The sequence below is a fragment of the Vidua macroura genome, chromosome 2 (assembly GCF_024509145.1).
Source record: "Vidua macroura isolate BioBank_ID:100142 chromosome 2, ASM2450914v1, whole genome shotgun sequence".
NCBI lineage: Eukaryota > Metazoa > Chordata > Aves > Passeriformes > Viduidae > Vidua > Vidua macroura.
Window position 1 is genome coordinate 91,169,592 of NC_071572.1, and position 68,279 is coordinate 91,237,870.

General features: G+C 36.8%; 1 protein-coding gene across 5 annotated transcripts; it reads left to right on the forward strand.

Moving 5' to 3' along the window:
- The first annotated feature begins 801 nt into the window (after nucleotides 1-801).
- TNFRSF19 (TNF receptor superfamily member 19) lies at nucleotides 802-57,737 on the forward strand. Of its 5 annotated transcripts, XM_053971387.1 has the most exons (11): nucleotides 802-821; nucleotides 1,014-1,100; nucleotides 12,511-12,599; nucleotides 13,145-13,255; nucleotides 22,427-22,605; nucleotides 25,256-25,341; nucleotides 48,125-48,289; nucleotides 49,552-49,677; nucleotides 50,491-50,593; nucleotides 52,641-53,041; nucleotides 55,486-57,737. In XM_053971387.1, exons 3-10 carry the CDS (start codon nucleotides 12,534-12,536, stop codon nucleotides 53,032-53,034), a joined length of 1,230 nt encoding a protein of 409 aa, XP_053827362.1. In that variant the 5' UTR covers nucleotides 802-821; nucleotides 1,014-1,100; nucleotides 12,511-12,533; the 3' UTR covers nucleotides 53,035-53,041; nucleotides 55,486-57,737. The 5 variants fall into 5 exon arrangements, 4 of the variants coding, with proteins under 4 accessions (XP_053827362.1, XP_053827361.1, XP_053827363.1 ...); XM_053971386.1 differs by lacking the exon at nucleotides 802-821 and having other exon boundaries at nucleotides 982-1,100; XM_053971388.1 differs by lacking the exons at nucleotides 802-821; nucleotides 1,014-1,100 and adding an exon at nucleotides 5,779-5,855.
- Nucleotides 57,738-68,279: the final 10,542 nt, after the last annotated feature.

A 68,279-nucleotide genomic window follows, 5' to 3' on the forward strand; every position in this document is an offset into this window, starting at 1 on the left:
GTTACTTATGGCAGCTTCACAGCTCATTTATGTAAGGGAATCATGAGCCACAGATGAATCAGGCTCAAATAAAATGATTTGCAAGAGGCCACACAGTAAGCAGCAGGGAGGATGTGAGCCAGGGACTGAGAGCATGCTCTATTGTGCTTGGTTTTGCCAGTGCAAAAATCCAATGCCAGCATGCAAAATGCACCATTTTCTCTGCTCCAAATCTCAACAAAGAGATGAACAAAAGTAGTTTTCTCTCGTGTGTTACAGCTGCCTAGCAAACTGACCTTCATGTCTGACTTTCAGAACTCTATGGAAGATTGTTACTTCCTTTTGCAGACAAAATTATAAAGCATCTTTTAAAGAAAACTTTCTAGCTACACTATTCTCCCTTCTCGAGAGGAAACTTAAATGCAGTGAAGACTTTGAAGTGAGCCTTGGGTTTGCTACAATGGACTAACCTGATTAGAAATCATGCAAACTCTTGCTGCTCTTTAGCTGCATTCCCCCACAGGCAGTATTACAGCTCTCTAACCAGTCCCACAGCATTGAATGATGTCATGGGATCTGCAGCTCAGCGAGATGAAAGGGATAAAGCGGAACCCGCTGGCACTGGGGAAAGCTTCCAACACACAATCCACAACACAGCTTGGGAACTCAAAAGCTACAGATCCAGCCACTCAACCCCAAGCATTTCAGAATCGTGTGCATTCTCCCAGCACAAGCAAGGAAAGGGGGAAAAGAGCCAGTGCGGAGCACTGAAAGGCAGAATTTGAGTGCAGCTACCTGCTGGAAAAGGAGCTCTTTCTCCTCGCCAAAGCACTGCCTTTGATGTACGGCAACTGATCACTGATCAGATTACAGGCATTTGGTCTCAGTGCTCGTCTGCCTTTGATCTGCATGGTTAATTTTATTTTCCCGGATTTGGAGTTTCGTCTGGGCTTGTGCTGACATACTTTTTTTTTTTTTTTCTTTTCTTTTTCTTTTTTTCTTTTTCTTTTTCTTTCTTTTTTTTTTTTTTTAAGGAGGTAAAAGCATTTAATACAGAAGCTCCGGCAGTGTGAAATTAAGCTGCAGAAACTCTGGCACGGGAAAACTTCATCAGATAACAGGTACTGAATTTTGGGGTTGCTTTTCAGTTTTGTGTTGCAAGAATTTGAGGAATTATAAAGTTCACATAATCAATAATACTACACATCATTGTGTGTACAAAGTTCAAAAGATTGTTTGTAATTTATGCAGCATTTTGTTTGCAGCTCTTGGGCAGAATTATATAGAGAACAGACTATCTGAAAAACTGAAGCAAACCCAGTATTTTCAATGCTTTGGGGGGTACCTAAGATTTTGAGTTGCACTGCTCACTCATACCATCTATGGTTTTGTAAATTTATATTTGAATACATACATTACATGAGTCAGGGGAGTACTTATTTTCTAAGGAAAGACCAACCATATCTCCTATACATGATAATACTTCATTTGCTCTCAGTGCATTTATTAAACTGTGTCTTGTTCAGACAACACTTTTAAGCCTGATAGTTCCATACTTGAGAAGAAAAAAAGTCTCCACTTCCACAACTTATTAGAACTAAATTTATAAGCATAACATCCTTATATACAAAAGGAAATGCTTTTATTTTAAGACTGAAGAGATTATAGTTCAGCTGTACCCTATGAAATCTTGAAAATAAAAGTAATCTTCGAACCTGATGATAGAAGTTTCCTCTAAGGCATTTTAATAAATATATTAAAGAAACAACAACTAGTTTTGCTGAACTTCGTAGAAGTTTTGCTGCATTTTAGTGATGCAATTTCCACTCACAGTGTTTTGCATCCTGTTCCTCAAACTCATATTTATGAAAAGTATTGTGGTGAGGAAATTTTAAGACATCTACTCCAGAAATTCATTATAAGGGAACAATCTTTTGAAGGTTTAGGATCATTCACACATTTGCAGATTTAAAGGGCCAGATCTTTGTGTGATTTTGGGCCAAATCAATAAGTGTTCTATGCCTGCAGCTGGAGTCAGAGTGTTAAAATAAGACTCCAACTCCCTCTGTAGTATTTAAATATAATGTAGATTTTCAGAAGAACTTAGAACCCATAATTGGGACCAGACTTGCAAACATTCCAGACACTGAGGTCTTTGAAGATCTAGTCTTAATGGTCGTTAGTAATACTGACTTATATAGTCTTAAGTCTAAATTTAAGTGTATATAAATCTCAAATACATTTATTAACAAATTGCAACTAAAAGTCAGCATAAATTATAGCTGTCAAGCATCACTTGAACACTATTCTGTGAGACGTCTACCAGTCCACAGGACCTTCAAGATGTTGATATTTCAGTGTGCACCATAGTGCAACATGCAAACCCAAATTTTCAGTCTGCTTGCATCTGAGTAAGATCAAGTTATCAACACTTCCAGATAAATGTAGATAGCTTTCATTGGTCAGTCTGCAAAGTTTGTTTCTTCTAATTAAAGTAATATTTGTATATATAAAACTTCAATTTACTGAATATCAAGAGATAATATGCCAGACACAGATTAACTAGGCCTGACTTGGAATCACTTAGTTTTCTATGCCACCAATTAATTCATATTCTTACTTAACAAGTCAATTATATTATAAGGAAAGTAATTAGCACTGTATGAATAATATGTGTATAGCTGTCAAGAAAGAATATCATTTAAGGCATAGCCAAAGCAAAATTAGTATTTCTCCCTAAGTAACAATGATGTACTAAAATACGTTCCTGTAACCCTGAAAACAGGGCTTTATTTATTAACTCTATGCTTCACTGATACTCTGCCTTTCCAGTCCCCTCTTGCTTGTTGTTTGTTTTCCAATATGTACGTTTATTTTCTGATGAAAATTGTTTCTAAACTTTACCTCTGCTTGGTGTAAAGTAGAAAGGGAAGTAAATTTTAAAAGATAACACAAAGAGTCTTTTTCCTCAGAAGTCAAAATAGCTGTGCAAGTGTAATGCAATTAAACTATCACTGTAAGGGTCTGACCTATCACACAAATGGGTGAAGTTGCACACAGAAGGAACACTGGTTAATCAGATAGATTACACTGTTGAGTAGGATTTGTATTGATAATTATTCGCAACATTTAGGCCCTGAAAATGCATTTAATAAACAAAGTTTTTTTTAATTTTGTAAGAAGTCCCTAGGGTTTTAGGTAATCTCCCCAGATATTTAAACAAAGATGGGCGTCAACCCAATTAAGCTGAAAAAATCTTTGCTTGTCTGTATGTAAGTGCAGCTGAAATGAAAGCACACTTGAACACACTCAAGCATGGTGGGAAGAGAATTTTCAGCATTTGTTGTTGTTTTAAATAGCAGTTCTCTGACAGTTTAGCCTGTCATTGATCTGACTTTTAAAGATTAAATAGGAATAATTCTTGGCACTAGTAACTTTGCTTTTACTAAGAACTGTATAAACATTAATTAATCCTCAGGCTTAAGCCTTCAGAAACAAAAAGTTCACAATGCTTTTTCAAGCTGATCTGACTAGGAAACTCCCAAGTATATGATTTATTTATTAAAATAGCTTGAGCAATTTCTGATTATAAATAGAGCCATTTTCAAACAGTGTGCCTCAGATAACATCATAAACATATTTTAAGGTTTGTAATAGTTAAGATTATCAAAAGACATTGCACAGTTATACTGACATCAGTTTCCAACAGCTGTCATAACAAGAGTAGATCTATCTCACAGTTGACTGGGGGAACTGTGTTAGCATTTGAGATATGGAGATAACAACTTCCTATTGCTGTACAATTTCTGCTTCCACATCAGATATGTCACGCAACTTAGTCTTATCAAAGGGGTCAGCTGAAACTGCTTTCCAAGTATTTCTTTTTTGCTTTCTCTGTTGTAGTGAGAATCTCTGTACTAGTTCTAACAATTCACTTCTTCAATTTCCTGAGAAGCATCATGATTTAAAACAAAGTAAACACTACAATTTTCAATACCTTTCCATGATGAATGGAACTAATTCATCCATTTTACATTCAGGGGAAAGATTTTCCATGCTACAACAAGGACTTAAATGTTTACATTTCAGTGTTACAGACAACACGTTGCTCTGAGTTCATTAGCATAGTAACCCACTGTCTGATGAAAGTCTTAATGTTTCTTTATATGGTAATCCTGAGTGTTTAGTCAACACTTCAAGAACTCTGGGGTATTTTAATACCTTTGTCTAACTATACTGCTTTAAAACAAGTATCTGAAACATACATGATGATTCTACTAAGAAAAACTCACGCAATAGTTTCACTGGTGGCTCCAGAAAACAGATAAAATACAACAGATTGTCTGTAAATAGTGAGACTGTGTACAATGCTTAGTCCTGTGCAGCAGCTGCTATTCACAACAGATGCGCTGCTGTTGCGCCGCAGTATGCCATTCCTCACTGAAATTCCAGCCTCTTGCAGAGCTCCTCCTGGCAAGGGTCCTGAAGCAAAGCTCTTCTATGACGGCCCTTTAGAAGAAAATTACATGAAAATCCCTGTACGTTCTGAGTTGTTTGGGTTTTATAATTAAAAACAACTAGTTTTGCAGCAATAATTTCTCTCTTTGCATACAACTTGCTGGACTTCAATAAGCACTCCTTGTTTTTAGAGAAACCCTTTGGCTGGTGATATTCAAACTTTTGTTGGTGAAGAGCTCCAAAAATTCTGTTTATTTGAAAATGCTTTACCTCCCAGTATAATCATTTGTTCATTTTTTCAGAGCCTAACCCAGTTCCTTGTGTGTCTGTAAAGTTGTCTAGACTGTAAGTGGATCATTAACTTTTTCATTAGAAGTAAAACTAATGACCTGAAATCCCTGCAGCAGCAGTACTTTTACCAAGGTCTCCAAGATTAGTTTCCCCAATCTTGGAGCATCACTAACTTCAGAAAACCTCCTAATTTGTGTCACAGTAAGCCACAGTAACACCCAACCTAGCGACTATAAAAAATTTACTATCCATGAAGGGCTAGATCTCTCCATTTCTCCATGGATACTTGCATTTGGTATCGACATTGTGCTTACAGCTGGGTAACTTATTACCTGCACAATGGATTAAATATTTCAGGCTCTGATGTAGCAGGGAAAAAAAAGCTACTCAAGTACTTTGGAGAGGAGGGCTGGCAGAAAGGAGAATTTGCAGTGTGTTGTCAGAAAGCCTCTGACATGTTTTTTGGGCAGGAGAGCTGGAAAGGGCTTTGCTGAATTACAAGGACTCATTGTATACTTACCTGAACAGTGGCCAAGGGCCAGTACCTCTAGAACAGCCCAGCAACCACAAGCCTGAGTCTGAGAGGGATTAGCAATGCCAAGACTGCAGTCCCAATGCCAGGCAGCATCTGGAAGCAGAGGTGGGCACAGGAGTGCCCTGCTATATTGTCCTCCTGGTGGGATAAAAGGGGTACCAGCCCCTCACTTGTGATTCACCCTGGCTTCGCACCAGTGGTAGGAGGCACACACCCCCACTCATACCATCCATCCATCCATCCTTCCATCCATCCATCCATCCATCCATCCATCCATCCATCCATCCATCCATCCATCCATCCATCCATCCATCCATCCATCCATCCATCCATCCATCCATCCATCCATCCATCCATCCATCCATCCATCCATCCATCCATCCATCCATCCATCCATCCATCCATCCATCCATCCATCCATCCATCCCATTGGCTGCCCGCGCTCAGCTGACGGGCCCGGGGCGGGGCGGGCGCGGCGCGGCGTTGCCGGGGTGACGGGGCGGCCGCCGCGGGGAGGCGGTGGCGGCGGCGGGGGCGCTGCGGGGCGAGCGCTCCTGGGCCGGCCGGGGCGGCCGCAGCCGCGGCGTGTCAGGTGGGTGCGTGCGACAGCCGGGCCGCGGAGCGGCGCGGCCGCGGGGGAAGCGGCGGCTCCCCCGCCGGGGCACGGCGGGCTGGCCGGGCACCGCCGGCCCGAGGCCGCCCCGCCTGGCACCGACCCGCGCCGCCTGTCCCTGGGGCCCGCGGCGGGCGGCGAGGGAGGTGATGGAAGCGAGCTCCGCGGAGAGCGCAGGCTGCGGGGCGGCGGGGGCGGGCTCGGCCGGGCCCCCGCCTCCCCGCGGCGGCTCCGGCTCTGCCGCTCCGAGCCGCCCCCGCGGCGTCCCGCGGTGGGTACGCGGGGCACGGCGCAGCCACGGAGCCGCGGCTGCTGCTGGTGGGTTCTGCAGGTCTCGACAACCCTGGAGTGGCTGCTCCACGCCCCGGAGTGCGGCGAACAAAAAGCCCTTGAAAGCCGGGCTTTCATGTTCACAAGCGCTTCTCGTGTCGGCTGCGTAAATAAGCTGCTGCTTGCTTCAAACAGTATTAGAGCTGGAGTTGAAGGAATAGGAGCTCCCCGCTTTTTCTTTTGGCTGGTAAGAGGTTTAAAAGCTCCAGTTACAGTTCGGTTTATTGAAAAGGTTTTGATTGTTTGACTTCCTTTCCTGATGGCTGTCCCCATTTAATCTGACCTTGGACCGAAAGCTTTACCTGATGTTTGTGAAAAGTGTAAATGCTTATTTACCACCTTTATATCTACAACCACTTTAGATGGATACTTTTATCAAGTGTATAAAGTGGTCCAGTAGCATTTAATGTGAGTAAGTGGCAAATTGATTCAATCTGTAGTAGGTTTCTTAACTACTGCACAATCTCTTTCAAGCACACCTTCACCATCAGGTGTAAAGCAAGTTACTTAGGTATGTTACCTGGGAGCTTGTTACCATAAGAGAAAAGGGTTGGGTTTTTTGAGTGGGTTTTTTTTGTTGCTGTTGTTGGTTGGTTGGTTTGTTGGGTTTTTTTTGGTTTCTTTTAGACCTAGAAGTAAGCTTCTTTGTTAGTTTACTAGTAAGATGCTCAAAGTGTCAGTTAAGGAGGTAAGAGTCACTTTTTCTCACTTTCAACTACTTGCAATCATAGTAAAAGAGAATGGTGTGAATGAAAGTAGCTCACGTCTGTGGTTTTTAAGACATTGCATGCCATCCAACACTGCTCAAGGTTGGCTGGATAAATGTAGCATATTGGCATTGCGCCATTGAAAAGTGTATTAACTATATTAACCAGCCCAATGCTTTATAATTCATGATCCCTAAAAATTACTTTGAAAAATAACTATTAGTATATTTTGGTGTAAATGAAGTATGACTATAATACTGGCATTCTCAATGTATTACTTATTCACATATCTGAGTACAAAAGTACAAGTGCATCTTGACGCTGAGCTTTCATCTAGCATACCAGTTTCTCCTAGAACTTGAGATGGGTGAGATGTATTAAACAGAAGGAGCAACATTTTTTTTACCACAGTTTTGATGTTGTGTGAGTAGGCTCATCAGTTTTGATGAGAGTGGGAGTTCTTGTGTGAATCACAGGCTCTGATCCTCTAAAAAGCTTTGTTTATGTGTAGGAAAAATGTTGCCACATTGCACCTTAGTTACAATATTTCACTTTAATATCTAATTAATGAGAAGCTGGATATGTTGAAGAACACAAACGGTAAACTGCTTTATCACCATTATTCTTGTAAAGACAAGTACTTCAATTAACATAACTTGAAGTGTGTGGTACTCAGAAGCAGCACAAATATTTCCTGGCTGTGTCTTGTGAACCTGTCTTCTTCTCATTCCCCCCCCCACCCCGCCCCTCCCAGTTCCTAAAATACATCTAAATGTTTTCAATCACCACCAAGGTTCTAACTTTAATCTGCTACCTCTGTCTTTACAAAATTAGAAATAAATCCCTAGCGGCCTAATGTCATACATTTCCTGTGTGGCAGGTTGGTAAAACACAGATCTTTTCAACACGATATTTAATTGATGAATGTGATGTCCTAGCTGACTGTATGGAGTTTTTTTTCCCACATTTTTCAGAAAAGTTGGAGCAAATGTTGTCAGGCAAGACCTTATTTACTTCACAAAGGGGAAGACTACAAGGGTTGTGAGCAGGGTGTAAAGGGAAGGTGTTCTAGACCTGTGAGACAGAAATAACAATGTGCAGTGCTGTAGTGGAAGTTCTTGTCTCTAACTTGCTCCCTTGCTTTGTCTTTGTCGTTGCAGCAGCATGAGTACTTTCCCTTCTCTTGTTTCTTGCCCCTGGGGCACTGACTCTGCTAAAGCCATCTGCCACTCCTTGTTTTATTGCATGCAGTTGACAGCTGCGGGTGGGAAGTAGGTGGTTAGAAAGGAGCTGAGACCCTGTTTGTTGGATAGCAGAGACCTCTGTTGGCAAGATAAAATGGTGATATTTTCATCCCTCTTTTCTTACCCAGAACTTCTCAGAGTGCTCTGCCAGTGTTATAAAGTGTGTGAAAAGTGGTCATCAAGTAAAAGTATAAAATCAAATAAGAGAAATTTTTAAGACCTGGTTGTAAATTAACTGGGAATTCACAACTTCAAGTTAAGTCAACGTGAAGTTGGGACTCTTCACCATTTCTAAAGTTTCCCTTAGAAGATGGATGATGTTGACTTCAAAGTTTTGATGCTTCCGTGTCTGAGAAACCTGCTAGTCAGCCATAATTTAGTCATGCTGCTTTGATTCTTGAGGTGGCGTGCCTTTCATGGTGCAACCTGAAGTTTTTTGGAGAGACAAAAGAAATATTTTACTGATATGGACTTTGAAATAAAATGATGACTACTATTTAAGCAAGCTGGTAAATGTAAGAGTAAATTTTAGAGGGCCATGGATTCTAGAGCCCTAAAAGTCTGGAAGTTCTTACTTCCACAATACATTTTTTACATGCTTCTAATTTATTGTTTGATATTGCCCTCTTTATCCATATGCATAGTAGGCCTTAGATGACCTTAAAATTATGCAACTGCATTTCCTTATGCAAGTTCCCTATCCTGAGTTCAGTACATTACCAGTAATGATTGCTTTTCCCTGAGCATTTTAGGCAAGTATATTACTGTTAGCCTAATAAGATGTATTTGGAATGATTTAGTGACCTTAAAAAACTCTGTCCACAGGTTTCTTTCTTCTAATAAATTTGAGTATAACTGAACTCAGCATTTTAAATAACAGTATCTGGACAAGAGCAAATAGTCTTTAAAGGTATGGAACCTCTGTTTACTCACACATGTTTTAGAGGCAAAAAACTTCTAATAACTTCTTACTTGAAAGCATGAGGTGAATGGCTGGTGTCCGACAGACATTAGTATAATGCCACTTGGTATCGTGAGAGAAGAAATTTGCCCAATGGCAACCTATTATTATGTGCTGCAGTCTCTGCTTTTTAGCAGGACTTCTACCAAACTGGAGATTGAAACAGGAAACATGCAGCTGACACAGTTATCTCTCCTTTGGGACTTGCATTCAATACAATGAGTTATTAAGGTGGCTTTCAATTATTTTTATCAAAATGTTATCATGAAAGAAACATCTTATTTTATTTGTCCTCTTAACAGTTGTTATTTCTTGTACACTGGCTCATTTCTTTCTCGCATGATAGTCAGTATAGAGTCTTCAGTGTTGTTTTGGCAGGAGTGGTGACAATGGGCACAATGATGGCATGGTAGAGTACCACAAGCATTCATACATGTCTGCTGAAATTATTTAAATGTGTTTTGGTGCTGCTGAAGTGCTCTGAAGTTTAAGGTCCATATACCTGCAAGCTTCTTTTGGAATCTTTGTTGATTATAGAAGCCTTATTATACAGAAGATATAGGCCTAAAGCTATAAGAGATCATGAAACTTGTAATGATCAGACAAAAAACTGAACCTTAGTCAAGCACAGGATAAGTTGGAGAAGTCCTTGATAGTTTGATGCCAGTTATAAAACGCTTGATCTTGAAAATTTACTCTGGATTGTGGAACTCCTGGTGATTGGACTTGGCAAGACTGTTATAAAGGCAGTAGATTTTCTTTTAAATAGAGAACATTTCACAGCTGCAATCAAATTTCACACCTAAGTGAACAAAATGTATTGTGGTACATGATGGTTTGCCATGTGCTTTGTATGTTCTAAAAGTCTTTGAGGTACTTGCTATAAAAAGATGATCTTATAACAGGGCAATTCCAAAACTGAAATACAAGGTGTCAGCATGACCAGCAAGATTTTTAATACTGCTTTTTGTTCTATACTGGCATTTGATTTTTATTCCATTGTGACTCCAGAATACTAAAAGATGAAAATACATAATTAGCTTTGTTTCAGCATTGATTTTGATAAGTTGTATATATACTGATTTTTAAACAATATTAAATCTTCAAGTTATTACATATTGGAGAAAAGATATAGGGGTTAATATACCTGAATTACATTAAGCTAATATAGTTTTATTGCAGATAATTAGTCTGAAGGGCAGTTAATTTGGCTGTTCTTAATTTGCTTTATTTTTACCACGCTTCAGGTGGCTTACACAGAAAAATAGACTTCTTAGATTACGTTACAGCTCTGTATTTTAGATCATTAGGCTTATTACAGCTCACCGGTATTTTTTGTATTGAAAAGTCTATGTGAAACTTGACACAAAAATATACAACTATTACACTCTTCAGTTTCTTTTTGATATGTTACACATCTCTTTTCAGAAGCAAAAGTAAATATTGAAACTTAAAATGAAACTTACTTTTAACCTTAGGAAGAATCCTGGTTTTGAAGTTTTTGGTAGTATTCTATAGATGGTCATAATTGCATTAGAACTATATTATGATTTAGCTATTTTTTAATTATTAAGGAATACATCAGATGTGGAGTAATCATTTGACATTCAAATCTAAGAAATTCAATTATATTTACACGTTTATTTCCTTTTCACACTTCTGTAAAGTTTTAGGTCCTATAGCAATTAAGAAAGCGCATGAAGTATTTATTTTTCCACTAAACAGTATTACCTGAAATAAAAAAGTTAATGGGGATTTTTCTCCCAAATCCCATTAATTTCAGCATGATTCTTTAAATCAATATTTAACCAGTTTATTTAATTTAACTCCTAGACTTTTAGCTTTACTGTCTTGTCTTCTCTGAATCAAGTGAAGTCAAGCTTGTTTTACAGGACTGCTTTTCTGTAATGCAGTGTAGAGTTGTTTATTGTACTAAGATTCTTAGTTATTTTTTAATTTCTTCATATATTATTCTTGATTTTCTGTAGCATCCCAAAGGGAATGAAGAGCAAAATTGAACAGAATCAAAATTAAGCCTTTCTTGATACATATTTCAAGGTTACTGTGGTACAAAGTCTCACAATTTGTCCCTTATCTAATCTGGTTTTACTTAGAAGATATTTGGTTACCTGTTGGCTAGAAGATATAATGTATGGTGTGTGTATTTACCCATTTTGTATCTTTCTGAAAACAGATGAGAAACTTTTCTTGAAATTTCTGAGTTCCCTTAACAGTATTTTTAGTGTCTCTGTCCACTGTTAGCTCTTTGCTATAACTAGAAATTGTTTTGTTCGTACATACCTATTTTTTTTCAGCATTAGAATTGTCAGCTTCTCATGACTTCAGAACTTGTAATATTTGTTGACTCTCCTTTTTCATTTTTCTAGTTGTTCTACAGTACTTTTTACATGAAGTTGTGTATTGGTCATCCAGAATTATTTCTGAGATTTTTCCATTTAATATCTCTTGCCATAATTTTTTTTCCCCCAGACTTAAAAAATAAACCTGTGTCAAATACGATATCTGTATGTATTCGTATTCCTTGAGAGTATGTCTTCCTTTTTACCCATGTTGACATGCATTTAAGCTGGTAATTGTCATTGACCCATAGACCATTACTATCACTAAGTGAGAAATAACCATTAAAATGTCATCTTGACTTTCCTGTGGAGTGCTGTCTGACACATCTCTACCTGCTCTGTTCTTTCTAGTAGACTTTTGCTCTTTTTACACTTCAAAATACAGCTTATCTTAAAAAAAAATCAATGGTGACACTGAAGTATACTTTCTTCTTATTGATTAGAATTTGTTAACTAGGGTATTCATGAAGTAAAATGTGAAATTGTGTGTTAATTATAGTTTATGTTCATTCTGATTTTATTTTTTTGAAAGCATATTATGCTTGCAGTAATTCCACATTGGAAAGCATTTTGTGACTGTTCTTAATGTTTTTCTCTGATACTTTTGTTTTGGGTTCCATCCTTTCATTTTTCAGTCTCTACTCTTAAATGATAAAAACAACATGGTGTATTTGAAGAAATTTATTTTTGTCTGTTGATCACGTACTTATTGTTTAACAAGCAAGAGACGTATGTTAGGGATGTTAGATTAATAAATGCTGATGTTCTCTAATCTGGACTGTTAGCTATCTCTTGTTTTGAGATTTAAAACTATAGAAACTTTGTGTTTGTTGTCTTGTCTTCAAAAGGCATATGATTTTTAAAGCATATGTTTGTTGTTTAGGAGCTTCCAAGAATCCATTTGAAAATGTTAATGGCATTGACAGATTGTGTTTTGACATGCCAAGTGTTGTGAAGTACAATGGACACATGACTTCTGCAATTTAAACAATGTAAATATAATGATTTTTTTTTCTTTTTATATTTTTCTAGGGAGAGAGGTTTAATCACAAGAAATGGATGCTAAAGGATTACAAAGAGGTGATAAACTGAAGGTGCTTGTCATTTTACTAGCATATTTGGTAAGTTAAAGATTAATATTTTTCCCCCATGTTGAAAAAATTGTACTGAACGCAGAAACTGTCTTTTGTTTTACACATTACTGCTAAAACTAAAGGTCTTCAAATGCTGCATGCAGACAATGCTTACACATTTTATTGATTTGAGCTTAAGCTTGGTCCACTGATTCATATAATTTCTGGCTGCTCCTCATACACAATTACAAAATTTTACCTTGTGAGCCTCTTCATGGATGAAGGAGTGGACTAGAACAGAAAATATAGGTGAATATACTGCTTCACTTCAGAGGTGGCCATCTCTTACTCCAGTGTGCTGTGTACATAGTTTAGGTGCTTGGAGTATTTGGTTTATGGACAGAATGTAGTACAGCACACAATTACATTGCCTGCTCAGTGTACTTAACTCTGGCTTCCTGTAGAACTAAGGGTAATTAATAATTCAGAAAGTTCTTTTTAAGATCAAAACATGGATTTATTTCTCAGATTTAATATATTGTGATGAATTTACCCTTTTTTTTTTTGTTTTGTTTTTGGTTTGGGTGTTTTAGCTAAGTAAGGTAATTTGTGAGACTGGAGACTGCAGAGAACAAGAATTTAGGGACCAGACTGGAAACTGTATCCTCTGCAAACAATGTGGACCTGGAATGGAACTCTCAAAGGTAAGGAAATCGTGCTTTCTTGAATTTACTTTATTTCTGATAAGAGCACTTATGTATTTGATCTAAAATGATGGATATCTGTACTTACATGAAAATACATACTGTTTTGGCATTTGAGCCTTCTGCAGTTTTTCAAGAACCATGTTATCTGTTTCATTTTATATAAAATGATCAGTTCGGGAAATGATGATGCCACTAATAAAGTAGGCAGTGCATCTTGATGGGCTCTCAAATGATTGTTTTAAAGGTGAGTTAGTGCAACAAACGTGGGGGAAAAACTACAAAGGGGGAAAAAAACTACAGGGAGTTAAGACTGCATAACCTTACTCTGTAGAAGAGAATGTGAAAACTGAATTTAAAACCTGTGATTGGTACAGACTGCTGACATGGAGGGGCTGAATTTTTACAGTGCTGACATTCACAACTGGTTCTGGATTTTGGGTGACAAAGTTTAAATATTTTATGTATGATTTCTTGTCCTAACAGAATAGTTTATAATAAAATGGTCACAAGTACATAAATACACAATAAGATTCAAATGAGAGCTAATACATTTCCTTAGAACAGGAGGGAGATAGGTGATTGTTCTGTTTTCACTAGGTCTGTGGTTGGAGCACTTTAGGAAGTCAGATTCAAGTCAGGCTCAATTTCTTTGTTTTACAATTCATTAAAAATGCTATAAACCTAATTCTTATCTTTATGCCATGTAAAGTAATTGAAAAAGTTGAGGCCAGAAGAACACATTATAATATTTAGAAAGCACATAAGATATCATTTTGATATCATGGAGAAGGAAATACTGCTGTGAATCTTACATAATTGCATTTTGCTCTTTTGAAGAGCAAAATTTAACAATTGCATCTCTTCTAAAAGAAAATCCCCACAAAAGTTTTTGAATTACAAGGATTTTAGGACAGTGGAAATTAATCAACAGAGATGAATGCTGGCTGTGATTATGGGATGGGATTCAGTAGAACTAGAAAGTTCACTTGGAAAAATTTTCAACAAAATTCCAAGTCTGAATGCAAGTCACGAGGGGGATCTTCGTTGTTTTCAGTCCAGAGAAAGTAGGCACTGTGCATGAGCAGGGATGGAGAACAATGAAGGAAGACATAGCTGAAAGGGGGGGAATGTGTTGGGATTCATTAACTCAGTTACTGGAGGTGAAAGAGGCACCAAAATGAGTTCTTTGTCTTGGGAGATGGGATGTCTTGAGGGAGCAAATGTGTCCTGCCAGAGACGTGAGGATGGTAAGGCAGAGAGTGCAGAGTGGTGTCAGCAAGGGTGAGTAGACGTACCAAGACTCATGCACGTGTAAAACCCTTTCTTCAGTGTCCAGCATTGCCCATTTGTTGGAGTGTGAAGCTGTGACCCTGACATTACTGTGCAGTCAGATCCATAGTGGAGAGGTGTGGCCATAAAGAGCATGCCCTTTGCATGCAGAAGGGCAAACTGTCTTGTACTTCTACTGATAGTGTAAAAAGGATGGTGAAGGTGGAATTTAGGGTGCTTAAGGGAATTTGAAATGTTTATTTTGAAATTTTTTTAACATGAACCGTTACTAAGTTTGGTGTGTATGTGTGTTCAAACTGCAGGGGGAAAAAGAAGATTTCAGTTTATGGCTCTGTAGTTCCTATTATGTTCAGCTCTGAAAAAAAGCACAAGTTAAGTATTGTAGCTTGAGTGTGATTTGAAGGGATTTACTGAAATTGAGTGACACCTTTTCTCTATCTCTTGACCCCCTGTGGTGAGCGTTCAGTGCATTAACAGAAATACTTAGTTTCACACTTTAGTGGGAATCCCTTTGTATGCTGGGCAGCATTAGTTAAGGCTTAGTCATACAAGCAATGCTGTTAAAGCAGAAATTTAGACATGACTTAAGACGTGGAAGTGGTTTAGTTGGGATTTTTTCAGATTGGCCTTAAATTTGAGAACTGAGATGTTCTAGAGGATGTTTTAATTCATAAAGGCACTTGTAAGTATGGCACTTTATAACAGTGGGCTAGTACTATGTGCATTTATATAGTCAGATAATATACTTAACTAGTTGGCAAATGAAACCCAAAAGCATAAAAACTAAGGCCATCAGTAATTACACTCAATTTAATAAAGAAACGCTAAACTAAAACAACCAGACTATAGTTTGCAATAGTACATTATTGAAATTATGGTCTTGCTTCACCTATTTTTGTTTACAGTCTGATAGGCCTGATTCTTAGGGCTAGTTTGGTGTTTTTGAAAATATGAATGCAAGGCTTGCTTAATTTCACTATGTAAGCAGTTACTTGTCACAGACAGTAATAAACTTTCAAAAATACTTTTTCTTCTATACTAGAAATGAAATAACAGATTTTGATCAAACCTAAATGAGTGGAATCATAATTTCCTTTATAAATAGAGGTACAATTCTCTGTGAATCATAGTGAAGGATGTGATGCTATGGCTGTAACTGAAACGTGGTTGAAAGTAGTCATGTAGAACTACAGCTTGAAGCAACAAATATGTAAAGTCAAAGGTCAGAACACAAAGGGAAGAGGCATTTAATGATACACTTGAAGTAATTTGCAGCCCAGGAGAAGTTTCGTTTGCTTGGTTTTTTTACATGCGAGAAAGCAATGATATAATAATGCTATAGTTTAATAACAGTTTCTAAATAATGTGTCAGTTTTCCTATTAAATATTTAGTGCTCATGGCTAAAACTCGATATACTGCTGCATGTATGAGCATGATTGTGTGTCTGAGTGTATAGTAAAATGCAATGTTAGTAGTGCAGTTTTTGGTTCCGCTCCCCCTGAGTGTTTTAAGCAATTGACATACAGGTTTCTTTTTTATGTTTGTAACGAAACACATCAGCCTGTATTGTTGAATGCAAAAGCCCAGCTTTTCTCATCTTGTGTATGAGAAATTACTTTACCTCAGTTAAAATCTAAATATGTAGTTTTCTTTCTTGTTATGACTTTTACAGAAATACAGGGCAAAACCCCAGCTGTGTACTGTATATATGTATATGTGTGTGTGTATATACTTATTTTTACAACTTCAATTAGATATATATATCTTTGTTGCTATACTATATGAACACTTCACCTTTCTAACTGAGGGAAATGCTGTTGCCCTTTCTCAATTTATACATGAGACACTAACATAAATCAACTTGCCCATGTAATGCAGGAATATTTTGGTAGAACAGAGTAGACAGAGGCCATAGAGTGGAACAGAAGCTTTCTCTTCACAAGGCACCATACAGACAAAACAAAGGATGATGGGCACAAATTGTACCAGGAGAATCTTTTTTTTTTATAGTGAGAACATTCATTCCATTTCCCTAGAGTCCCCTCACTGGGAGCTTTTGGAATGCAACTGGACAGGGTGCTAGATCATCTCAGATCAGCTCAGGTCCCTGACCCATGGAAGTTTGATTCAGATGTTCTTTCAAGGTTCTTCTAACTGGCTGTTCTGGGATTCAGTGGTGAGTCTTTTAATTTTGGTTGCAAACCAGTGCTCAATCTATTGGATTGACCTTATTGTATAGGTAAGCAACTTCAAACACCTTTGATAGCATGAAGCAAAACAAAACCAGCAAAAAACCCAGCCTTATAATTCTGAATCTAGACCATTCTTTTCTGCTTTTGCTGTCACAGGTTAATGGGGCTCTCTTTTTCAAAAATATTTTTAAAGTAATTTTTTTTCCCTTCAAGTAAGAAAGAATAAGTACCACATTCAGCTTTTCCTTTCTGATTGCCTATATACTGTTCTAACAACAATGCTGCAATGTTACATTAGCTTAGAACCAAAATCCATTGATCACTTATGTTTATTGTATTTTTATTAAGTACTTTTAACATATTGCCATCAGAAGAAAGGAAGCTTTGTTCTTTTATCAATAGAATTGATGGGGAAGGGAGTGAAAGCTGCTTCCCATGTTTTTTTGCTTATATTTGTTAATTTAAAAAAAAAAATCTCTGTATAGCCTTTTCTTCTTATAAATGTGTCTTTGGCAATGTTTGTGAAGCCTTTGAATCACTGAATTAGCTTAGTTTTCAGTGTGTGCAGTCTTTGTTTCAGGTTGTTTTTTTGTGTTGTTTGGGGTTTTTTGTTAGGTTTTTTGGGTTTTTTTTCTTTTTTTGTTAAGCAGCGCTTTCTTCTGGGGTAGGAGACTGAAATGGTTGTGTTGATTCAGAAGGAAGTGTTTGTTTTGTGTGGCTCAGCATTATGGCACTTCTCATTCATTTAGGAGATAGCAAAGCATCACATAGTTAAGCACAAATCATTTAATATCTTTTATTCTTTAAGTGCCTTTGCCAGTGCCTGAATAGTCATTGGTTTGGCTTGATAGTAACAGCCTTTCATCCTATCTTATACATGTTTCTGAAATAAATCAAGCCTTATATATTACTGAAATTTATACAAATCACAATTAATGCACAAAAAAAAATGGCATAGTTTGTGTTTCACCTTTTTCTTAAAGATGTTCAAGTACGGAAATGAAAGTCCTTCAAGTCCTTTCACCATCATTTTTTTTAAGTTATGAGCTGAGCCTGTGCACTGAGGACAAAATATGTCAAGGAAGGAATAGAAATCAAGAGGTGAAAGGGAGAGTGTCTGAAGCCAGCACTGCCATCAAGTAAGCCATGATAAATATTGTCAGTGAGAGACAGCTGCTGTACAGAGAGCTGGTGGGACAGAGGCGGCTTGATGGTTGCTGAGCTGTGTATTACAGCTCGCTTCCTTGTACCAGGTATATGGTGAAGAAAGAGGACACCTGCATGTTGTCTCAGAAAAAGGAATTGTGAATTAAAGAGGCAGGTACTGTTTGAAGCTTCTCGTGGATGTGCCAGTCCTCACACAAGAACGTCAGAGTGCTGTGCTGCGACCGATGTGTTGTCAAAGTGAAGCCACCAAGAGCAGCTGCTGCCATGTTTAGCAGTCACTCTTAAATTTTCAAAGCAAGAGAGCTGCTTGTGAGGAAGCCTGCCAGATCTCAGCTCAGGAGAGGCCAGCATATGCTTCTGGAAACTGAAGCAGCTGCATGTAGGCATGTCAAATCATCTTCACTGAGAATTATTTCTGACCCTAGCTGTGCACTTTGACACATCAGCTAAGTCTGATGTTTGCAGCATGCTGTTGCAGCCTGTCCTGCTCAGAGACTTCTGCTGATAGATCCAGCTCATTATTGGATTCTAGATGAAGCTGAGGTACTTTAGGAAGCTAAAACTGTGTGCTATTTAAAAAGGCCATGTACTCAAAGGTATTAGGAAAAGCTTCATTTCCCAGCACCAGTGTAGTGCCGCAACCTGTTAAGTGACCCGACACCAATTAAGTGTCTTAATGCCTAGAAAACTTTTTCTTGAGAATACCAAGTATTCTTGTAATCATCATGGCATAAGTGGAACTGCTTTGGCTGTGTTGTCTAGGGATTTACATAGTTTGTGGATAGTCAGTGGAACTAGAAACAATTCTAAAATGTACTTGCAGATTATGATCTTAATGATGCCTGAAAGCATTTTTTAATGAAATATGAGGTTATTTTAATTGAAATAATACTTAAAATCTAATTCACTCTTCATTTACTGTCTGTGTTAGATTCAACTCTTAGGGAAAAACCATACCACTTAACTCCAGCACCCTTTATAGTCTGCTCGGCTTATGGTTGTTCTGTCTGGATCAGTGTTTGGGTAGTACATAGTGAAAGAAAACTTTAACAGTAGCCTGGTAGTTCTTGAAGAGGTGTCTGCATTATTCTGTGCTTTTAATATTTTTAGCTAGAAACAAAATTATGAGTTTGATTAACTAGTTTGCTACAGATTCTTAGGCAGCCTTGACCAGTCACCCCACTTGATACCTCAGTGAAACACTTCTGAACAGAGTTGTTCTGGAGATACGTAAGTTAAAGGTCAAGAGATGGCACATTGCTGGGATAGTGAAAGCTGTATAGATATCAAGAAAATTGAGGTGCATTTGAATTCTGAATATTTTTTTTTAATTAACTTCAGTTTTCTAAAGAAGTGTTTTAAGTTTTTATGGCTTGTCCTGTGTATCTTTTGAGAGAGAAAATTTTCATTAATTGAAAAGGGAAAGGGAGGAGTGTGCTAACTGTTCTTCAAAGAAAGCTTTACAACAGAAAAAAAAAAAGACAGCATATATTTGTGCTCTTTTATTTCTGGCACAAAAATATATATTTTTTTAAATCTAGCTAATCTATATTAAAAATTTTATTTCTATTTTCTGCAATCCTAAGGTCAAATGCCACAGGAGATGAGCTCTCTTTTAAAGTTAAGAGTGGGAGGATGGAGAGAGTGAGGGGGAGTAGGGAACTATTCAGATCTCATCAGCCAGATAACTTGACAGCTTTGTAAATAGAACCCAGATAAAACTGGTGCACATCAGTTTTGCACATGCACTGATAAAAGATGAACAGTCAATTGTTTGTATCTTTGCTGGACTGCTAAATTATAAAGTCCAAGATTGCAAAGGGGTTGAATCCATCATCTAAATCATGTCCTTCAGTTTGGGGAATGTGATTAATTATGAGTACAGATCTTTTTAAAGTACTGCCTGGTTTATAAGCTTAAATATTTATTTGCACCTGCCAGGCAATTAACTACCTCAAGTATTATGTGAACATAAAAAGCACATACATAAAGTTTTAGTTGTTAAGAATTGGTATCTGTGGAATTCCTGACAAGGACTTAGAAACCATCCTTGAAAAGATGGGAGACTGTAAATTGCTTGGACAGATTTCTTTATGTTGCATCCACCATTTTTATAGATTTAAAGTAAACCATTCCATGATGCAAAGGATCACTAGGATGCGTCCATACATCCAGCTATAGCAAATCTGATCTAGAAACAATTTACTTAGCTTTGGTAGTTTGGACCAGTGAGTGAAAGCATTTAATTCTTATTTCCTGCTTGTTTTTTGATCCAAAGCTTCAAAGGTAGTCTGGAAAGGAAAACTTATAATTAAGTTAATTCAAGCCTTATATTTGAAAGTTTGATAGGACTTGGGAGGGACTGATTCCAAGTGATTTATCAAAAGATCCGGATATAAATGGTTTAACTGAGTGCTGTAATGTATTCCATAATGCTACTATTTGGATAAGCTAACTAGAAAGAGTAGATATTTAGAAAAAGTGTGTTAAAGATTAATGATACTCAATTTAAAAGTTTATTTAGACTTAGGGAGAGCAAAATCTAGCACAAGTTTGTCTGGTTCCAGTCCCTGGTGGTAATAATGTAGCTTTGTATACAGTCTTACAATTGCATAAATGAAATGGAGTGTAAAAATTAGCACAGGAAGGTGCAGCTACAACTGACATGACTTTGGCATTGATTCCTATTAGAAACTTGTCAATTTGAAAAAAAATGGTATAAAATGTTCTATATCTGAAGTAAGTAAAAAAAGAAAATAAATATTTTTATATTTTTAAAAAACTTTTGGCCTACCAGCTTTAATATGATTCCAGTATATCACAGGAGGACTGTGCTACACAGTGCATGAAACTGTAGGATGTTTTTTTTGTTTTGTTACTAACTGCAATGATTTGCCTGTCTGCTCCTTGATCTGAAAAGTACTCAGTAGTAATAAACTACATTTCAGCTAAAAGAAAGCGAAACAAAAACTAAAAATTATTGTTTAAGTTAGTGGATCTAGAGACAGAGGAAGAAGACTATTTTTAGTGTCTTTTTGTAATTGCTTTCGTAAATTGTTCATTTTCTGCATACTTGAGGGCTTGTTCTTCAGAGAGTAAAGTTTATTCTTAACATAAAGGAAAACTAAAAATTCTTAGAATGTCCTGTAAAACACGTCTGAAGTTGTTTATTGTTACTTTATCATTTCAGGTTAGAGGCACTATAAAATGCCTATTGGCCAGCTTGATCATAGATGCTTCTCCCATAGATGCTTTCTCAGCACAAAGCCTTGGAGAATCCAAGTGCATTGGATCTTAGAGAATTTGAGAGTGTTTCTAAAATTTAAAAGCTTCTTTTTTTTGCAGCAGATTTTGTTTGGTTAGTGACTTTGGGAAAAGTTTTTTATATGCATCAAACACGTGCATCATGCATGTTTATATACATCAAACTGGTGGAAACATCCTCTGAAGTTGCCCTAGCTGAAGATTTCCTGCAGCTTTCACACTGGGAAGATGCCCTATTCTTCCACTGAAAATACCTACTGGAGAGCAAGGTCCCCATGTTGCACCTTTCCTAATTAGTTCTTTCTTTTGTTGTATTCCCCTTGCAGTTTTGTAATGTATCACTAATGCATCAAATAGAACTTCAAAGTACCGAGCAAAATTGATAGGATAGAAGGAAGAGTAGCTCCTAGTAACTAGGAGCTAAGAAGTTGATTGATAGTTCTTGGTAATCAGTTCATAGGATTCAGTCCCCAAACTTTTACATGCGGCTTGGTGTTTATTTTTGCAGCTTGTCCATTGTATTAGGTGCCCTTTTGCAAATGAATGGAAATAATGCCTTTAAACTGCTAAATTTGGCAGAAATAACCAACCATAACAATATTACTTGTATAATACAATATTGTGCCTCCCTGTGATCTGAAGCTCTATTAAACTTTTCCAGCAGTTTGAGAACTGTTTGAACTGCAGTGGGTTGAGTTTTTGAGATTCTTAGTGGCTAAGCAACATTTTGTGCCTAGCTGATGGTCATTAACTAGCTCTGGTTTATTTGGTAACAGAAGTCCCAAGCTTTTGAAGATCAGTGCACTCTCTTTGGCAATTAACTTTGTTCACCTTAGCTATGAACCTTAATATCAAAGTGCTTCTTTGCTGTTTTTGTAACTGAGTAAGTGCTTTCATACTTCACTTGTTCCAGTTTCTTCGCTTTCACATGACTGACCTAATTAAAAAACAGACAGCTCAATAATTCTACCATAAGCTAGTAATAATGAAACTGTGGGAGTCCTTGAAGCCCTTTATCATTCAAATACACAGTGGTTTCATGAATAAAGTGGATGACTAAGTATTACTTATAGAAGTAAGGGAGATTATTAGCAGTGGAAGACACATTTGAACTTGCTGAAAGGCTGGCTTTTGTCTCGAGAAAGACCTGCTCTCAGTAATAATTACACCAGGTCTTCATTTTATCCCAGCATTCTCTTCTTGTTCACGCTCTCAGTGACTGAATAGCTTGCTATTGCTTGTTAATCCCTGCAGGAATGCGGCTTTGGATATGGGGAGGATGCACAGTGCATGACATGCAGGCCAAACAGATTCAAGGAAGACTGGGGCTTTCAGAAGTGCAAGCCTTGTCTGGATTGTGCCTTGGTTAACCGGTTTCAGAAGGCCAACTGTTCTGCCACCAGCAATGCACTATGTGGGGACTGTTTACCAGGGTAAGACCATTACTGAAGATGAGACTTAAACAAATTCTAACCAAATTTACATTAAAATTGCTTGTTCTTGTTTTCTGGATAAATGTTGGTACCCTTTGTGTATGTATGAAGGTCCTATGTTCTAATCTTGGCCTTACTGTATTATCTGAGCACATAATTTCTGAATTGCAGTAATAATTATCCACAAAAATGGTTTGATAATTACCTACTTGGTCTATGAAAGTATTGTCTGTACAGCACCTGAGCAGAATACCTCAAACAGTGTTATTGGTGACTTAGTTCATTGTTATAAACATTTAAACATTTGAAAACATACACTGCTACCTTTTTCAAAAATTGTCACATTATTTGCCTGCAGTTTTCCCCTCCTTAGGTCAATGCCTAATAATTCTCATGCATATATATTCTGAGGTCAAAAGCAGTGGCTGTGATTTACTGTCTGAAATTTCTTTCACCTTTCTTTTCTTCAAAATTCATCAAGCATGATCCTAGCTGAGAATCATAAATTAATCTGAAAGAATTATTTGCTGAAACTGCTGTTATAAATCAAGAACTGTGCTTTGTTTGTTGTCCTGTCATCCCAAAACTCTGTTGTCAATTTTCTCTGTTCGTAGTATTAAATCTTAAGATCTCTAAAAGGCTATTCTTTACATTGTTGCCAAGTTCTAATATTATAAACACCTGCCATGAATTTGTAAAAAGACACTTTTGTTGCTTTTTTGAACTGGTAATTTAGCTGAGAGTAGAGTATGAGAAATGATTTGCAATTGTAACAGCCTTTGTATTTTCAGAGTATCTATTTCAGACATGCTTAAAAGTTCATACATTTGTTTATCTATATTTCAGCTGTTTTATTATATATATATTTTTTTTTTATTTTTTTTTAAATACCAACTATGAAATACCTGAACACTGTTGAAGCTTCTGCCATTATTCCTTCTCAAGCCAGAAGTGAAATCTCTTCATTTAAAAGCACTTAGTAAAGGTTTGGTAACTAATGTTAGCTTAAGTCACTGTAAAAGAAGGTGCAGCCCCAGGCATTATAGATGTTACTTACAACAACTTTTGATACTACTTGCAGCCACATGGTAAATTGATTTATGCTCTTATGGCATATTAATATATATGTATTGTAGGGCTTACTTACTTGGCAGGGAGAAGATTTTCTTATTCTGTAAACAATATAAACTGAATTTTGGAAGATGAGAAAGGAAAATTAAAAGGAAGCCACATTAGGACATGAATTAAAGGTAAAGCTAAACTGGAGGGCCTGGGAATGCTCCTCAGTATTCCAGTCTAGAATGCATCCTAGATAGGTGTGTTGAGTATGTTTTAAAATGAGAGCTGCTTCCACAACCTGAGTTTTTTGGCAGCAAAGCTGGAAACAGGAGGAGGGAGGGAGGAAATAATGGCCATGGCATGGGTAATCATGGGATATCTGGTCTGGATGTTTTGGGCAAGAGAACTTTAAAACACACCACCACTCATACCTATCCTTTAGTTTAGATGCTGCCCAAACAAATGGAGGATATAGCTAGCCTAACCAAATAGCTTAACTGATGTTTTTCCTCTCAGCAGTCTTATTTATTTCTTTTTTGCATGGGTTTCCAACATGCCATTCTCTGTTGTTCAGCTCCAAAACACTACAGTGAGCATGTCAGCTAAAAACAAATATTAACTTATTTTGTTCAGTGTAAATGATCACAGTGACCCCTTCAGTCTTGCAGCCGATGGATCTGTTTCTGTTCACATTGTTAAAGCAGGAGTTTCTTGAGCAGTTGGAAAACTATTTGCTTTAGCTGATAAAAGCTTCATACTTTAATGCTATTTGCAGTGTTAGGAATATAACATCAGTAGAGTTAGTACCTTTTATTTAACGTGCCACTACCACTTTAGAAAAAATTCATGTACTCACATTGAAAAGGCCACTGCTGCTGATTCTGTCTTAGTACTAATGAATGGCTAAAAGACAGACAGACCTATTTGATTAGGAGCTGTAGGTAAGTTCTTTAGAGGATGTCATACATAAAAATTTGAAATACAGCATTCTAAAGTTCTGCTTTTTCTTTGGTGCTACTCTTGTTCCCTGATTGGGCATATAGGGTTTTGCCAGTCACTATAGGCAGTCTGCTCTTCAAACATAAGCTAAGGAATAAAGTTCTTGAAGGGTCTTTAAATAAAATGTCACTGATATCCAGCCTGTTATATATTTTCTGAGGTGATAATTATCTTATAATATATAAATCAATCACTTCTATTTTTTAGACATCTAACTAAGCTTGCATAAGGTAAGTTCTTAATGTGTGTCATGTATGTTGTGATCTGTGTGGAAAATGGGATATGAAACAGTTCTGGAGATTTTGGACAGAAATAATTTCTTCTGTGAATATAAGATTACAGTGACCATGCATTTGGACTAACAGATCTAGATGTGTTCCTCAATTTATTTTCGATCTGTCTTGTACTATTAATTAATAGCTACTGTATTTTTGTTTACTTTTATTTTCTTCTATTTCCTGATTGTTTGCATTGAGACACAGATTGACAAAACTTGCAATTATAGAAGATTTTGTTAAAACACCTGAATTATTTTGTGAGGAATAATAACTGGTTTCGATTAACTATTTTTTCACATTCTTTTATCTTCTAGATTTTATAGGAAGACTAAGCTTGGAGGCTTTCAAGATATGGAATGTGTTCCTTGTGGTGATCCTCCTCCTCCCTATGAGCCTCACTGTAAGTGCTTTTTTCCTTTAGAGTGTTTTCTCTTTTAACTTTAGAGCCTGGCAAAAAAAAAAATGACAGTCACAGTTACAAACTCTTTTTAAAATTCATTTTCTGATGTTAGTAAATGATTTTGTTCATACATTTCAGCAGGTCCAGTACTATTATTTAGAAGTTCCACGAATAACCAGTCCCTTGCAGATAAACATTCCTGTCACACCACATGATCAGGGAGTCTTGACTTCACTTCTGATCTTGTCTTATAATTTTTTAAATTTCTCTGTTAATGCCAAAAGAAAAGCAATCTTCCCAGACCCTCTGACAGCTGTCAGGTAGGGTAGTATCTTTTCCTGATACCCAAAAAGGTATTTGTTGATACCTTTAAAAATAACTTTTATACTCAGGTTACAGTGAGAGAGAACAATATAAAAAACAAGTTTATATTCTTCTATACCATTAAAAGGAAGTAAGTAATTGGTTTCTCTATTTGTTTTTTGCCAATGAGAGAATTAGTATCTCTTCAAAAGGAGAGGACCTTTTTTGTAGCAGAAGCCTTGTTACCACTTCTTCCAAGACTGTTGGTGGTCTACATTGCATCGTGATTTTAATTCAATGAAAAGAGTGAACTGTTCTTTTTGTGTTTATTGCTGTCTTCTTTATAAAATAAAAAATACATGTGATTCAAGATAATTATGTGGAAAATCTTGGGTTTACTTCTTTGTTTCTATGACTGGGAAGTTATGTTTTAGGAGTTTTTTTCCCTTAGTCCAAACCAGAACATTTGTTTATAGAAAGAATAAATTATATAAATTTATGCTGCTTTAATAAATACACACAGTTTCTTATAAATATCCTTTCTTTTTTTCAGTTGTGTAAAATTAAAATAGAACCAAGTGTGTACTATTGTGCATTAAACCCATACTTTCTAATAGTTTTATATTATATTAACTTCAATGAAATAATTCTTCTTCAGCATTTCATATATTGCTTAGATAGACTTTTTTTCAAATAAATCAAACTTTCTTCTTTTGTTTCCATCCTAGTTTTAGTGCCTTTTGGGTAATAAACTTCTAAAACCAGATTTTCAAACATTTTCCATATCTGTAAAAACTTTTACTTTTAAGGACTGCAACACTCAAAGCTGGTAAATCAGAGAATAAGTCAAATAAGTTCTAATGTTTGCAGCAGTAACTCATGCCCATGTATAACATAAGCCTAGAAAGTAAATTCAAAAATACTCAACTATTTTTGTAGTCTAGACAATATATTAGAGTGTTTAGAAAGAATGTTCCTCAAATCAAACACTGTCGGATTTGATGCCAAGAATGAAATGCTGATCTCAACTTACTGAAGTAAATAACTCAAATTCAATGAGTTGCAGAAGTTATTTCTAGACAGAGTATAGACAGGCCAATTCCTTCAACTGGACAAATTCAGTATTATCCCCTTTAACTGTTTTTACTCTTTTTTTATCTCCAAAAAAAAAAAAAAAGTTAGTGAGATGTCATAATCTCATTTTATGTGGTTTTTTTTCTCTTTTCTTTTTGTTCCCTTCTAAGAAAGTGTGATCATCAAACATGAATTCTGTTCTCTAGCATAATTGAAGACAGGGAAGAAGAAATTATCTCTCTTATCATTTGGCTTTGACTGTAATTAGTGACTTGTGTATTTCATATTTTTCAAAGTCACAAATTATTGTTTTGGAAAGGTGATGAAAAAACAGTTGCCAAGCCTTCTGAAATAACTCAGATTGTTTAGTTTATAGTGATTTGGCTTTTGTAATTGAGCCTGAGCTTGGATCCTAAATTGAACCATTAGGAAGCTATTATTCATTTTAAATGGACAACAGGCAGCCCCATGGAAAAGAGCATTTTCTCTGGCACAAGCTGCAGTGGTAAATCCAGATTAGTGACATTTTCATTCCCTACTCTTGTGGCTGACACACCACCTTTGGCTAAATTACAGAAGTAACAGCAAAGTTGTGAAAATTGGCAAGTGTTTCTAGCTTTTACAGAAGCAATAATAAAAGGTTTGAAATCATTAAAATGTTTGTTATTTGCATAGTAACCACCCATTAAAATCCTAAATGACAGAAATCCTACATGAAGTACACTTGCCATATTGTTGCTGTGCTTTTCAGAAGCCTTTTATTCAGAATTTGTGTGTTGATTCTTCAGGTTCTAACAGCAGCTGCCTCCGTTTTGGAAAGTGTATATGCCTTCCTCAAGCAGCCTAGGAAGTTTTTCCTACAACAGCTAAATGAACTGAAGTACTTTTGGGGTTTACTTAGCATCAAATAGGGGGAAATTTAGGTCTAAGTAAAAAATATGATTCTGTAAGGATACATAAATAATGTGTGGAACATTTTCCATGTAATGGTGAAAATGTTAGTGGTCTATTTCAATAATGGCTATATTTTGATAGTTAAGACTGCATTACTTGAAGCTAAGTGGAGACAGACCATTAAGTGTGGGACAAGCTCTCAATGATCAGAGAACTAAGTTCTAATTCTGTGCCTTTCTTATCCTTCTCTCTTTCCACTGTGAAACAGAAAGTCAAATATTAGTGCAGCTAGCTCTTATGTTACAGATGAAAAGGAAAAGTTTAAATGTCCTGTTTCAATGAATTAATTGTCCTCCAAGGTGTGTGGCAATCTTTTGTTTGCTTAAGAACATTACCATAAGGGCACAAAGGCTCACAGCCCCCTACCTGGACTACAGGTTCATGTTAAAGCTGAGACATGGATCAAATTCTTTCTAGTAGCAGTTGATTATTACCCAGTTAGCTATAAATCTAAATACTTGCTTTTATCTTCTTTCTGTAGACATTTTAAAACAGATCTGGTTTAAATATTTACTCATGAAAAAATGAGTTTGTGAATTGCTGGAGGCAAAGTTGAAAGGATTCTATAATGAACAGGTAAAGAGAGTATTAGAGGCCAGGAGAATTGCTATCACCTTTGTGCAAACTTTAAAGGGGGACACAATGACTTATGTGTGTTTTTAAAATGTCAGAAAATTAAATACACAATTATATAGTTATATTTTAATTTACTTAGTTCAGGTAAATAAACTGTATAGACCAATCTTATGTATTTGGTCAGCATCTAAATATTAGAGATGAAAGCATGTTTTTAAAATTGTGATTTATTACTTTGTAAACTGAAGACATTTTTCCTCACCTGAAGACTTTTTTTTTTTTCTCATCTGAATGACAGAATATTCTTTGAATTGTGAATTAGAGTGGAATTAGAATTTATCAAAGATGTAAATTCTGAAATAGAAGGTAATATAGACTGTCCAAAAGTGTTGTAACAGTAACATTGATATGGTTCAATGATTCTTTTTTCTTAGTACCAATTTAGATTTGCAGAATTCACTCTCCTGTCTGCTCAGGTCACTGTTGTGCTTTCCCCACGGTTATGCTTAAAGTGTTACTGAAACTAAGTAGGCTAGACTGTGAATCTATCTGTGATAGAAAAAGAATTAAAATAACTCCCTTCTTAAGGTTATTTTTAAATCTAATGAGCTCGTTAACCTCAAAACACTTGTCTCCTTAACTTGTGCCACCACATGTGGGCATGGTTCAGGTAACAAGCACATTTTCCAAAGATACCATTGCTTTCTTGGAACAACCATTATGTTTTCAGCTAGTCTGTCTTAGCAAATAAACAAAAAAAAACCCAAAAACAAAAAAAAACAAAAAAAAAAAAAAAAAAAAAAAAAAAACCAAACAAAAAAAAAAAAACACAAACAAAAAACACACCATTACAAGTCATACTTTTTTCAGTCATAAGAAGATGGTAGATTAAAATTGAAGCAAGAGAATCATTATGTCAGATATTCTTACAATTAAGAATTTTGTATTGTTCAACTCAAAATGCAGAAAAGCCCTAGAGTCACAAGAATCCTTTAGTTTCTGGACAGGGTTTCTACTAAGCAGAAGAGCCTGTGACATGGAACTTTTTTGAGATGTATTACAAAGATAGTTCTTAGAACTTCCACATTAATGTTCTTTTCTGTATCAATCTAAAATCAGTGATGTTCCCCTTTTATGTGCAAATTTAATGTAGAATTTGGCTGTGCAAACAGTTAATTTGGAATAAATTGAAAGAGTCAAGGCAATGAGAAAATTAACACCTAGAAAATTAATACAAGAGAGTATTTTACAGCCAATTGGCCACCAAAATAACAGACTTTTTCCTCTAGTAACCACACTGCTACATTTGTAAAAATACTGGTTTTTTACATCATGAAAAATTGCACAGATTGTCCAGCCAAATTCATTCTTCCTTCTCCATGATTATTTCTGCTTGTCTTCATGGCATAGATCAAGGAGCATGGGAATCTGTGAGGGACAGGATCAGGGAGGGATACCATTCCGTGTGGAGCTTGGGAAACTAGCCTCTACATGTTCCAGGAAATAAACACATTCTTTGCTTCAATGAAGCAGAAATGTTTTGTTGAGTAAGTCACAGCAGTGGACATATCTGCAGTTTGATTGTAACATCATGTGCTTTTGAAATAAACCGGCAATCAGGTCTAAAATTGCTATTTTTTTTCACCATGAACGATATTGATTTCAATTATAAACAATGTCTCAAAGTAGAAAAGAAACAGTTTTTTACTAAGGTGAGGAATAAAAGTAGAGACTACGGCTTGTTGAGACAAAATACATAAAGAAGTTCATTAAATGTGAAACATTACATTTTCATGAGACATCCATACCTTACCTACTTTAAATTTTGTTTCTTTAAGGAACCCCTATGACATTTTGACTGCCTTAACTAAGATTGATCATGAAGCTCCCTTTACAGTTTTCTTGTGTAGATTTTTTATTAGTTATTTTCTGTAGGTTTACAGTATTGTTTTTTCTGGGAACTAAATATAAGGGTCCTGGAGCTGTGTCACTCTTCAAATCTACAAGGTATGCTGTTTCACTGATGAAAAGTACTATAGAAGGGACAAAATCTGGTGTTATTTCCTTCTAGCTGGTGTTAAAAGTAGATGGTGTAGGAAAAGTAAGATTTCACGTAGGTCTACTTATTTACATTAACAAGATTAGGATCTGTGACTTTGTAAACTTTCATGTGAGTGTAATGGGTATTGGGGGTATGCAAGCACTAAACATCAGAACAAAGAAGATAACATGCTAGAAATTTCAGTCTGCAGGTTTATAACTTACATTGTTTTGTAAGGGGGGAGCTGGAAGCTTGCTGGCTATATGTGTATTCTGTAAAATACTTTCACTAGGGGTAAAACAGAAAAAAATCCCACTGTCTCAGCTTTGCTGAAACTTTTTATATTATTGCATTAAACATAAATACATACATTTTTAACTTGAGAGTAATTTTTGGATGACATTCAATTCCACATTAGTTCCACTGTTCATATAGTGGATTTTTAATATATTTGTGTCACTTTCTTTTTTCTGTTTACAGAATTTTGTGATTTTAAAGCTGTCAGGCTCCAGATAATGTTTTTCCCATCAATTCACTTTTTCTGTACTTTTATTTGGTTGCTTTATACAGTAAACTTTGTATTACTAATGCAAAGCAGCCTTTCAAGGAAGGCTACTTATGTGCATGAGGCAAATGGCATCTGAAAGTATATAGCAAGTGAAATTGTTCTTAATTATTTGGTTGTGTTCCAGCATATATCCCCTTCTTATTTCAGTATTTGTTCTGATTTGAGGTTACCTAACAGCACTTCTCATAGTCCTCTTTGCCGTTTTGAACACTGATAGAAAGCAGCTGGAATATTGCATAAACCTTTCACAGCATTCATAAGCAGTGACAGCTAATTTAAGTACAGATAATAGCATCATTAGCTTATAAATATCTCTGTTTTATTACAGAGACATTGCCTTCCCATTATTTCAAAACTGAAATGGAGACTTTTGTAAAAATGTAGTAAGTCAGTCTGATATTTTCCATATGTGACCTGATGATAGAGTAACTTATCTTCAGGAAGTCTGAAACAAATTCCACAAGGTGTTTAAGAGAGATGAGAATTGCTATTCATGTCTTAAAAAGTTTTATTACAATTTTATTTCTTTCACTCATCATAAAGAGAGTTAAGCTAGGAAACCTAAATGTTTTTAATTCATTGTCCTTGGTAATTGAGTTGGTTCTGACCCATTTGGTTTCATGTATACCTTGGAGTCAAACAGCTCCTTTTCTTACTGTTCTGAATTTACTTTATATGTTGGGCTCCACTTCTAAAAAAAGTTGTAAAAAAGAGAGGGCAGATTTTTCTTTATTTTAATAACAGTGGTATTACCACTAAAATGAGTTTAAATAGTTCTGAAGCATTACTTAGTGGAGAGGAAATTCAAATACATTGCAGTTTAATCATGTTCTAAAACTTTCCCAACTTTGTCCTTGCATGTACCTCTTATTTCTGTGCCTATATGTATGGAAGTACTTCATTATGTAGCTTGTTAACACTACATATGTATTATGGTTAGTAGACAGAAAGGGTCAGAATTGTTTCCCTCGTTTCTATCTGCTATCCTGTCTATGCCTCTTCAAAAAAAAATTTAAAAATAAAACCAAGCCTAAACAAACCAAAAAACGCCACAAATTTTCCATAGAAGAAAATTTAGCGTATTAATTTAAATGGCATTGCAAGGAGGTGCAACTCCCAAACCTAACAGAATTTCTGTTAAGCTGGACACTTTACCAAGGAATCAAAATTTGGAAGCTGAAGCTCTCAGGGCATCCAATCAGTTTAAACTGTTGAACTTCTGCCCACTTTGTTGCACTATCTTTAAATGTTTTCCAACATTCAGTTTATTTTTTACAGTGGAAAATTTGTTTTATCAGAAAGATTTCTAATCACATCTATTACAGCTTAATTCTGCAAAACTGTAGGTGTGAGGCCTCTTCCAATGAATTGATTCACTTACTAGTAACTTCTGTAGAACAGGAGTATCTAGTATAGTATGTCTGCTCTATTATGAAAGTCTACAGTAACCTCAAGTAATGAGTGTTTGAAATTTCTTGATTTTCTTTGATGCTCCTACAATGACAATAAGCAGGGTCCTTATTTTGTGCCCGGTACCTAAAGTCTAACTTCAATTTCTTTGCACAGTGAAATTTCATTTCATGAAGTGTGTTTCAAGTAGCCCAGTTCAAGCTAGGAACTGAAAGAACTAGGCTAGTAGCAAATGCTTTAGGGGTATCTCAGTATAGGTAACATTAGCCCTGTCAAGTATCTAGAGATATGCAATATGTAAATATTCGAATAGAGGCAGGATTCTGGCTCCAAAACTGTTGGCATCACCAACTGTCCTGCTTGACAGCTACCTAACTGTGCAAACAATTAAAAGCCCAAGAGACCTACAATATTTCACTTGGTCTCCAGGAGTATATCACAAATTTTGGGTCCAGGAGGCTTGGACACATTGCAGCTTTAGTTTAGGCCAAAAGGTTTGATTTACCTGCTTTGCTGTTACTGCCCTGGAAGGAAGTACATATGCATGGACTGGGCAGGATGCTTTAAACAGGTATATAACTGGACAATACAGACCCCTTTCTCTATCACAGCTGATCCAAGAGGTAATGGAATTGGAATTTAAGGAGGCACCTCCAAATTTCTCTGCACCCTTCAGTGGTCATCCAAAGACTTTTGCAACACTGAGCAGTTACACGCAGCTGCCACCAAAGCCATCAGGATCTTCAGGCTAATTGCTCTGTTGCTCATCTCTGAACAGTCTGTTCTGTGGTGCCTTCTGATGGCAAACTCAACAGAGCAGGTTGGGATAATGTCTGTATGCCCTTTTCTTGCTGACTGCTTTGAGTGCAGAATTCTTCCCTTATCTTGTGTACTGACTGTGTGTTGGCTCCGCGCCGTTACTCTTTGGTTCTTACATCACCAGTGTTCTGTCACAGATGTGTTCCCAGCACTGAGGATGCAGCCAGGTGTTGCCTGCTTGGCACTGCAGGGCCTGGGCCTGTTTGTGATCCTGGTTTCATGCCTTCTCCAATTAGCACGTTGCAATACAGCTCAATGGCTCTAAGATCGCTTGTTGAGATAATTACACTGTTTATAATTTTCACATTCTGACTGCAACCCAGTCATGGTTAAATAATAGAATCTAATTTACTAATCACAGCTTTTCAAAATGAGGGGAAAAGCATATCTGCTCTGTTTCCTGTTTGCATATCCTGATGAAAGTATACCAGTAAGACTGTTCTTTTTTTGACTACAAATTGTTCAAACAGTTATGAATTTGAGTTGTGTTTTTTAAGTAAAGTTCAGGCTATAAATTAGTAAATTTCCATTTAAATTATTATCTTACTAACCAACTCAACTCTATTCCTTACTTCCTGCTTTATGTGTGTAAAGTACAGGTGATTGGGTCATACTTTCTATTTCAATTATTCTGCTCTTTAATCTCAAATAATGGGCAGTCCTCTGTTTTGGTTACTACCTTTGTATTATTGAGACTGACCAGCAAGTCATAACGGAGGTCTGTTGATAATATTCAATGGAAACTTAAAAAGCTGAATATGACACTGTAGAGGCTTTGCAAAGGTTTAATGCATTGCTTCATGCACTATAATGAGTAATCATCTACATCAGGGAATAAATCTACACAAAAGCATCTCTAGAAGACATTCTTCTGTGTTAACTGGTGTGGGTTTAGCCCCTTTTAATTCAGAAATGTATTGTCTTCTTGTCTTTCCCTCATTATAATTGTATTTACACTTCTGAAATGCAAATATTTTCTGTGTAAAAAGACAAAATATCCCTGATATACAAATAAATATTTCTGTGGAGTATGCAAGACCGGGGTATGGTTCAGTAACAGAGCTGGCAGTAGAAGTACAAAGCTAATCACAATTTGGATTTTAATGCTTGTGTCTTGGTAGTATTTCTTTCTGGAGGCTTTAGAGAACTTGCTTTGGATCCACCTTTTCTGTGTGTCAATTTCCCAGCAAATTGTTAAACCTTTCCTTTTAACTACATACGGTAATTATAATATGTGATTTTTCTTTTGACAAAACATGGTTTTTTAGATTGAGTTCACACAGGTTTCCATAATTAGGGCTGTGTGAGATGGATTGTGACACATTCTTCTGGATCAAAATATAGGTAAAAAGTTCCATACTGAAGGCCTTTTATATATGAAGGAATGCTGTAGCTTGTGCACCAGAGGAAAAATACCAAACTGGAAAAGCCTAGTTCTTTCCTAGTCCTTTCCTGCTGTTACTTTGTGCAGGCTTGTGATGTAACACAAGTGGGATGCAGCCATAAAGTTTTCTGTTCCAGAACTGGATGAGCTTGTGTCCCACACTAGCGCTGATTGTCTCTCACAGACATTGCTGCAGTTACAAAAGGCTTTCTTGCTCACAGTCATCTCCTGTCGTTCTATATCACTCTCTTTTAAGTTCTGAGTTAAGAACTGAGTTGGCTTTGTTGATTGAACAACTATCCGAGCACTAGGTGGTTATTATTGAGGACATGGATCATTTCTTTAATGCCTGCATCATGCTAATGTCTAGATCTGTACAAGAATTTTCCCTCCTGCCAGTTTAGTATTCTTTGGGGAAAACTGCTTTTTCCTTCCTTGCCACAGAAGGCTAGATTTCTGAGACCAGGGAATTCACCTTCCATTGCTTTTAACTATTACGTATTTAAGCATGGCCAATGTTGCCAGTGGCCCATAGGTGTGACAGTTGTCATTTTTGTCTGCTAAAAATAATTTCAGAATTGTAAATTTAAGTGTTATTGTAAACTTTTTAAGATACATGATAAGAATAGAATTGTGGTTTTTTTTTCACTTTGCTTTCCTAGGTGAACACAGTGTATCTATATTGTTGTCATTTATCCCTTTTTAATCCTTTTGACCACAATGACTATTTTCAGTCTGTGCTGACAGAGTAACAGAGATCTCAGACAAAGAATTTTCAGATTTTACAAAAACAAATGAATGAGTAGTGAAGAGAGACCCACATTAGTGCACTTACTGAGATGAGAAGGTTGTGGCATAAACTCCTGCCACATTTGTTGATGGCAGAAAATGCACAGAAAAGAAAATAATGGAAAACAAATTATAATTTCTGAACCTCTTGAAACTGTTCATTTATTATGATTGGGGGAAAGAACAGAAAAATTTTAATACTAAAGTTTGAAACTTTAAGAAAACCATCTACCTAATATAAAATCTAGATTAGTATTAGCAGTCCCTACTAAGTAAGGTGTTAGCAATATAAAAAATTATTTCAGAGTGAGCAAATATAATGTAAATGGCTCCATCATACAGATGGAAAACATAGAATAAATTAGGAATAGAAATGTCTTTTTGTAACACTACTTGTTCATAACCTCTGGAAATGTAATATATAAAATATATATGGTCATAATCCAGTAAAACTTAAAGTAGATGAAGTTGGCGTGAAGTTTGACCAAGGTGAATTGCTCAGAGCAGCCTTGACTGTCTAGTTTCAGCATGAGAATTGCACTAATTATGTGTAATCCATTTTTATTTGCTAAGAAGTGTATTAATGTATTTTGGAGAGAACGCAGTATTCCACAGTGTTCTTTGAAAATACATTCCTTGTTTCATGCTAGAATATGATGGAAAGTATATATCTTAAAATGGAAGTAGAAATGTCAGCATGTGATTTTTAAAATAAATTGAGTCAAATTTCATTTATTTCATGAATTCACATCACAAGCTCATGCAGCTGATAATAGGAGTTCACACAAGCAGTACCCATCTGGCATTCAGAAGGTTTTATCTGATCAGTTCATGACAACACATAAGGGCATATTTTGTATCTTTGTTCTAACTCACAGCTGGCAACTCTATCTGCTAATCCCAGTGAAAGCTGCAGCTGAAAATGCAAAATTACTTTTGAACTTGCATATCCTTTCCCAGAGATATCTGAAGCCTTGGAGTTGTGTTTCTTTTATGATTCCTGTTAAAGTAGGGAATTGTTGCATTTAGAGTGAAGTCAAGCAATGAATCCTCGAATACCCATTGTAAGACCATGTTTTATTTAAAAAAAGAAAGCTAAGTATGACCAAAAATGCTTAATTTTGCATCCTTTCATGTAATAAAAACTCACTGTAGAGCTCACTTCTTTATTACATTAAAAAAATCCTTATTACAGAATGATGAAGTAATCACTATTCACTTCTAGCTTCTCCATCTAAAATATGAACAAGCAGTTTGCAAGCATGTTTAGTTTTGTTTCTTGACACTGTTAAGTGCAGTTAGAACATTAAATTCTCAACTGCAGACTATGAGAATTTCAATGTGTTTTTTCAAAGCAGCTTACCATACTTCAGTTTCTAGTAGTAACTTGTGCAACCTTTCATCTTATGAGTCAATCCTATAATTAGTATCCTTCTTTGCCAGAGGCATACTGCATGTTTGTTTTAGGTACAGAAAGTCTGCAAGAAATTTAACTTAATCATTACTTTTTAATGTAAGAGCTGGTTAGCTCAATTACACTAGATTAAAGTGAGCTTGAAATTCCTTAGTTACAGAGAAGGGGCTAAACTGTGACCTGTAGTGAATAAGTACTATTTCCTATGGTTTTTTCCTTATGTGCACTTACTAATGTGGGTAGTCCTTCAGCCCAGGCTTGCAGTAGCTATAAGCAATTATCTGTTTTCTGTATGGTGTGGATTTGCAAGGTTCTTATTTAACTTGGCCATTAGGTTATTCCAAATTATTCCAAGATTGCATGCATTGCAGTAAAGTTGCAAAACATTTTTTTTCAGTTAACTTTTACTTTATTGTTTTTAGGGGCAATCTGAAAAAAAATAGTGGTTACAGCTTTTCAGTAATTTTTAGACAATTTCCAATTACAGAAGCATTAGACTGTTTTAAATATATTAATTTAATAACATGCTTTTAAGCTGCATTCAGACTGAAAATACTGGTTCAAATTTATCTCTCATAATCACATAGGGAATGTTTGCATTAGCACCACTTCAGAAGCACTGTGTTTTGGTACCTCTCGTATAAATCCATGCTGACTGCTGTGACTTTGGGTACAGAGTCCAAGCTGTGACTGGCATGTGAATATAAAATACTGCTAAACAAGTGCACAGTAGTGCACAGGGGTTTTTAATTCTACTTGGTGCTGGTAGATACTATTTGACTCAATGATCTTAAAGGACTTTCTCAACTTCTAAGGATTCAATGATTCTAAATTGTTCAGCTACAAAATTCTTTGGCTGTGTTCCACTTAAATTTCTTATTTTTAAGAAAATACAGAAGAAAACATGGAATCCATCTAGGCTCAAACTTTCCATACTGCCAACTCTCTATTGAGAAAATCATTGTCAAGAAAAGAACACTGAAATACCACACCAGAGGACTGGAATTGCCTGGAGGACTGGAATGTATTGGAAGTAGGATAAAATGCAATAGCCTTATAACAAGAGTTGTGTGCTAAGGGCTTTAGCAGTAATGACTCATAAACCAACACCTTATGAGCTTGGAGCAGCCTTATAGAAGGGCATAATGTTCCTACAGATCACTTGGATCCTTCAAATTATTGTCCTCTACTTTGCTCACCTTTAATTTTTTTGGGTGATAAACCTCACACATTGTCACTCTTACTGGTTCACTTGTGCTAAAGCAGTTCTGCCAAACTCCTCTTTTACAAAGATTGTAGAATAATCTCACATGTTATTTTGGGCAGTGACATGTGCCTTTGAGGTCTAGTCCGTGACTATTTCCTAAAAGCATGAGCTCTTTGTTAGAGTTTTTTAACTAAAGGGTTGTGTCCACCAGTTTTAGTAAAGTTTCATTTCAGTCCAGTGGTATGATTCTATGTGCATATTACTGAATGGGATTCGTACTTGCCCTGTCTGCATGTGGAAATTTAAGATGGAATTAGTGCAGCCTAATTTGGACATCTAAAAGTTAATGCTTAGCACTGAAGTTGCCGGCCCAAACTCCCAATCAGGGATGAGAATTGGGTACCTCAAGAGTTCAGGCAAGCCAGATAACGTAAGCTTCAGTGACTAACACTGAGCAGTCGTTCAAGCCTTTTCAGAATAATTGCTTCTCAGGAAATTCTGTTCCTGGCTTTGTTTTAAAAAGAGAGCCCAAGGTGACTAGCTGGGTCTGACTTTGTCTTCAGACCTTCAGACTTCTATAGTTATGAATTTCACCTAGACGCCAATATCAGGTTAGATGAAAACTGCAGTTCAATACTGAATAATTGTGTTTGACTCCCTAAAACCTGATCTTATTCTTTTTTCTTTTTAATTATATTTAAGGAGGAAAATTATTTTTTATAATGTAGATTTTTTTTCACTCCTGCTATACAAGTAAAAACACAAATAAAAAATAGAGAAAAAAATTTTTTTTTACTTTTTGATAAAATGTCTCTTACAAACCAAAGCCCATATTCTAAGACAACTTGCTAAAGTTAGAATATGCCAGAATTGAGGCCTGCAACCATGAGATTCCGTCATATATAGTTACTCTAATACAGGTTGTATTTACATTGTTGCATATTATTTCCCACTGGGTCTTTGTTCATTTAAAGCACAGGATAGGCAAAACTTAAAATTCTGTATTTGCTACACTTTATTTGCTACACACTCTTTTATATTCCATGCAGAATGTGAGGTATTAAATAATGCTGGACTTTTCTGGTGTTCTGCCACTGTAAAGAAGTTGTTACAGATTTTGCAGTTGTGACTGACTTTTATCTTTACAATGGAAGTGGTGTAAAAATGTTTAACATCTGTTAACAAACTGAGACAGAGGAAGTCAAAGGCCCTCAAAACCCTTCATTGATTCTTGACAAAACTAGAGTAGGATGCCGCGTTCTTGACTGTGACTATATATAATTACTACATCTGTGAGCTGGTGATCTGAAGTTCACTCTATACTCAATGGAGAGATTAAGGGTGGTGTTTAAAACAAATCAGACTAATTACACCCTAAAAGAGCCTTTCTCATACCCACACACCCCTCCAGCCCTCCCCATCCACTGTAGGGAAAATTCAGGTGATTCCCTCCAAAGCAGATCTTTGCTTTGGTCAGATGAATATCACCTGCAGAGCCTGACTTGTCAAAGATAACCTTTCAGAATGTCTTCTGTATTCTATGGCTAATTCCTACTGACTTCTGCTAAAGAGGGAAGATGTTATGTTTCAGATTAAGTAATGTAATAAAGCAAGGATCTGGTATATAGCAGCCTTTTGTTCTGTATAACTTGACTTTATCCCCACAGCTTTAAATGGTAAATTAATAACTGCTTTTCATAAGCTATTGTTATTTCTGATGTCAAAGCTACAGCTTTTTCATTTGTAATACAGTTTGCATGTACTTGCACACTGATGCACTGTAGGTAATTTCTTTGCAGTAAATTACACCATTTATGATTTCTGCAGTAATACAAGCTGGGGATGCATGGCCAACTTCTAAAGGTGTTAACCTGTATGTTACAGAATTTTGAAAATTTATATTTAATTCCATGTATTTAGTGTTCCTTAGCTCCCTAAAAAAGTGGTTTTAAAAGATCTCGGGGTTGCAAAGTTAAAAACTTTAAAAATAATAGTAGCATTGGTTATGCAACTCTTAACCTTAATTCAGAATTGTAATTCAGCTCAGCAGAGTGTATTATGAAACGGTCTTAATTACAATAACATACTTTTTGTTTTCCCTAGTGCAGACTTATTTCTGTCCCCAACATGTGCCTTGTGTGGAGAATTTAAGGTAACTTAGTGATATTTGAACATAATTGTAAACAGGAAAAATATACGTGCTGAGCAAGCCTAAGTCTAGTTTACGTAATTTTGTTCCAGTCTACATATTACGTGACTGTCGGCTGTGCAAAGAGGGGCCCTTACTCCTTCTGCCAAAGCTTTACAACTGGGCAAATTCAACTGGAGAGGAGAAATAAGCTTTTCCTAGCTCAGCTTCTAGCCTATGGCTGAAACAATCTCCATGAAGGTGGCAGAAGAGTCTTCATTTCATACATTTTGGCAAAGAGCTCTTAAGCTTTCTCAGAAGGCAGAAACTCCATTACCTCCTCTTTCAAAAGTTGCATCTGAAAGGCATTATAAAGCCATGCTTGTGATTTGTCTCTTAATTTAATTTTAAAATAAGATCATAGATTTTTTTTTTTTCTCCATGGAGTTTTAAGAGAAGTGGAGGCCCCTCTCTGCCTCTGATTAATTTATGGGAAGAGCAAAGTACATTATCCTTCTCCAGGTTTCTGTAACTATAGGCTGAGCATGATGACATAAGGAACTGTGTTACTCATGTGACAGATATTTCAGATTCTCTTCTGTATTTAACCTTTTTGTCACACTGTATAGGAAGTATGTGACCTAATACAGGCCTTTAGCTTCCCAGATAGATTTGGATTTTAAAATTACAGTTTTTACAGCTTAACTTTTGCATACTTAAGCCTTGTCCATTTGTCACTTTTCAAAATGGATACCAAAATACAATGGCATCAATATTTTATGTGTATTGATTTTTAGATTACCCTGAATTACCTGCAATCTGAAAGTTGTGAGTCTTCTGTATTTTATTTCTCATATATTCTCTCAATTTGGAAATAACCTTTTTAAATTTTAATGTAATAAATAGTCCAGTTGAACATGCCTGCACACACATATGTATTTCCAGATCTCTTTTGAATACTGATTTTTTGTTGTTCATATCTAATAACTAGGCTCTTTCTGCATGGGATTTCTAATACTTGGAAGAATTTCCTTAGCATTTATATTTTTCATATTTGGTAACAAAAAATATTAGTACATTTCAGAGAGTTTGAAGAGTGAAGGTGTTTCTAACTATCAGGATTTCGTTTTCCTTTCCCAGTTATTTCAGATTTTAATTTTAGGCCACGAGGCAACAAGGGAAAGGTACTAAAACTTTATTGAATTTTCTGGTAGCTGCTGATACATCTAGCTCTCTGGACTAGATAAGTTATTTGGCCAATTCAAGAAGCTGCTTTTTGACCAAAATAAGGAAATTATTCCTGCACTGAATTTCATATTCAATTCAATATTTTTCTTAATGTATCACTTAGTCATATATTTGTTTTTGAATATAAAATCACTATTTTCTAAAGCTTTAGAAACTTTATGAATTAAGTGTATCACAGTATCCTCTGCTATTCTGATGACAGAACAGCTTTCAAACAGAAGTGATGTAGCTGGGTACTGTTACCTTTACAAAGCATTTTTAAGGCAAGGACAAAAGCCATAATTCTTGAAAATGTATTGCACAGACATGTGCAATATATATTGCATAGTGATGTTTATGGAAATTTGTGTCAACAAACTTAGGGCACAGGCTTGCAATCACTTTGAAATCTTTTGCTTTACTCCCTGGGTGTTACTACAGCTTAACGAGGATAAGGAGGGAAATATTTGGGATAGAAAGTAAAGTGTTAGAAATTACTTCTTGTTGAATCAGAGAGGGACAAAAACTCTTTTATGACTGATTTACATGTAATTTTTTCCTCTACTGGGATTTCTACGAATAAATACATAGATGTATATGGAAGAGCATGTATGCTCCCTGCCTAGGGGCAGGCTTAGCTGCTCTACCAGCCCTCAGTCATGGTCATAGGACAGAGCTTTCCACACTAGTATTTCAATCTACTGAAAACCAATCTATGTACTAATCCAGCCTCATCATACAGCAGCTTTAAGAGCTTGTTTGAACCTTTTGGAACAGATCTGTAACCTGTATGCACGGGATTCACAATGTTCAATTACACTTTTGATTAACGAAAGTGGGTTATTCTCTATTGGCTGAAGAGACAACCTTCAGACATGCTTACTTTTCTGTTTACATGCATGCCATTGTCATTTAACTAGTGAATATACAGGTCGATTCTGAAGGGTTCATGGTCCCCTTTCCTCCCTTAGCAAATGGGTGATGGCAGTATCTGCTCCCATGAACATGGTTTGCTTTTCAGCAATGCAAACTCCTCCTCTGCTTATGTGGGCAGTGTCTTGTCTAAGTGTTTTGGGACTGAGAGCAACAGAGTGTGTACAGAGACTGAATAGAGCAGAAACTGTCATAAACAGACCAAATTGACTCAAATTCTGCACAGGGATATTTTTGTTTTCTAACTGGGTAGTCCTAAAGATTAAATAGGACCTCACATACAGAATACAAAGTACAAAAATACAAAAAGATACTTCATGCTTTCATTTTCTGTTGAAAAGATGAAACAGCTTTCATAGCCAGTGTGGGATGAATAAATTCTAGAGTTGGATTTGAACAAGAGAATAGCCTAAAATAGCATGTTCTATTTCACAGAACATATATTGCAAAGAATGTGGTTAAAAGTACAAGTTAGAGATGATGTAAGAACACAGATTTTCTGCTGTATCTAGCAATCTCATATGTTCTGACATAAGCTTTATGGGACATTGTTTTAACACATGAAGGCACCTAAAAAAGAAGTTACATTTTCAAGAAAATAGGGGTTGCCCACCCTCAACTATCAGCAATGTAAAGCTGGCTTCTAGAAGCAAAAGTCAGAAAGGAAATTGTTGACACCACCACAGTCATTAACAGCAACACAGACTTGGTGCCATCAGATCACGCTGGGTGTTTCCAGTTTGTGGAGGAGATCTCTGTCTTTTCTCATTAATAACCAGTTATGTTGGGCGGTAGAATGTGTAGTTCAGTGGTGACAGAATTTCATCCCACTTCCTCTGATTTTTTTTTTTTCCTTACTCTTGGGTGTTTTCAGGTTATATGAGGGTAGCAGTGGTCTGAGCTGTTACTCTCATGGGCTTTTATATTCACATGACTAGACAATTCTTGAAGTTGGAAGTTTTGAGTATGAAACAATGTTACTTTTGTGCCTGTACAGTGGCTCAATTTAGATCACCATGGTAATACCAAGATTTCACATCTCTGAATTGCTAAAGAAAAATGTGTAGCAGAGGTTGACTATGCCTTACAGACATTGTGGTGTGTATCCAGTACTGTGGAGTTCATATATATTTTAAATTCACATACACAGTGCAATTTTTCTACTATTTTAAACATAAAAGGCTGTCAGCAGCTGGAGTTCATGAAAATACACAGTGCAAGAGAAATGGTCTTGGAAATGAATAAATCGAATTTCAAAGATTTTAATTTATAAGCATATTTTTCAGGATTTCCAAACAATGGATAAATACTTGAATAGTCATTTTCTCCCCTAGGGCTCTTTGGTACATTTATTAAAAAAATAACAAAACCAGCAAAATAAAACAAACGAAAAGAAAAAAAATTATAGTCAGCACTTGGAGCACATTTGAAAAATGTGGTTTGACATGATGAACTTTTGGGTGTAGGCCGTGCATGCAAAAGGCTGTCTTTTTACAGATGTTGGGAGACTCTGTCCCCAGTGTTTACCACAGTCTCCAACAGTAATGTTTAATAAAGTTTCTCACCTCCTGCTTGAAAGATCAGGAGAAGGGAGCCAATCTGCTGCTTTGTAAAGACTCAAGGATATATTTGGGGAAACTTGCTTTCCATTTATGTTGATGCTCAGTAGTATATAAAACATACATATTTAATCTATATATACAGATCTTGTACATGTAGTATCTGAATTGTCTATATAATATATAAGGATATAGAATACATCCTTTTGCTTATTTGGGCTAGGTAAACATACTGCCTTACTGCCTTCTTACTTTTACATGAATATAAACATCTTTACTTCTTTACTTTTTTTTTTTTTTTTTTTTAATGAAGGAATTTCAAAGTGAGCCACATTGCCTTACATTGGCTTGCCTTTTCCATGGATCAAGGGCACACACACAGATAGCCACTGCAGTGCAGCTGACAGGCAGCAACTTGTTAAATTACATAACTTGAGGGTATGTCTGAGCCCTTAATTCTTGTCAAATTAAGGTTGATACCACTGAGTTGGGCCATCCAACGTAAAGGTCATGAGAAAACAGTTTTTGTAATAGGCAAATATTCTTTTCCCCTGTTGACTAGGAATACCCATATTCCAGGAATTAACAACATTTTAACCTTTGCATCTTACTTCCTATCCTGATACTAACAGATGACACTGTACAATGTTACCATGTTATTGCTTTAAAGTGCAGTTTGGATTAGCTTTGTTATTTTGAGTAAACTCTCTTTATGTTAGCATTGACTTGACACTTAGGAAAGAAACCCAAACATAATATTCTACCTTGTATTCTCCTCAGCTTTACTAGTTAGTGTATGTTTCCTGTATCCATGGAAGAAACATACAGTGTTGCAAGTTCAGTTTTCACATGGTTGATCTAGGACAGAAAGCTTTCTTTTAGGTTTGCTGATTCCAGTAGTGACTGTAATTAATCATGGCTCTGAAAAAAAAAAAAAAAAAAAAAAGAGAAAATAAACATGAAATCAGTGACAAAGGAAGTCTTTTTACATTTTGCCCTGTCTCTTGTTGTTTGGTATAATAGGCGGAAAATTCAGCTATTCTGTTTATTGGCAGAAATTTTAGTGATACAGCTGGGATTCATATGTTCCATATTAGCAGAGTTACTGCTGTTTAACTGTCTTGGATTCACAGAAACTTTATTCGCTTTTAAGGACCACACCTCTGCATATACTGCCATTATAATGTAATATTGGTAAATTAAGGGAAGAATCTGTATTTAGGTTTACTGCTCAAAATTATTCAGGAGACACTTCGGTATTTTGGGTAATTCTCCTTCAACATCAGCATATTTTCAGAATATGTTAGAACTAAGTCTTAAAAAAGGAAATCAATTTCTTGAATAAAATATGGATAATATGCACATGCTTTCCACAATCAGAAAACAGTGTACACCTCCTCCCTACTTTCTGAATGTATCTCATCCAGTTCACAAAGTGTTTAACCGCATTTTTAAATTTCATCATGTAATCATCTAATAGATGTAAGTACAAGTTTAAATTTAAAATGCAACTCCTTGCTTTACTGAAGTGGGACCATTAATTCTGTAAAAAGAGTTTATGAAAATGCATACATGTCTGAGTAACACTGAAAGCAGAGTTCAGCAATGCCCAACGGGCCACTTCTACAATAGCAATCTGCTTCTGAAATGCTGGTCTCTGCAGGGAAGATCACTATCATTATAATTAGAGGTAGACTACAATGGACTGCTTAGAGTAGCTATTCCAAAAAGTTCTTTGAAGGTGAAGATGAGTGGTAGGCATTCTCAGGAATAGAAAATTGCTTTCTGAAGTGAAAAAAAAAAAATCAACAAAATAAATCTTAAATAGCTAGGTGGCTAAAAAATGTTTCAGTTTTGCCATCCCTATTTAAAATTAAATCACTGTATTTCCAGTTTGAATATTGCTGATGGACATTAAAGAAATATATTATTTATATTTTCCTAGAATATGTAATATGTAACCATACTTGAAAATAGATGTATTTTGTAAGCAAATGAATAGAGACAAAAATATAGAAGCTTCATCTTCTGTGCTCTTTTTCTTTTTTGCCCTTCAAAATTGACAATTCTTTTTTCTGCAAATTATGAAGGCCTAAATGTTAAGAACTGTTTAGTGCTCTTATGTACATTAATACAAATAGATGTATTGATATGAAAAATATTTGAAGGTGTTCAGATCAGTTTTTTTATTGTCTGTTTTTTAAATACTTGTCCAGTCTGTCTTTAACCTTCTAAAGACTAGATCAGGCAGTTAACTAAAACTGAAAACCTGATACCAAAGCACAGTCTGATCTTCACACTAAAGGCAGCCCACCTTGCTATATAGACCAGATTTTATATATATTTACTGCTTCTCACAGATATCCTGGAACTTCATGCAGAAATTTCTTTGGTCTGCTAAAACTATAAACTTAAAACTACAGCTGCAAGAATCCTAGAAACTGAGTGACAAGTTTTTTTCTGTGGGAGATTGAGCTCCTGCCAAAAGCATTCAAGTTATGACAAAATAATTATGACACTTATTGCATTTTCTTTAAAAGTAACATTGGAGATTTGGAAAAGAGGCCATAGAACTTAGCTCTGACTGAGAAAGGAGCATGGCTTTGTCCTCTCTACACACTCCCTCCAAGGATTTGTACAAACTGATGAGGTTCCCCTGAGCCTTTTTGAGCTTGAGCCATCCCAGCTCTCTCAAACTTTGATCATAGGAGAGAGAATCTCCAGTTCCTCAGTAATTTTTGTGGCTTCTCTGTTGTACTTTCTCCAGTTGCTCCACTCTGTGCAATTTGGCAAGTTGAAAGCATGTAAAAAAGATCTGCTATGAATTTGCTCTTCAGATTTTGATGTGACAGTGGAACATAATAGTACAAATTGAAGGTAAATGGAAATATTTAAGCAGATGTAAATGCAGTAACACTTGTTTCTCTTAATGCTGAAATCAGGAAATGAACAACTAAACTTTCAATCTCTCCACCTTTTTATATTACCCTATTTACTAGCAACGACATGATACTATAAGCTGCAGAAACTGTTTTTATTTGATACATTTGGTGGGTTATTTCTTTAATTTTCTGGATTCATTATTTCAAAGAATAGAGTGTTTCCTTTGGCATGTGGTCTTTAAGTGGTCTAAAGTCTTAGAATTAAGTTAATTTTTCAAAATGCCTAGGTTTTGTCAATCCTATAGGTATTATAACAAAGCAATATGATATCACAACCCCTTTGTTTGATGTGTGTAGAGGAAATACCATAACTATTGCAGAAAATTATTCCTGAGTCATACAATTCCACCAGCTAGGTTAGGAAGTTCTCTCCTGCCATTATGAAATTGCAGTAATGATATTGAACAATTGTATTTATGTACAGTTTGATTAGAGGTTTTAATATACTCTGGCAGACATTTATCTCACAATTTAAACTTATGACTGCATGGACCATTTCTTAGGATATTATAGTCTTTAGGTTTTAACCAAATATCTTCTGGGATAAATAGGCACAGTAATTTATTTTTGAAAGTTAGTAAAATACGGTTTGTGGTTTCTTAAAATTTTGCTGCCATAGAAGTACTCTATGGTTATTTATTTTTTCTTACTGAATTTAGGAAGACTTCACAGTAGATTGAAATAGATGGGCTGTCAAAATTCATAGGTTGTTTAAAAATAATTTAATTTAAAAATACATAATTTAAGACAGTTTCAACGGTTGTAGTTAAAGTTTTGATCCTTTAAAAATATTTTTCGCTTTCCACTTAAAGGTAAAAACATTTGTAGCTGGAAACATTGCTTAAGTCTTCACTAATTTGGGTATAAAGTTAATCTGTTGAATGTTGACTAGAGGTATTATCTAGTATTAAAAAAAAATCAATGAAGAAAAAGAGTTTGCAGAGTTGAAATTCTGGGTTTGATCTTGGAAATGACCATGGTGTCATGACATATGCAACAAAGTAGGATGATAATTTTGACAGCATTTGAACTTCTGTGGGTGTCTCAGTACCCAGAAAGTTTCCTTATTAAGGGAAGTTCATGTATTTGTACCTCCCTCTAGTGGATCACTCTTTCAGCTCTGCACGAGGAAATGTTCTCCATATTAAATTCATGTGGCATTAAACATTCAAATGTCTTTGTTTTCATGGTGAGGATCTGATTCCATTCTCATGGACAGTCTGAATGTGTTTGTGTGCATCTCCGCTCATTATGGCACATTTTGCAATATGTCTTTTCTAAGATTCCTTTTCATACTGAAGGTGCCGATGATCATATCTATCTGTATGTGCAACTAATGTTTGTCTCTTTTTTTCCTGTGCTGCAAACCTCTTCTGTTTCCCAGACTTTCATTTACATGACTATTTTCTGGAAATGTCTGCAGTTTGCCTTAATTACTATTTAATTATATTTCAGGTACTACCAAGGTGAATCTTGTGAAGATTCCTTCAACTGCTTCCAGCCCTCGAGACACTGCTCTGGCAGCTGTTATCTGCAGTGCACTTGCAACAGTGCTCTTGGCTCTTCTCATCCTTTGTGTTATCTATTGCAAGAGGCAGTTCATGGAGAAGAAACCAAGTTGTGAGTTTCAAATTTTTACTGTTTCTTGGGGATCTTTATAAAGTGGTATTAGTTTGGCAGATCTCTCTGTAGGTAAAGAAATGAAATGGCTACATCTTTTAAGCAAGTTAAGCATGAGATGGTCAGTGTAGCACACGCAGCCCAGGACTCCATCCAAGTTTGCCAGCTCAGTGTAGAAGTTTCAGCTGCTATTGAGAAAATGCTGTTTAAATGCCCAGAAATACTCCAGTTGTATCAATCCCATGCCATACTCTGCTAGATGCTGCACAGATGCATTTGGACTATTCATGGTGGGACATTACAGAGTTGCAATGTCAATGTGGAAATACCAGTTTGGAAGATCAGTGCATCAAATGCTATTGTGAAATACAGATTAGGTCATCAAGATAATGAATATGGCCAGTGTAGATGAGAGATTTGTCATTAACAGTTTTGATTTTATGGGCACATTCAAGATGAATTAAATGCCTGAGACAGATTTGTAAATTTATTTTAAATCCTTAACAGCTCATCAATGTAATTTGTTTATAATAAATGTTTTTCTGCCTCTTAATTTAAATTAAGAAAGAAGAAAGTGAAAAGCACTCTAATTCCCATTTATCATTTTATAAAACTTTTATTAAAATATGTTTATAGCATCTAATGAACCCTGGATGCCAAACAAGAATACTATCTAGGATGAATTGACGTTACTGCTGCTCTCAGCACAAGCAGAAACTTACAGAAGTTTACAGAGGCATTGTAAGAATTGTTCCTAACCTAGAATTGCTTTACACATGAACTTTGAGAAATTCTGACACAGTGAATTCAGACTTCATTTAGTGAAGTGCAGTAACTTGTTTGCCTTGGCCTACAATTATAGAGATTAAAGGTAGTCTGCTGTTAATATAAAGCTCTTTAAGATAATATAAACAAAATCCCAGTGGCTGAAAGCTGACTCTGGAAAATTTCAGATGGGAATCACTGAGAATCATTAAACACTGCAGAAATGTAACAGTGAATAAGATATACTCTCAAATCATCAAAATGAGAGCAGATGTCCTCCTAGAAGAGGCTGTAATTGAACCAGCTGTTCTAGGCTTTGTTACAAAATCTGTGGTTTACATTATTGGAAGCCACATGGTCACTGTGGATCTTTCAACTGGAAAATGTATGGACATACTTTATAGCATGACAATAACACATTTTGTAAAGAAAGAGAGCTCTGAGCAGGAAAAAGGGTAACACTTACTGACATCAATTTTTATTCACTTTGTTCAAAGGGTCTCTGAGATCACAAGACATTCACTACAATGGCTCTGAATTATCATGTTTTGATAGACCACGGCTAAGTGAATATGACCACAGAACATGTTGCCAGTGCCAAAGAAGTGCATCACAGACATGTGGTATGTTATGTCTACTGAAAGGTGACTTTATTTTATCTAACACTTGAGTTGTGACAATTCAACTGCAGAGCTAACACTGTCAAACTAACCTTTGTCCTAGGCTAATTTCTTAATAAGCAGAAAGGATTTTTAAGCAGCTATTTGGGGCTTTTTGTTTCTTCCTGTATTCATTTCAGTGACTTCACTTGAAAAAGAAATTAAAATGTCTATCTCATTTATTTCGGATAAAAATAGCACTGCAGATGGCTTTGAGACGTAAATGAGTGTGAAGGATTTACCAGAGAATATCTAAGAATGTGGTATGAATGCTAAAGGACATTAACAACCTGGACAATTCAAATCATTGCCATTTTGTGAAGTCATATCAGAACAAATGCAGTTATGACATTAAGAAATAATAAGAAGAAGAAATAATAAGGCTATAAGAAATAATAATAATAATTAAGAAATACACATAGTTTAACACAAAAGCACAGGCTTCAATATCATCCTGATAGCTTTACTCAGAATGCTTCCACTTATGTGTATTCAACTGAGAAGAAAATTAATTTTAAAAATAGGTACTCATGACTGGCTTCTATGTTGCTACTATAGGAAGGACTTGGCTTTTATTAATATTTCAACTTTAAAGGAATAACGATGTTTTTAAAAATGTTTTTACAGCAAGAAATCTCTTGCTGTAAAAGCATTTCCTCAATCCATGTATTTTAATGCAACTGGCAAAATAATACTCAAGTTTGAAAAAATCAGAGACTAAGTTTATCCAGAGCTTTGATAGTTTAAACACTATTAAAATTCATTTTCATTCCTTAGGACCAGTTCATTTGATTCCCTCATTGTGCTGTGATGAAACCTGTAGCATGGAGCACAGCAGTCACAGTTGTGCTTTCCACTCACAGACCACGCTCAATGAAAGGTAACTTAGTTTTACAAATGTGTATTAAACATGAAGTATTTTTTATGCAGTCAAATTAATATTTATACAGAGACAACAGCTGCTTGAAGTGGAATGAGAGATTTTGATGAGCTGTACCCATATCATCCCATGTTGTGCAAAAATAGGTTGATTGTGACAAAATTAAGTATTACCTAGTAAATACTGACTTGATCCATGGATTTCTCTGAAGAAGTGGCTTCTCTCACAAGCAGATAATGTTCCTTCTACTCTATGGTACCTTATAGGCTTTGGCCACGCCCTCTTCTGCTAATGGTTAGCAAGCTGCTGCATAAACCCATGAATCTGGGGGGATTGAGGTACAGTTCACAAGTGGCATGAAGATTTTATTTAAGGAACTCTTTAGGACTGCAAGTTTTGAAATATCTATTATTTCTGAGTTTCTAGCAGGTTTTAACTTTTATTTTCTCCCAATCATCTGAGTATAAGTATAGTAGTAGTTATTTTTACAGCAGGGCTATGAGCTAAATATATAAAATTTATAGTGTCCTTCAGAGTTTCCTGGTTACAGATTTTAATACAGGATGTATTTATTTCTTTTAGCTAGAATGATTTTCCATATAAGGTTTAAATTGGTCTTCAGCTGTTTGTTCTCACAGCCACATGTTACTAAAAATGTAGAGGCGGCTTCTTCATAAGTATTGTTTGTGCAAGGTGACTTAGCGACCTAAGTACAAATATCTACGTTTTCTATAACAACTTGTTTAAATACCAACAAGCTTGAGTCATCCTTGTATACCACGGAGGCTGACAAATTGAGAGTTGTGTACTTTTTGCAGAATCTTTTGGTTAAGGCTTTAAAAATAACTGTAATATCCATGCTATGTGGACATCAAAGATCCTGTGGTTCCTTCCAGTAGAAATGGAGCTTGTGCCAATTTCCTTTGCCAGAATAATGTATTTCCTTCAATTGTGGTGCAATGTCCTGACTTTTGGCCTCATCTCTGCAAATTCTTTGTGTGTATATCAAAGTTATTAAAGCATCACATTGTGGAAATGAGTAAGGCTTCTTAAAAATTGTTCTAGGCATGTTAATATGGGACAAGTTTTGTCACACTGCATATCAGACTTAATATAGCATTTGCAGTTTTAAAAATCTGTAGAAGGTTTTTGGAAGTAAAACATATTGGTATAACTTCCTGGTTTTGTTAATACTTATTTTGGTGTATATATAGTGAAAACCACTACTGGACTTTCAACAGTGTTTGGCACATGTCACTATTATGATGCACTTTAAATAAACTTGAGGCAGATAATACTGAGTTTCCACTTCTACTTTCTTCCATTTTCCATAAAATAAAAATAATGCTTGCTCTTCTTTAACATTATGTCCTTTACATGTAAAAGAGAATAGAAGAAAAACTTCGCATTTTGAAGGCTAGACAGAACAAACTGAAAAATCCAAAGTGAATACGTTATCAGGTTTAAAGCAAGCATGAAGTTTCAAGAAGCCTTGTTGCCTATTCCATTCTACCAGTCTGAAGCCATTTTTCTGAAGACTTCTTTTACTTCCATTAGATTTTTGTCTATCTACAGTTGGGGGAGGAAAAAAACCAAATCCCTCCCCCGGTGTTGAAGATGCTAGACTCTGCCCAACCATCTTTGTTGCTGCACTTTAAGCCTGTTACATCTTGTCTTAATACTCCCCTATCAATGCACTGAGAGAAAAAAAAATCCTTCTTCTTTGTGACAGTGTTTATATCTGAACGCTACTATAGTATTATTTGTTATATTTCTGACCATAAACAACCCCAACTGTAGTTCATGTTTTGTGGAATCCTGCATTCACTGTCCAAAGTAGTGTTCACCAGAGCTTTTGTCATTTCCAGCCAAGGAACAAACTGTATCCTTCTCAATAGAATTAGTTTGTACAGGATGTCTCTAGAGTATCAATATAACCCTGTTAAACCTTCTTGAGATACCCATAATTACAAATGATCAGTAATTCAAATACTGATAATATTTTCTGGAATGCTTTGTAAACCATGTGCTTTTTATCCTTTTGCAGAGCTTCTGATTCTGTTGGAGAAATTATTCCGGCTTTCCTTGGTTCTCTTTCACACTCTACTTGTGGAGACATTCCAGATGCTTGGCCTCTTATGCAAAACTCAGCTTGTTGTGACAGCATTTCTATCTGTGAATCATATTCAGAACTGGCTGGAGGATCTGCAAAATCCTGCAGCCCTGAGACTGAAAATGCAGCCGCTGTTGAATTGGATAATAACCAGGAACCAAGTGAAGTACTTATTTCAGCTAAGTCTTTTGATGGAAATGTTGCAAAGTCCTTTGAAATCTCCGAACATAGAACATGCACAGAAGTTTCATCACTTCAGAACTTGGTGACTGCTGAAGGCCAGCCAAAGACAAAGTGTAATGGAACAACAAATGACTCTACGGACTGATAAAGAGGTAAAAAACATAACTACAAAGGAATGAGAATAAGTGCTCCAGGCATGTACAGCTAGATAAATATAGAATTTCAAGAAGTTCTAGGCTTATATTTCTTCATAGGTTACACCTAGCTATTGCTGAAATAAATGAAACCTCTACAAGAGATCCAGCAGTTTCACATTTTTAGATCATTAGCTACATTTGAAAGGTGTAATTATGTAAACTGTGGTGTTGAAATATTACTCAGAATACAGGAGTAAGTCTGTACATCAGTCAGCTTTTATCAAGGATAATTAATTTTAATTTTTTTCATTAAATTTCAAGAGAAAAATTCAGTTTAATAGCCTTGTGACCAAATCATCGTGTGAGGCTAGCCTTTGTTTATGAGTGAGAACTGAGGAATTGGCTTTGCTTATTGCAAATAAAGCATAAAAGACGTACAAGTGTTCATCTAAAAATATTTACAAAGCCTTTCTGTAGAGTCATTGCAGTAGTACTAGAAACACAAGAGAATCTCAAATGCTTTATAATGCCATTTATATTCCCATGTCATCAGATAAAACATAAGTTAGTCTATAAAATGCAACTTTATCTATAAAAGCTCAGAGAAAATGCAGGTCTGAGGTCAAAATGCAAAGAGGTGATAAACAATTGTCTCAACTATGTAACAATGGAATGTTACAAAAAGTCATACTGCTGCTGCTTCATCATTATATCTTTTTGAATATTAGCTGTGCTCCATATTTTTAAAATGGAATTTTCTACTTTTGGAAGTAATCTAGAGCCTCAAGTAACTAATCTGTGAAAGGATCCCAAATTATGGCCTGTGTTCTGATGGCAAGTGGTACTCCAGGCCTATGCAGGCTGTGGCTGGAAAGGTGAAACAGTCTACTGTGCATGAACTCAGAGGCAGGAACACAAGAAGTTGCCATAATATTAATAATCACCAAACTTAATTAAGAAAATTATGCTATCTGTAATTATGAAAATTTTGGGCCATCTGCAGAAGTAAACCTGCATTCCTTTGATCCTCTTCCATTTGGTTTGCATTAACACTTTTGTCTTATTCCTAAATATGAAGTAGAAAGTAGTTAGTATTTAGTAAAAACCACACATATTCTGAAAGCATGCAAGAGCAGAAGTTTCTTTGTAAATCCGGCCTTAATTGTTTAGGTGACATTGTCAAGAGGAGGAAAGGGAAGGGAACTGACTGTTAAATCAAGAATTGTTTTGCCATTGACTTCAATGGAACTTGTCACCCTGAAAATCTGCTGTGTCGCTGACAACATCAGCCTTATCCAGGTGGCACATATTTCTCTCAACGTATTATTTACAGCATAAAGTTTTGTCTGTAACAATGCTGGGCACTACCTGCCCATGTGTCAGATAGCAGCACTGACAGTTTTATTTTTGTGTGTTCCCAATATCATTTGGTGACAGTTGTATTCTGTTGCTGTGTGTAGGAGGGGACAGTGACATGGATATGACTTCAGATCTCAACACTGATAGTTCCCAGCAGTTCTTGATGTTTTAAGGGAATGCATTTCCATATTAACAAGATTTTAAAAATCAGAAATTTGTGGGTGTTTTCCCACCATGCATCAACTTCAGAGGTACACAATTAATATTATTTAAGAGTTTACTTAGATCAAAAGAACCACAGGATTTCAAAATATGACTACAAAAATTAGCTTTTATTTCACTATACTTGTTACAGTAAATGAACTGTAAATTTTCTTATTGATTCCTATGTATGGAGACATTCCTATGGAGACAGCTTTTCCAGCATCTCAAAATCCTGTATGCTTTGATAGTTTTCTGCTGTCCTCTATTACTACTGAGATTTGTGTATAGTTTTGAATAATCAAGGTCTTCAGCAGGGTTAAGTTTTTCTTTTTTTTTTTTCTTTTTTTTTTTTCTATAATAGACCCTACTGATTCATTTTGTACAATTTCTCCCCATTCAGGCTCTACAGTGTGTCATTATGTGTGCATTTTTGGCAGAGAAATTTCAGTAGTGTTCATGGGACAGGACCAGGACTAGACTTACTTGAGATGTATTTTCAGGATGAACACCGGCCAGCTTTACAACTCCAAGACAATTATTTCATATCAGTCTATAGCATTTTTTCCCATCTGCTCTTCATCTTTCCTGTCTTTTTGAAATATTTTGAGGCAAGGATGGTCTTTGTACTGCCTGAGGATGCATTACAGTCTTGCATAGGTCAATGTTTTATTGTTATATTTCAAAATAATAACATAAAATCAGAATATAGCATATTTTATATATGTACATATAAGTCTAAGCTTTTTACTGTGGGTTTTAATGCAGGTTTAATCTTCAGGTGAATTTTACAGCAGGCAGTAAGTATACCTCTACTCTTTTAGTGTTTAGTCAAATACAGGAGTGCATACAGGTTTTTTATGAATTTATGTAACCACTCTTCTGTCATTTTGTTTTAGGGACTGGAGCTGTTTCTCTCAGCAGTAAAGCTGAATGCTTCCCTTATACTCCCCTGCTGATTCTCAAACATAGTCTAGTCTTCAGCGTTGCGTGGTTTCCAATCCATCTGGAAAAAAATGGCATCATTTCACACCTGAGCAGTTGTGTCTGAGCTGTAACAGCTGTGAAGTTAAACTTCAAGAAGCATCCTGTGAGGACCCTGAAAGTGCATTTATGACCTTTTCAATCTCTATTTCTATTTCCTCAGAGTCTCAAAACATCTAATGGAGTGAGCTTAATAGTATATGTAAATACAGCAAGAAATAAAAATATTTCAATGTGTTTAGGGGGGGGGTCTCAAATATGGCTACAGGTCAGAAAATGTGGGACAACATGGTGCCAGTTACTCTGCCTGCAGACTTGTGCATGCATTAGGATTATTTTTCTGCTGGTTCTAATTTTAAATAGTATTCCTGCTATTGAAGGACGTAAAAAATCCATTTATGTTTATAAAAGGATCACCTATTAATAAAATGAAGCTTTTATTATGTATTACATTATAGTCAATAAGCTAGTTTGGGGAGTTAGAGAATAAGCATGTTACAGTATGTGTGGTTGAAGTCCCCTCCATCTAATTATTACATTTTTGGGAGGTGGCATAGTTCTGTTAAGTGTAGCAGGAGATTAGCTTTAAATTAGATTTAGTTTAATGAAGGTCAGACATATAGATAAGGACATTTAATTAGTGGTCTCAGTATTGGAATACAACAATTCTTGTTTTAGGATATAATTTTGAATGTTGAAATAATTGTAATCAACTGTCAAATCAAAATGTCAGACTATAGCAGGTGTGCCATGAAAGTATTTATACAGTGAGACTGTTACCAATATTTTTTATTAATGCATTATTTTTAAGGGTCAAGCTCTGTGGTGAACTAATTCATTCATTTAGGAGTCACTTTCAATCAAAACCCTCTGTCCTTCTTACTGTAGTACTGCGTCAATTCAGATTTTCCACACAAAACATAAGAAGTGGTTTGCTTTATCACATCCCTTAATATCATTTTTCTCAGCCATTTTCATCCCTAAAATAGTTTCTGCTTCTGTTGATAATGCCAGTAACCTCCACTGATTCATGACATTCAAGAGGCTCACACTTGTCTGTGGTGAACTCTAGCAATTATTCCTTAAAGTACCCAATGTGCCTTGACTAAAGCAAAGCAGTCAGCAAAACAGATGCCAACAAATTGGCAATAAGTATTACTCATCTTTCCACACATGGTTTGTGTGGCAATGGAAATGTTGAGGCAGTATTCAGAATCCATTGTGGAAAAAGACTTTTGCTTTGAAGCACACAGAAGAAGGCTGGACCTGCACAAAAATAGCTAAAAACAGTACAGGCAGCCATGGCAGAGAGATGCTCCAGTTGTTCACCAGTGAGATTGTTCATTTGTGCAAAAGCCATGAATAACACTTCCCAAATTCAAACCAAATTGAACAAGTTACCCAAGTGATTTTTTTGCTGTTGTTGGGTTTGGTGTTTTAAGTAGTAGATACCACCTGTTGGTCACTGATAGAATAATAAGCAGTTATACAGTACAATTACTCAGATAAATACTTTCACATATATATTTAAACATGAGTAGTTTTGAATAATTTCTTTGTATACTTTCATACATTTAAGAAGTTACAAAACATTATTTTTCACTACAAGTGCATGAAGAGATGTGTGCTTCTTTGTATATACTTTGTAAATAGAAAAAAAAAAATCCAATGTGCATTTCAGTATATAGCAAAATATTTCCAGAACATATGGAGATTTAACTTTTCACTAATAACAGTTCTTGAAAAAGCAATGTTCAAAAATTTTGCCAACATCTGCCATGGTGTGTTTTCCCATTGGAATTTAAACTTTGTATAATTGTTTTTATCCAGCAATCCTAGAGAAAGATTTTTTTTTTTATGAGTGAAAGCTTGATAGCAAATTGGGAGGAAAAAATGGAATGTTTTTTTAGATATATGTGTATATTTTGTATATACTTTTTTCCTTAATTTAACCAAACTGGTCTTTTGTATATTGCCTGTGGCAAGCAATATTGTATGTGCCAATAGAAAACATCCACTATCACTGCATTTAGACTGCCCACATGTCATGTCTAGGGACTTACAGTGCTGTTTTAAATACTCCTTTAACAAATGTAAATTAAAACCTTGTATAAATTGTTTTGTAATACTTTTTCTACTTGTGAATAAAACGTTACGTGAAACAGTCTTGGTTTGTTGACCTCAAATTAATAATAGCTTTCTGTACAAATTTAGTGATGAATTCTTCTAATTCTTTTAGAATTCCATAATGGGGTAATTATATTAAGGTTCTGGTAGAATTTGGTGCATCTTTATCTTGAGATGTTTGCAGTAACATCAGTCTTCAAGCAGGAGGACCCTGAAGAAGCAGTAAATTAACATCAATGCTTCAAATCATAGTGCTTCAAAACTGTTTAAAAATTCTGCTTCTCAAGAAAGGTGGCAAAAAAAGAGGTGGGGAAAAAAGTCAGATTGCTGTCTTTACAATGTCTTAGAGAACAGAACTAGGTTGTTTCAGACAAGACAAATAAGCAAATAATGAGAGGAGCTGTATTTTTGAAGCAGGATTGGAGTCGTGGCCCCAATTTAAATGATTAAGAAAGGAATGGCAGAAGACTGAGAAGAAAGAGTGATTTGATAATTGCATAAAATTGGTTCTTATGAGAAAGCCATAAGCAGTAACTGGAAACTGAATCCAGGTAGGGATTTCAGATAACATAAAGCCAGGACGCTTGTGCTGGAGTGTGTGATTTTTGGGGGGAAATTTGGGGGAGACTCAAAAGCTGCTCTGTCCCTGTCTCTGGTTTAGTTGAGCGAATTTCACATTGGTTCTTCTTGGTGTAATGCTGTTATTTCTACATTCTTTGAAGTACATAATTCAGAGCTTAACTGGGGATCTCCTGCCCAGAATAGCAAGGTCTCATTACCCCTGTATCCAGGTGCTGCACTCCTGAGCAGTCTGCTACTTGTTTTCTGCTCTGACTGCCACATGCCCAGCCCACCTGAGTGTCCTTGGAGTTCACCTGGAGGTGTGCAAGTCTGCACGGCAGCACATGGCATGTTTGGGAGGTCACTTTGTGCCAAGACAGGGATCTTCATGACTCTCAGCACTGCCAGGATTGCAATGGAGTGCCCTGACAAAATTTTTTAAAAATATAATCAATAAACAGGAATTGAAAAACAGATATTTACTCTATCTGGAAACAAAGTACAACTGAGAGCACATGACATACATGACCAAAATATTTGCATAGATGTTTGTTCATATCAATTAGTATATAAATGTCACTAACATATAAATGTCATTAACAAGGCTGCAATTTTCCATCTAAGCTTTCCAGAAGGTCTACAAAAAAACCCTGCCACCCCAAAATCATTTCCCTGCGTGCATTCCTATTCAGTACAACAGTATTTCCTGCCTTTTCTACAAGGTAGACCAAGCCCCTAATCCAGTCCTCCTCATCCTACCAGGAGTTTGAGATCACATGGCTTTTCCCTTTGTTGTGGGCTCTTTGAGGGCCTTTGGTTTGCATTCCTATGAAGTCCCTCCAAGCAACAACCTCCATGCATTAAATTAATCCTCTCCCTGTCTTTGGTGATGGAGGTTTAGATCACTACCTGCAGCACATTCCAGCACAGACACTGCAGCTTTGTTTTGCCCTTTTAAAAAGGGGGGGATTGAAGGAGGGTGCAGTGTTTTATCAGGCATGGAGCAAGCTGAGGCTGGGCACTGCAGAGCAGAGCCACACAATGCACACTTTGTGCTGGCAGGGTGCAATTTAATCCACATTTAGTTTTGGCCTGACTGATGGTAAAACCCACTTGCTCTTCACATAGCAGCACATGAGCCATTTCGATTATGTCCCAGAAGGTGGTGCTTTCAATAGGATAAAAATAATCGTGGGTGGATTTGCTGGGGAGCCTGCTGGTTTCCACAACAGCAGTGAATGATGGGATTAGAGGAAATGTTTTCTAATAACCAGCTGAAGGAGAGGGTGGCAGATTGAGGGCACACTGAGGCTTCTACACAGCACCACAGCTTCAACAGCAGGGTCAGCTGAGTAGGACTGAGGGGGTTTTCCCATCATTTGATTTTCTAAATCCTTATCAGAGTTTGATTTTTTTGGGGTTTTTTTTTTTTTTTGGTTGATCTGACAAAAGGAGATTTGGCTTGTTCAAAAGGTTATAAATGACATTTTTCTAAAGAATTGGTGGAAAAGCAAACAAAAAGAGAAAGCAGCTTTCAGAAAGTGCTTCCCCTGAGCCTCAGTCTTTGTGGAGTTTTCCATTTCTTTTGCCCAGGTTTCAGTCTCAGTTTATGGATGGATAATTCACATGCTATTTAGCATGCAAAAATTCCCTGAAGTATAGCAGCTAATATATAAAAATCTGGTTGTAACCAACAGTTTAAGGGAGAGCACTGATTTACAGCTTAGAAAAAAATATTAAACCATTGGAATTCCAGAGATCATTTTGATTTGCCCCAGATTTGCATCACACAGTTCATTGGAACATAACAATAAACATATATAAATATAGAATGTGTGCAAATTAATGAACTTGTCACCTTGCACATGACCTGAGGCAGGGCATTGTCCAGGTCAGTTAGTAATTTTATTCCTAAATCCTTAAACTTGAGGAAATTACAGAATACTGTGGACCAATTCAGGGGAGGCCTGTACACACACCACCCAAGCACTTATTCTGCATGTGGCAGAGATTACAAAATGAACTGAGAACATTAAAAAAAATACTAAAGATTCTGTTTCAGCTTTTTACAATGCCTTTCAGCCCAGGCATCCAAGCGCCATAGACATTTCACGGGCCAATATGGGAGCCTTGTGGGGGGAGAAAGGTGCACACAATAGGTGTTCCACAGACCAATATTTAACAAAATGGCAGCAGCAGAGGTTATTTATTATTAAAATAGGAATGAAAAGGAATATCTAGCTTTTAGTGCACCAAAAAAAGAAAAAGGGCAAAAGCGGCCATTACATTGCAAAACACATTTTAAAAGCCAAAGTAAAGCACTAGTCTACAGCCACCTTACTTCTCTAATTTCACATTCACCTAAACACACATAAATTCTGCAGCAGCCCAAAGCATGAGGCAGATCTGGAATCAGCAGAGTAACAGCGTTTACCATGCCAGTTTTGTCCGTACCTTGCAAATGTGCTTTCTTGCATATTGATCTTGATTCCAGCAAAGCTCAGTTTAACCTGAAGAAATTCAGCAGCAAGTATCAGCTTGGCCATTTGTTTAGCCATTTGTTGTCTCTCTGTTGCAAAAGAAAAAAGGAAGTTTTTGACCAACCTGCTGTTGGTTTATGCTGTTAGATACAACAGTAGTTCTGTTCCTTTATCAGTTTCAGCTTTATTAAACCTTTTCCCTAAGGATGTTCAACAACTAAAGCTAAGGGGACACATCACCAGTGCAAAAATAAGAATATCTTTGTGACTGTAATACCAAAACAGACCCATAATTCCATCAAATAACATTTGCATTTTGTCAAAATTAATCACACTTTTTTGATATTTTGGGACTACAAAGAGACAAAAAATCCTTGATCAAAAAAATTTATACACTTTGACAAAATGCTGTGAAAATTTACATAAGGAGGTTTTCTCTGGGAAGGTTTGTGCAGCTACTTTCCATGTTAAACCCTCAGTCTAATGAAATCCTCAATTTAAATATACCTTTAAATATACATTAAACCTTGGAGGATCTGTTGCTTATTCAAGATGGACCAATCAATTTTTTATGGTCAAGAACTACCTCAAAGTTATCTTCATACACTGTTTTTAAACTGGCAAAACAGATGGACTCAGGCAGAAGATACTCTAAATGCTTTAGGTGATAAAATGCCTATTGTATTGATGGGTTAATAGAAGCAAGCCCTGTGGGTTCAGCCTTCTCATTAATACAATGAGAGAAGCTGTGGGATCTGCAGGGAAGAGCTCAAGAATGCCATAAATTACATCTCCTGCAGCTTTCAACAACAAATAGACAGTGTTGGGGTTTACTCAAGGTGTAGGCAAGTGCTGTAGAGGCAGTTCCTGAAAAATACCTGAGTGACAGATGATGTTTCCTAATACACAGAGTGTCACAGATACAGATACACAGATACACAGAGGGCTTGTGGCACTTATGGCCCAGATGCTTTCTTTTCCTGGAGAAGAAATCTTTTAGTTGCCTTTCTGCAGCGAGGGGACCCTGGGCAGTGGGGGCAGCAGCAACAGCTGCAGGAGGCAGGGGAGAACAGGGAGCAGTGCTGGCATTTCCAGCACACAGTCTTGCAGCTGATTTCCCTCTGCAAGTCTAGAGGGGCAGACATAAGCTTTAAAGTGCTTGAAAGCCCAAAAATCCCCAAAGATGCAATATTGCACCTTCTGCAGATGTATCAGTGTTGTAACTGCAGCAGCTGAGAGAAGTAAATAAAAAGCAATTATTATCATCTGTTAGCTGAGGGGGTGAACCAAAAACAACTAAAAGTTTTGGACTCAAGACTTCCTTGGATCTGCTTTCTGATGTTCGCTTTTCATTCTGTCCAAGGTCTACAGCTGCTGCAGCTCCTCTGAGGATACCCCTGTGGCTCTTACCTGATCTCAGGGAAGAGAAGTTGGCTTTCAGTTTGGCCTTGTCACACTCCATGCTGTGAGAGCTGGACAGTTTAAATGCCTGACAATCTCTGTTCTTTTCCTACTTGCCTCAGGTTTTGGACAAAACAAAACAAAACAAAACAAAAAAAACAAAAAAAACCAAAAAAACAAAAAAACAAAAACAAAAACAAAAAAAAAAAAAAAAAAAAAAAAAAAAAAAAAAACTATTCAGATTTTGCTTAACTTGCATTACATTTTCTCATGGGAAAAAAAAAAAAAACAAACAAGGCAGATATCCTAATGCCACCAGAATCCTAATGACCCTGGAATCAGCTACTGCTTCATGCTGTTACTGCTGCTCTGTCCTCTGGCCCCGTAACCAGGCCAGGAAAAAAAAGCAAAACAACCACATCTTTGACCAGATCAACCCCAACCCACACCAACAACCCATTCTTTAAAAGTCTGCTATTGAACCACTGCCTATGGGTAGTTCAAACAAAAGAAAACAAAAAGGGGCGGGGGGGGGGGGGGGAAAGAAACAGGAGAAAAAAAATTGCATAAAAGTTTTGTACTGGAGAATCATTTGACAAAATTCCCACTTGTGTATTAAAAGTTTAGCTAAATAACTCTGGGCTGCATGGGAAAACAAGTAAGAAAGAAAACTCTTCTATTCTCTAGAATTACCCTGCCCCTCAAGCATACCAGACATTTTATCTTCCAAGATATCCATTTTGTGAAGAAGACATGCTGCATTTACCCCTTTTTCTTGACACAGGAGGATTTGTCTTCCCCATCCCCTGCCCCGTGTCAGAAATAGTAACACACTGAAGATTCTTTCCACTCAGGAAAGGAATGTCTCTCTTATCCCCTCTCCTCCTGTTTTATGGCTCTTTCCTACCCTTCTGCCTTATTTATCACTGCTGCAATTGTCAGGTACTTGTTTGCCTGCTTTCCTCCAGGCCTGCGTTTCCCATTCTCCTCAACTGCCTGGTCTGATCTTCCCTTGCCACTGGAAAACAGAATTGGGGGTTTAAATTCATTAATTTGGAAGATGTAATACATGCACAAGGTAAAGCTTGCCTTTAGAAAGGCAGAGAGCTCAAATTCAAAGCCAATCTACCCAGGGATTTATTTGGTTGGATTCCTATCTGTGGACAGCTGCTTCTGAAATGGAAGATAATGGTAAAGTACTTAAAATGGTGATTTTTAAGCGCACGCCCTGATCGGGATTTTTCTGCAAGGACCCTCCAGGAAAACTAGGGACTGGTCAGAGCAGGGAGACAGAGCTATCCATGACAGTATTTTAAAATTGCTAATTAACAGGACTTACCCTCAGGTGCTGCAAAAAAATTGTCTGTAGAAAAGATTAGACAGGTCAGTTGGGAAGTGTGATGGTTTAAACTGACTGGGAACACAAAGCTGTTCTCTTTTCTGGCCTGGGACATTCACTTTCTCTTCCCCAAGATAATCTTACCACGAGATACTACAGCAAAACAAATAATCCTTCATATCAGATCTAATTTGCACACCTGGTATTCGACTCAATTTCCTAAATGGGTGAGTCAAAGCAGGTTGACCTGTTAGCTGAGACACAGCGGGGCATTCCCTCCTGTGCTCTTAGGCTGGTGGAAAACAGCACCAAAGAGCAAAAGAGTTACAGCAGAAAGGATGACACAGTTAAATTAGTCTCCTGCTTAGAACTGCTAATTATAAATCAGCCCAAATCACATCCAAGTTATTGGTTATACTCAGTTAAACAGAAATTATTTTAACATTAATGTTTTAAAACACGTCAAAAACTTAAGAACAGCCAGATGGAAGAAGTGGAAGAAAGAATCCAATCTAATTTTGGCCAAAACAGGCAAGAGTCCTCATGGGCACTGGGAGAGGATGCCTGGGCAGGGAAACACCCACTGCCTGCAGGCTCACTGGCAGCACCCCACTCTCACTTCAGATTCTCATCTTTTCAACCTCCCCAGCTACTGATGATGTACAGGTACAGTGTAAATGATAAAATTATATATTTTTATATTATGCTGTTACAATCTTTACACTTCTACAGGAAAGAAAACTACAGGACCCTAAAATGGGGGCTTTCAAGAGCGCCTTCAGCTCTGGCTGATCCAGTCCCTCTGCAGCTCCTCACCTGCCCCCTGTGAAGGCAGAAGCGATGCCATGGCCATGGCTCACAGCAGCTTCTCTGTCTGTCCCTGCAGCAGGAGCAATCCTGTGTTATCATGGCATCTGCCCCTCCCTTTGCTTTTGCAAAGTGTTTTGTTGTTGTTTGCTCAAAGTCTTCCAGTGGGTGAATAGTTTTTACACAGGAAACATGTACATATATACCACTGCAATGTCCTGCCACGCTGTGACATGTGGCCACAAAGGAGTGTTTGCACTTGGCCTACTTGTCTCCAGCTCTGTATTAGGTGATGGAGTGGTAAACTGCAAACTGGCGTCAATGAGTGAGCCTTTTTCTTAGCACTACTCGTGGACCTCCAGCAGCTGAAGAAGGTACTTCTGTCTGCAATTAATCCATCAATTTGTGGTGTGTGGAAGCCCAGATTCAGGACTGTCTGAAGATGTTGCCACTACCATGTGTAAGCTCTTCCAGTGTTTTTCTGGGTAGGGATTTTTTGGTCCTTTTTTGCTTTAATTAAACAAAAGTGAAGTCTCAGGCTGACCTGGACAAGGAGGGGGATTCCAAACAACACAGAGAGCTGGCGTAGCTGGCAGCCAACTCAGTGCAGCACTGAGGAGTAGAAGCCATGGGAAAGTGAAACATATTCATCAGCAGTGCCAAAAAGGAAGAAAATCAAGATGGAAAGCAGGCTGTACAAAACAGATCATAGAAAAGCGTAAAATTTCTATCATGCCATCTGGGATTGTATGAAGACAGTGACAGTGGGCTCTCTCTCTGTGAACACTTCTGAAAGCCGTTTTTAAGTCTGAGTAAGGTATTCAGGTGATTTACACATTTCCAGTCAAAATAAAAAATCTCAGCATTTTCTTGGCAGGCCTCAGCAAGGTTTAATTCCCTCTTTAGAGCTTTGTGAATTCCTTTTTGAATGAGCACAGCTGTGCCGTACACATTTCAGTTCAAACCAACCCGTAAGAACGCGCTTCCCGACCCGAGTTCAGCAAGGCAGCCGAGGATTGACTTGAGTGCCCGCCTGCCACAGCTTCACCAGGACCATTATGGCTCCCCTGGGACCAGCTCGCTGTAGTGGCCTTTAATTACCTCCTCCTTTGCTAGCTGATCCCACCTCACTGGTCTGAGTGTGGAACTCAGACCTGGAACTGTAATTTAAATACTGTAAACTTCCAGCTGAGCACAGTGTGAGCTGAGGGTCACCTTCTCCAGTCCTGATGTTGATAAGATGTGCACAGCCTCTTTGCTCCAGCCTAAAACCCCAGGCGAATAATGGAAAAGGAAGAGCAAAGCTCAAGGCTCCTATTTGCTCCAGTAAATCCTGCAGTTCTGAAGTGACCTTTTCCATAGGGTGTGGTGACTGGGATCTGCAGTGGTCTCAGCTGGTACAAAGGCTCCCAACAGACAGAGAAAGAGTTCTAAAAATGGGGGGTTGTAGCTTTTACTGACTCACTTTAATTTGCAAAACTTTTTTTTCCCAACTAAGGAGAAAAAGCTGGAGTTGAAAGAGGGGATGAGAAACAAACACAAATCAGGGAAGAAGAAAAAAAATACAGGCTATAGCCAGGGAGGCAGAGGTGCCAGACCAGCTGACAGACACTTCTGACAGACCGAGGGAAAGGCATGGGAAATGGGATAGCTCACAAAGGAAGAAACTGAATGTCAAATTAGCTATTTCCCTGTACTCAGCCAGCCTACATCAGTTCTTCATGTACATTTGAGACTGTCAGAAACAAACAAAAAAATAAATAAAAGCTGATTTTCTTGGAAAACAGAGATTACAAACTGAACAGACTATTAAAACCACTTTGTCTTGGGAATTTGGCTTAAACACCAGATTAAATCAAAGATAGCTAATTTGATTAAGTAGAACAAGTTATCTAAATCCCTACTTAGGGAAAACACCGCCAGCAATTCAGCACTGTTTTGCAAAAGACCTTCAATGTTAAACCGTTTCAACAAGAGCAATGCCTACAGACACTCAGCACTTCTCCATGCATGAGGGACATGTTTGCTGGGCAGGCTTCAGGGCAAGACAACAAATTAAACTTACAGGAGATAAAAAGAACATTTGCCACGATGGTGAGGAATCATGTGTGATCAGAACTTACCTTGTCACCATCAACTGAGGTTACAGACCCCAATGGCACTGCCTCTTTCTTGCAATGGTGCCTCCAGTTCTTGGGGAATTCCTTCCCCAACCTCCCTGTGACAGCACAGGGAGAAAAGACAATGTATTTGTGGAAATGAACTGTCACTTCAACTCTCATTTGTAATGAGCAGAATTTACTCTGGCTAGCATGAATCATTTTGATAACATATATAATTAATTTTATAGAAGTTTTAGTATGTTATAAAAGCTGCTCTATCACTTGTGTTCCCCCAGGGCTCTCTTATTAAATGATTTTGTTACAACTGTATTCTCCTTGGAAGTGAATTGCAGACAACTGAGCACATCTGTATGTCAGAAGCATTGTAAGCCAAGGCATCCAAGGCAATTTTAATGCCTTTTTCATTTCTAACACCCATGTGAAGAAATGCAGGCACTTGTGGGCTCCAGCCCTATCAGCTGCCCAAAGCTGAAGACACCCTCCGCTTCCAGACTGTCGCTAAGCCACCTCCACACAGCCCCTGGCTGCCCACAGCAAATGCTGCAGCTTAGCAACCCAGGAGCTGGGATGCTGTCAAATGACCTTGGGGGAAAACACTCAACTGGTATAAATAACACAAGTCTTTAATAACTTCATTTGAGCTACAGTAAGGTATGTTGGATGAGGATTTGTCTCTGTGCAGGGAGCTGCAAGGTGAGTTAACTGGATTCCATCTTTGTGAGGAAGAAAAGTGGGGCTGGTAAGAGAGTGCACTAAGTGGAACCAGCAAGCCCTTCTGATCTTATACATGTTTTTTATTTCATATGTATTTTAAATACTGAAAGTAGGCTATGATTGAGCCTTGTGACTACTTCTGAAGAGCACCATTAATAAACAGACTATTTTTAACAACTGCCCTGCTAATCTGCTGTCAGTATGCCACAGGAGCTTGATGGGCCACTGCAAACATCAGCCAAACACTGGCTTCTGACCAAGAGACAGGCATCTTCAAACACCTACCTGACAAATTATTAATGAGGAGCTGCTGTCCTGTGGCCTGTAACCTAAAGGGGCTCATCCATCCCAACTTGGCTCAGCCTGGCAACACTTCAGCTTTTTAGTGGGTCACATTCAGGACATTTCCCTGAGGTCCACAGCAAAGGGAAGGCAGATGAGAAATGCTCCTAGAGCACGATACAATCTCCAGGCTGAATGGGCAGCAGCAGCAGCTGTGGACAGGGTGGGAAGAAGCTGCCATGCTGCCATTTTGCTTTTCCTCTGACATGATCACAACCCCTGAGTCAGTCACAGCCCAAAGCATCCATCGCCTCCTCCTACCATCTAGGTCATGTCCTAGTGCAGCTGTAAGAGCAGGTGGAGATGGGGCATCTAGAGGTGCCTAAGGAGTGAAGTGAAGGGGTCATAAGGAGTCAGAGGAACAATGGCCAAAAGGCACTTTATAGAACCCAAGATGTCCTGAAGATTAATTAAGAGCATCTTCTGTGGCTATTTTAGTATTGTACTACGTGATGCTGTCAATGATGTGTGAACTCAGTCATGTATGACAGGAAGCAAAAGTAAACAATGGTGGCATTTGACAATTGAAAAATTGTGACAATTAAAAAAAAAAATCCAGTGCTTTGAGGTGTTCTGAACAGAAACCAGGGTTCCTGACACTTCTATTCCAGCCATCTGTACTCTCTCTCTAGTTACTGGAGCAACAAAAGGCACAGAAAATAGCTAGTTCAACCCCATCCTTAGACTGGTAGGATATATTCCATTTTGAGGTTGTCTGTTTCTTCTCATAAAAAGTGAATGCTGCCAGAATGGCAAGTTTTAGCCACTTACAAGCTGCCTTAGAAGCTACTGGCTTTTTGGCAACTGCTGGCAAG

What these genes read in the sequence shown, in the direction of transcription:
- TNFRSF19 (XM_053971387.1), top strand. Translation starts at nt 12,534, where the DNA reads ATGGATGCTAAAGGATTACAAAGAGGTGATAAACTGAAGGTGCTTGTC. An exon ending in TGTGGGGACTGTTTACCAGG is followed by an intron (nt 22,606 to 25,255) that starts GTAAGACCATTA and finishes TTTATCTTCTAG; the next exon opens with ATTTTATAGGAAGACTAAGC. An exon ending in AAGTGCATCACAGACATGTG is followed by an intron (nt 49,678 to 50,490) that starts GTATGTTATGTC and finishes TTCATTCCTTAG; the next exon opens with GACCAGTTCATTTGATTCCC.